Genomic DNA, 60,658 nt, shown 5'->3' on the forward strand with positions numbered 1-60,658 from the left:
TTCAAAGCCTTTCAGTCATCTTTGTGGCCCTTATTGGGAGCCTCTCCAGTCTGTCCACATCTTTCTTCTGTTGTGGGGACAGAGTTCTCCAGGTGCATTCTGACAAATGCTGAGCAGAGTGGGATGATCATGTCTCTGTCTCTTCTGGATTTCCCCACCACATTCAAACTTATTTCCTTATTTCAATCTCACTCCGGTTCTGCCCCTGCTCTATCTACTTAGAGCTGGAGCAGAGCACACGCTGATGCCTGGCTGGGTGTAGAGCACTTGCAAAAGTTAAAATCCTGTCCTGCATGGGAGGAGTGTGCATGGGGAATCTCTCCTTGTCTTCATAAATCTTGCAGGTTGCCCAAATAACTTGTCATTCAGTAAGTAATCCCATGAGCAATGATCCTACTGAAACCCTACAAACATGGTTTGGTTTTTGTTTTTGTTTTTGTTTTGTTTGGTTGGTTGGTTGGGTTTTTTTTGCTAGTCTTATGGTATAACCAGACTACAGGAAGGACGGAGGTTGCAATTTGTACTTACTAAGGCCAAAATCATACCAAAGCAGCACAAAAAGCATAGGAACCTTGGTTTGTGTGAACAAATGGCAATATGAAGCCCTCCATAAAGCTTCCATTCCACAGAGCCCAGCCTAAACCAACAACTCATGACCTGCATCTAGACAAAAACTTCCCTCCATCAATATTTGGGAGCCTGGGTCAGGGCCCAGTTACTCTGCAGCAGGTTGTCTGCCTCACACCGTGTTACGAACTAAGTGGTAATCCCACATTGCTTTTCCTGAAATCAGAACAAATCAGTGTTTCTGTGTAGCTCTGGTCTCCAAGGAGGTGTTCCTGCTTGCGGTAGGCACGTGGGAATTCAAAGAAGTTCAGGTTGAGTTCACCGGATTCAGTTTTAAATGTATTTTTATTTAAACTGTAATCCTGTGAGCTAGTAACTGTCACAACTTACTGTGATGAGGCAGGGAGACATAATTCACAGTTTATAGGTTGAAGGCTGAGGGACAGAGAGCTGAAGTACACTTGGATATACTCTTTCAGTTGAGCCTTAACAGCTTAAACAGTTATGACCCTCTGGCTGTTGGTTGCTGTTTTAATTCACACTGAAAGCCTGAATGTGCCTCGCACAATAACCCTCAGCATCGCAGCCAAAGGGGCAGGGGGCAGTTAACAGCTGAGAAACAATAACTGGAAATTAAGGGGCTAAAAGTCCTTTAAAATCAGTCACAAGAGTACATCTGGAAAGGAAGGGGAAAGGCCCAGATCAACTTACCTACCTTCCCTGCTTGCAGCTAATGCAGATAGTTTCATCCCATTCCTCAATCCTTCCTTGTGGGCTGACGGGAAGGTTTCAGACATCAGACATGGAGTGCAAAATTGTTACAAACAAATTTTGCCCTTTCAAACACAGAACAGTAATTTGGGGGGAGGGAGTAATAGGGCAAAATTTCAGGGATTGTTTCAGTGGGCTGTAAGAGAAAACTATGTGGTAACACTGCAGAATATAACCTGTAGTGTAGAGAGGGGTTCTCCCAATGGAACAGAGTAAAAAATAAGTTTATTATGTATTTATAAAATGAGGAGAGAGAGGAAATGCTTAATGGAAAGCAAAAGACATCTTAAGAAGCTGACCTACCCTGTCTAGCCTGGAGGCTAAATTCAAATACAGGATGGCCTTAAAATCTTGAAGGCACTACAGCCATATTGAAGACAGCCATCTACAAATTACATATGTAAGCACACACAATGTCTGGGCTGATCTTATCTTGCATAGGAAAAAGCCCCAGCTCCAGTGGATTCTTCTTAGAATACAAAACCTCACCTTTTCTTCAGGATGCTCTATACTAATATCAGAGAAGATGAGTAGAGGTGAGTAGAGACCTAAATTTCAGGTGGTTAAAATGACATGGAGTGACTCCTTAATGACCTTCTTCAAGGCTGCTTCAGTTATCCTCAGCTATCAACCTCTGTAAACCTTCTGCTCAGTTGCTCTGAAATAGGACTGACTACAAGGTCAGAAAGTATATCAGCTATTTTTCACTTTCACTCCTACTATATCAAGTTTGAACAGTGTATGAAGAACCTCCAGCAACGTCAACTGCACTGGGAAGGTACTGGTGGTTCCATTCACAGCCAGGACCAGCTTCACTCATTTGTAGGGCTACACAAAAGTTTGGGTTTTGGTGATCTTCATGTGGGTCCCCATTGTGAAACAGTTTGCTTGGTGGGCCTGAGTCAAGGGGAGGTGGGGCTGTACCAACTCAGCATCTTTTGAAATCAAATCAGGCCCTCAGGGTGAAAATACAAAGGGTGAACACAACAATTAACCCCAAATCTGAAGCCAGATTTTAAAGCACAGCTTTTCACTTTTCTCTTATCTTCCCTTTTTTAAAATTGATGAGCCACAGCAGTGGGCTGTTAAAATATTTTTTTAACCTGTTTTACCTGTGATAACATTGCTCGCTTGGCTACTATCTCAGGGTACCAAATGCATTTTAAAAGGGAGCTTTGAAAAATTCAGGCAATTTTCAATGTGACAGACCCCAAGAAATGTAACAGTTGTGCACACAGAGGGTACTACAGAGCGAAGCTTAAGACACTTGAGTTATGGCGGTTCTTTAAAGATGTAAAGCATTGTGCCATTTTCTCCAGTCTTTACCTTATTTGCAAATTGGAGCTAGGCAGTGTAAGTGCTATTTCATATTTAAATAGAAGCTGCTGTATTGATTTATGCTCAGCATTGGTAATTCTGTTTTTACAGGTAAGTGCTGGTGAGTGATGGGTTTATGAAATTGTACAAATCCTACTGATTTTCTTACTTGGTTCTCATTAACACCAATACACCAACTTGACTGCCAACTAAAAAAACAAACCACCACCTTTGATTTGCCCTCGCTCTCTGGATTTTACAAATGAAATGGCAATAACCCTCCTAACAGCCTTGGAGCCTCGTATCAGCACTTAGCACAGTATCATGGCGATACCAGGATAATGTTTTGGCAGAGGAAAAGCTTTTCCCTTGTGTTCGATTAACTGTCTGCTAGGAAAAAAACAAAAAACCAACAAACCAAACCAAACAAAAAAAACACCCAAAAAACAAACCATGCAAAATAATTGTCTATCCATTCTGTGTAAGTCTGTGATGGAGCACCTATATATGTATGCGAGAAGAAAGTGAAATAAAAAATGACATGAATATCACATGCCTCTCTTCACCTCCCCTTTCCTCATCCCACTATTGTTCAGAGATTCACTGCCATGTTCATGAAAATCAAAATATCCTGAATACTTAGGCCAAGAACTCTTATGTACACGGATATGGTTTTCAGTAGAGGATATAAAGCTATTGGAGAGTCCGGAGAAGAGCCACAAAGTTGGTAAAGGGTTTGGAGAGGAAGTCGTATGAGGAGCAGCTAAAGTCACTTGGTTTGTTCAGCCCAGAGAAGAGGAAACTGAGGGGTGACCTCATGGCAGCTACAGCTTCCTCACAAGGGGAGGAGGAGGGGCAGGCGCTGATCTCTTCTCTTTAGTGATCAGAGACAGAACCCAAGGGAATGGCGGGAAGATGTGCCAGGGGAGGTTCTGGTTGGACATTAGGAAAAGGTTCTTCCCCCAGAGGGTGGTGGAGCACTGGAACAGGCTCCCCAGGGAGGTTTCACAGCCCCAAACCTGACAGTGTTCAAGAAGAGACTGGATGACACCCTCAGACACATGGTGTGAACTGTGGGGTTGTCCTGTGCAGGGACAGGAGTTGGACTCGATGATCCTTGTGGGTCCCTTCCAACTCAGGACATTCTGTGATTCTATGATCTGTACAGTAAGGTTCTCAAGGATTAGCCTAATTGCTTCACTGAATCTGTCTTAATGAACTTTTAGACTCGTATCTATCTCAGGATTCATTATTTTCCTTCAACTCATTCTACGAATTACTGACTCTCTTGTGGAGGCTGCCAGTAGTAGTCTGATCGAACTGCATTGTTTTATTTCTCTCTGAAATTAATGGAGTCATAATCAACAAATCATTCCAAAAGTATTTATTTCTTTCTTGTACATGAATTAAAAATAAAAGCTTACAAAACAATGGAACCACAATTTATTGAAATACAAAATCTTATTCATATATCAAGCATTTTTTAAAATGTAAGCTAGAAAAATATAAATTTTATCTTGGACCCATATAATATTCATGCAGTACTGCCTAGAAAACTATGTTAAAATAAATACTTTTTCCTTGAAAAGGGACAGTGCCCATGGCTTAACCAGACAAGCAGAAAAGTAACAAAAATAATTCAGTGCAAATTTCTAAAATAACCATTCCGATTACATTTCCTTTCCTACATGATTTCCAAATGATTAACAGTTCAAGTTCTTCATATCCTGAAAAAGAGTTGATCAGAATCAGTTCAAAAGAAAGTTGAATAATCTATTGCCTCTTTGTCTTGGAATTTAGGAATCAATGTCCTAATAAACTCTTCTTGGAGCTCTTGCTTGACTTTAATTTAGGCAGAATTTGCCAGAGTGGAAGTAATTTTTATTTACTTGTTATCTAGAATGCTTTAAATATATTCAAGCTTTACAGAACATTTTGGTCATTTGCTGTAGGTGTCTGTGAACTTGGGTCACAGTTCAAATTTACAGATGTACACAGTAATTATACTCAAAATCCCGTCAATTATTACTTTAAAAAAGTTTTGTAGCCAAGAGTTAGATATCAACGGTAGTTTGATAAAAAGGTATTTAAGCTAAAAATATCAGACTGCATTTGACACAGATCACTTAAGGATCTCATTAGCATCCATTTTCTGCATGTTTTATGTAGACTCAAGTTGACATTTTGGTGGAAGTTCACCCCACAGAAAGTATTTCTTACATGATTAAAAAAATAATAAATAAATAGGTCTCTTTTTTATTTTTAACCTGAAGGATTATATAGATTTTGGTTTAGTTCTCCAGACAAAATGCACGTTATTTGATACATTTCTAAGTATTCAATCCCTTAGAGAAAAAGAAGTAAAATAAAAATACAGCTTCTCCATCTGCCCTTCTGAACACACATCCTACCTCAAGCTTTAGCACTTCAAGAGTCAGACTGTCTGCACAAGCAGAGCCGGGTGACATGTTCTGCGTAATCAGTCTGGGCTGGACAAAACTGTTAAAATCAAACTCAGGGAAAAAGAAAAATTAAATGTAAATGTCCTACAAAACAGAGTTAACTTTTTTTTTTTCATTTCAGATGATTCTAAGTCTCAACATCGGACTTGTAGTCCAGAAAGGCCATCTTGCCGAATTTGGCTATGTTTTGAATAAGAAAGGAGAAAATTGCATACGAGATGTTTTGCTATACAGCTTCTAAAACTTGTAATTATGGCCACTAAAATCATACACTCTGTTAAAAAGCAACGAGTACAAAAAAAGAAAACTTGTACAAACCCAGGTAATTATTTCAGACTTGCTGAAGGATGCCGTTGGCCTTACCTTGCTAAATACTTAGGCAGGTGCTTAATTTTAAGCATGTGAGTCACTGTGCCAAGAGAGATTTTATGGTGAACACTAATGCACAAATATTAGTTAGGCCGGCTCTTCCACTTCAAGATAAGCGTGGATCTAAGTGCTTTGCTGGATATGGATCAGGATGCTCAGCACCTAACAGGACTTTAGGCGCTGATCCAGCAAAGCACTTACCCACACGAACAACACTGCTGACTTGGAGATCACTGCTCATGTGCTTAACATTAGGCATGCTCGTAAGTGCTTTCCTGGAAGGGCCTGATAGACCAATAGTGTATAAGCTATAAAATTTGAAGCAGTGTATGTTTAACACACCGCTTATTTAACAATGTTAATCTGCTGAGATTTGCTTTTTCTTGGAACAGGGCATGTCTAACTTCAAGCATGTATTTTCAGAAAGTGCGTAAAAAAAGCCTTTAAAAGCTGCTCTGAGATTATGGCAAATTAAAGTAATATTAGTGAGTCTCCTTATGCTCCTTTCATTTCTTCTTTGCATGTCTTTGCACAGGCATCTAAAAAGGAAAAAGAAAACCCTAGTCATAAACATTAATCGATTCAAATAAGCATCCATGCATTTAGTTTCCCTCTAAAAGTAGTCAGATGCAAGTGAACACCTGAAAAAGCGTCACTGAACTCTTCGAAATCTCACATCTGAATGAAAATTCTGCCAACTGTGCCACCTTTTCCACGGAAAATATTCAAATCACTAATTATTGCTTCTATGAATAGAACTAACTTTATTACTTAAGACTGAAAATGACGTGCAAGTCTAACCCTGATGTATCCCTAAGTCAGTGCTGGTATTTCCATATTAAGTTCTCCATACCAACTGATATCAGTCCATTTGCAATGTCAAATTGAAATAAGTGGAAATCTCAGAGGTGCTTAATCCCAAAACAACAACTACAAAAGCATCACAACTCATCAGATATTGACACGAACATGTAGAGATGGCATATTAAATCAGAAAATGAAATTAAGTAAGACCACATCTCTGTAATGGTGCTGGCACATTGTTTCATACTAAGCTACCCAAGAAAGAAATGGCAAAGCAAAGCAGCATTTCATAATGACCTCCTGCTACTGCTGGCCAGGCAGACTAAATATATTTAAATCCTCGTTGTGGTAGGAAATATTGTTTTATGTATTTGGCACCACATGCTCTTCATAACTTCTTACAGCTACATGTTGAGGAAGTTTCAAAGTTACTAAATGTATTTCATTCGTTCCTAAAGGGAAAAGAGTTTTTGTTTTCACGTGAAAGCTCTAATGGCTTTTGGAAATGGCTTTTTTTTTTTTTTTTTGTCATGCACAAATTCCCGTTCAAGCAAAAGCAGCCACTAATAAAACTACTATTGTTGTAAGTTATGGCACAGCTGACAGCTCAAGTTGAGCTGTGACACACTGAAGCACAATGGCCCTGTGCACAGAGGAAGAACTCCAGACTTAGTCCTCGAGTGCAGCGGCAGATGTTAAAGTCATGCACAGTAAAGAAAAAAACTGGTACCCCAGATCAGAAGTCAGCACAAAGGCATCCTACCTCTATCAGAACTGTCCTTCCATTCCAAATTCTGAACAGAGAAACTGAGACTTCTTCTTAGAAGAAAGGTTCTTGAATTGTTCAAGTTGATGAAAAGACGTATTTCCCAAATCTATTTTGCAAGGCTTTTGAACTATTAAAAACTAAACTCATAAAACTTCCAGATTTAAATATCCAGAAGACCTTCTACCACGTATCTGTTCTATCTCACTGTTCCTGTTTCTAAGGTAACTCCCGTTCTTGGTTTTCCACTCAAACGTCCATCCCATGCTTGTCTGCTCTCTTAACATCTTCTGCTGCTCAGAACTGGCTTTCCATTTATAAACACACAATTCCTTTCCTCTCATTCACCAAGATACTGCCTGAGATATTGCTTACTTCACAAAACAACTCAATTAACATGACAGTATGTGCCTGTTCTTTCTCCTTTTTTTCCCCCCATAACATTATCCCGCACTTTTGAGTGGTGGTTTTCGGAAGTTGTCATAACTGGTGCATCCTTTCTCATACTGATATGAAGCCGGGGCGTTTATTTGACAGTCAGTTAAACTCCTGGGCTAGGGTGAATGTTTTTCAAAATCTAACCCTTCAAGTTCATGATCACAATTGCTCATTTTGGGCTCACCGAATGCCAGTTCTCTCCAGTCATAGCAAGGACCCACTGGATAAACCAACACATGCTGCTACAGGACTGGTCTTACAGCCTAGACAAGTGAAGTAGGAAAAAAGCAAGGTGGCAGTTCTAAAGGTGGTGCACACAGAGATTGTCACATGTATTGAAACCTACTATTAATTTTTAAACTTGTCTGATAGTTAATATCAGAAAATGACGTTTTTCTGATAGGGCTGGTGAAATTCTGATGCAGACAGCTGAACAACACGGCAGTGTGGTACAACAACAATTTCTCTATGGCTCCACGTAGCAATTCCTGAGTATTTTTGTGTCCCCTACTGCTCCCCATCCCCTTATATTGTTTCATAAAGTTAGCATTCATGACTGGAATTTTATTAAAGCACCAAATCACTTGGGACAACCATCCTAACTGAAAAATCAGTGGTTTCTGCACCTGAATCACACACTTCTCAAACTACATTCAAACACTAATACTATGGGCTGATTTTCCGAGACAAGGAAGACTTCTAGTAGTGTTTCCTTAGAACGCCTGAGAAGCATTTTTTTCCTAAGGAAATTAATTTTGAGTCTAGATAATCCACTTCAGACAAACATTTTTAAAACTGAGAACATTACACTACTGAGAGGGCATGCACATTTCTTAAATACATTTCTCTGAAATCAGAGACAATAATTCCATAGATTTCCAAATATTTTCCTCTATTGACTTCCCCATTTACAAACTATGTCTGAAACATTGAAAAACCCACTGGTTTGAAAGGCATACAACCCCCAACAACGATCGCAAACGTGCATGGAATGCACAGCAAGGTTTCTCACTCCTTTCTGGTTGGAAGAGAATGCCGCAGAGCTCTTCAACCCAACAGACACCACTGTAGTCCAAGTAAATGGCAGCAAGTTATGTCTGAAGTGGAAAAATGGCATAGTTAATAAAAATGAAGAAACTTTGAGTTGCCCTGAAACTCCCCATTGCCAAGGGATATGGGCAGATTCTCTACTGATCTGATGGAGCAAAGAACAACGTATTTTAAGAGTGTTTTTCTACAACACACATTGCAGCAGATCCACAGTAATGGCTCAATGCAAGGACTGGTGGATCCAACTCCGAGTGTTGTGCAGAACTGACTAGACCTGAACAAATAATCCCAGTGACTTCATCTCAATTCTGTGAATCAGGCGAGTTGCAACACAGCAGACAGCTATCCCTCCATTATATGCAGGAATACTTTGTAATGAGGAAAGAACACACTCAAGAGTGAGTAGTGCATTTTACATAATAGTCCTACCTTGTGCAAAACTTCATAAAACTAAACCTTATCTAAACCACTCAAACTTTTGAATTATGCATTCAGCTCCAAATAGGCCTCTTTAAAAACCCATTTTGCCTTTAAATAAATATTTCCCCGATTATTTTTTAGGACTTATTGAGCTTGGAACCAAACATAAAAATACCCCTACATAGCCATGTATTACAGATTTATCATGTAAGTCCAAAGTGATGTTGAAATTCTTTAAGGATTAACATTTATAGACGGGAAAATACCAGAACACCTTAAGAAATGTCCTGAAGCTCAACCTATCTCTTGAAACATACAACAAATACAAAAAGCACAAATTTATTACACAAAACACTTTATTGCATTATATGCACATTGACATTTATTGCAATTTCTTTCTAGCATATTCAAAACAACCAAAATCCCAATACAGACACTATCTTTGCCTTGATAAATTGCCACCAATGGCAATGTTTCCATCAGCAGTTAGATGGTTAGAGTCAACATAAAAAACTAATGATGCCATGGTACTCTGGTTTTACACTGGGTAAAAATTTCCAGAAATTATCAGAAAATACTGCCCCTAATGAATGAAAAAACTGTTATTGAAAACTCAAAGGAGGGCGTGTTTCCAGCCCAGACTGGAGTGCAGTGAAGAAAACTGTGGTGGCCTTGACCAAGCTTGCTATAGAACAAGCAGCAGCACAGTGTGGTACTACACTTAACCTTGCTTCTCAGCTTACAGGACGATGCTAATGCAGCTCAGCTGCCTTCCTGAGCCAGGCTGGAATATCTGCATGGTACCACCCTGCCCTGCTGAGGTGTAACAGCTCTGTCCCACGCTAGCTCACAGATCTCTTCATCACACTCCACCCTGCATGCCCTGCATATACTACACTAACAAAAAGGGAGGAATTTTTAGATTAACATAAAAATAACCACTGTATAAAACTCTTTCAAGAGTAAGTCTTTATTTTGAAGCTTTAGGTTTGGAGCTGAAGAAAGAAGAAATGGATTTCATTCCTCTCTTATCAACTTTGGCCAGAGCCTTCTGTGCTGCAGACATCTTGCTGTTTGCCTGTTAGTGAAATGATAAACAGAAAAAGTTAAGCAGCACCTCCATAGGAAGGGAGTATAAGCTAAAAACTCCCAAATACAGAAGTCAAGCAGGAAGCTGAATTGCTTTTTTAGTAGACAGAAGTAAATATAATATTATGCAGGTTTTAAATTGTAGGAGAAAGACCTTACTAAACTAATTTGAGGTTATTCAAACAGAAAAATACTTGTCATGAATTACTTAACCTCAGACAAAGACACAGAAGCAACTACAAGGACAAGGAGGTGAAACATCTTTCCTTTCTGCAGAATGAGGCATCCCAACTCAAACGTTTACTTTGGGATAATCCCTGGCTGTACATTAAAGAGGAATAATGCATGCAATATAACAGATGCACACTGTACCCTCCGACTCAATCTCATGATTATGCTGTCAGCAGGCTGAATTACAGCCTTGCATTACAGATGATGAATAATTCACACTGATTTGTTATCAAAGACTCTCTTGCACAGTGAAGTAAAGGGAAAAGAAATGGAAGAACTAAGAATGAAGAAGGTAATGAACAATTGCAAAGCACTTTAAGGCCACTGGGACAACTTCCCAGACTTTTACACCTAAAACACATTTTATGAGCCACGTTTTATAGAGCTGACCTCTTTTCTTTCTTATTTAAAAATGTTATGTTTTAAATCCCTAGCTGTTTTCCCTATTAAGAAAACTTTGCATTGACCTTTCTTTATGATATTCCTCAGTCTGCAGGACTGCAGGACAATTACAGTACATGGGATCAGCTAGAAGGTTATGGATAGGCTGCAGATAGGCAACAACAGTGCAATCATCTGTGTTACTATACAAACAAAACCACTGCCAAAGTATTTTAAAAAAAGGAGTAGTATACTGTACAGAGTCCAAGAGCTATCTTTTCTTTCCCAGATTCTCTCATCAATGTGCTTCATTATTTCAGAAGTAAATCACATTTAAAGTTAAAACGAATTATCTCTCCTCAGACTATTTCTATCTTTATGCTTGGTTCAAAAGCTATAGGCACATAATAGGGGAAAGGGGGAAACAAGTACATTTTAAGCTATTTATCACTTTCACTTAGGGGGCAATTCTCTTCTTACTTCAAAACTAGCATATGCCCTGAATACGAAAAATTCTGGGGATTTTGGAGGGAAGAAGGAATGCATCTGTCACCAGCTGCTTGTCTTTGCAAAGGGATAAAGAGTAGTCAGCATTAGTCTGAAGGTCAGCACAGGGGGCCTTTTTGGTTCCCAATGTACTGGAGAAGGATTCATTTTCTTTCAGTGTTCTGAGAAATAAGCCAGTGCAAGCCTAACAACTTTGGCACACACAGACAGAATCTATTTCTTTTCACATCTCTGTTGCAATCCCAGGAATAGTACAGTGGCAGGCACCGCTGGACTCAGATTTGAAATGGCCTCCAAACTTGTGTTGGAGCTGGTGATCGGCAAGCTCTGTGTTGATTCAGCTTCATTAAGCTGACATAAGTAAGTGCACAAGCAATATTTCTAGGTCAAAATAAAGCCTTTCTTAGCATCCCTTGGAATGTAAGTGAATGCTGCCATCTTTGTTTCTCTTTCAAATAACTGAAATTTAACAGTTGCTATCACTAAGCCACATGATTTCTCATCTAAAGGTCTCAAAAAGCTTTGCAACCATTAGCAGAGCATCTTAACACATGTCAGTCTGTGAGGTTTGCTGGAATGTCCACTGATAAAATACAGTCAAACAGTAACAGCATAGAAGAGCTCAGAATGGGACATTAAGACTTTCAAAGTAAACGAAATGTGAATCAGAAGTTCAAGGAGATATAACCACGGACATCTGCCATTTCGTATTTGTTTTTGTGATGTGTTTGGAGGAGAAAAACAGGCACTCCGTGCTAATGCTGGATATTAATATATGCTTCAGCAAAACATGCATGAATGCAAGGCTTGCTTACCTTTTTGGTTTTCGTATTGTTGCTGTTAAACTTAGTATAGTCTTCTTCTGCTTCCACAGGGTCATCTGATAATTTCATTTTCTGAAATGTTAGAGCGAGGAAGTTGCTCTGTGAACCACTTTGATGATGTACAGACATGGAAGTTTAAAGTTTTGGCTTTAAAAGGTAACCATAGCACCAAAATAGGGTTGCCAATCAACTGAAAAAATTGCAGTAACAGTGAAAGATTTCTCTTTGTCATTCTTTTCTTCACACGTGAACATATACCATCCCTACAGTATTCAGAAGAGATCATTCACTCACTCTGCCATTTTCTTCTCCCTAGCCTTCTGAAGAATGACTTCTAGAAATGATTTTAATCCTGTTTTTAACTTCCATGATTGTGATTTTGGTGTCAGAGTCTATTTAGAGAATCTTTACGGAGCAGCTGTTGAAAGTTAGTGTCTAACAGCCAGGGAACTGAGACTCTGGTCCCCATGGTCTCATGGAACTGTGCAGCAGCTCCAGGGTTATTGCTATCTGCCAGCATGAGTGGGTCATCATCTAGTCTATTATCTGTTTGTGCACCACCTTTAGAAGTAATTAGTTTCTACAGTTTGGCAACAGTGAAACACTGACATAGTTCAGTTGATTGCTTCATCACTTGAATCCAACAGTATACTAAGCAGCTTGACGCTGCATGTGCTGGGTGCCTTCTAACTTGAGAAATAATGGAAGTGAACGGTTCTCGGCAGTTCACATGATCAGGCTGTAAGAATGAATATTTCTTTCCATAAACTGTGAGCATGTGTTTAGTTTAAAGGTGAAAACTTCCTGGTACGTTTCCAAAAGCAAAAAAAAAAAAAAGGTACATAGTATTTTACAACACTGTATTTTTATTATTATTATATATCTGATATTATTACCCTGTCCTTAATATCCTGTGAAATCTAAACTGTGGCCTTCCCGTTTTTGTGCCAAAGAGAGTGATTTTGCAAGCAACTTGGATGGTACCATATATTTTAAGATCCTGTTTTATTCATTTTGTTTATGGTGCTTGTGATCTGTCTCCCCCCACTCCTTTGGCACAGAAGCCAGGTCTGCAGCTTAGATTTCTCAGCTCTTAGAACCAGATCCAACAGCAGCCTTTTCTTTTGATTTCAGTGGGATCTGGATCAGTTTCTCTAGGAGGCTGTTTACTGTGCTGTGATTACATTTTCAAATGACAATCTAATGAATAATGACTACTCTCCTCTTTTTGAAATCTGATATTAAGTTTTTAAAACTCACAACAAAATGTTTGCATTTCAGCAAAATATTTGCTGTTTAGTTGTAGCAGAAGCTACATATTTTTTGTAGATGTCTGTCATCATCTGCCAAGGGCCAGACTCCCTACGCTGACAAACTGGACAGTATGATGATTACAACACAAGATCAATGGCTAACAACGAATACAAAGAACATGTAATTCTGATTTAATCATTAAATCACAGAGTCCAGACTGTACCCAGTTTAGTCTTGTACTACAAGAGAGAGAATCTGTCACAGCTCTTCTGTTAACAGCTGAAGTTTCTAAATCTCTCTTCCCTTCAGAATTTATCTTAAGGTCATTTCTAAACATGTGATTACTTCACCATAACATTAGAGCCTTCTTTATTTGCAATAATCCTATACTATGTCTGTCAATATACCTTGTCCTCATGAACAGAAATACCAATGCAAGTGAATAAAAATGGTCTGAAGGAGACTAAAGGTTCCAGTGTACAAGCCTGGTTTGCTCCTCTGAGGTTGTGAAATAAAGGAGAGTTTTAATCTCTGAAGCTGCAAAGACTTAAACACAGAAGCATCATACACACCCTGGTGAGTGCTCTGGAAATTAATCAGATCCTCAGCAAGATTTCACTGTCCAACAACTGAGCAGTTCTAAGTCTCACTTGCTCTGTAACCAAACTGCTGAAATAAAACTATTTTTAAGAATAGATTCTCAGAACTATCCCAGTGGTATAAAAGCTATTTGTACAAAGTATGTAATGTACATCACTTGTAGTTTAATATAGTCAGCTTATATTCATTAGCCTATATGGCTAATGAATATCAGTTGGCTCCTGATGTGTGTTTAATATTTCTTACAATGCATAAAGATAATTCCTAACTGAATCAAAGGGCCAAGTAACTGTGCAGCCAGAACAACTGTCCAACCACATGGAAAAAACTTATATCCATGGATATACATTGGAGAACAAATGCTATTAATAACAGTAGGGCCCAATTATTCCTCCATGTGCTAGCTGACATACTGCTTAACAGAACAGTCACGGAAACAGCCAGAAATGAGCGTATTTTAGACTGTTTTGGTAAGTAGCAGGGACAACACAGGAAAAGTCGGTATAGTAAGTAACCTAGTTTCAATAGACATAGGGTGCCTCAGTTTAAATTAAATTGAAAGGATAATAAAAAGTAGGGTTCTTGATTCTAGAGGGGCAAACTATGCAAACCATATGCCTTCTCTAAACCAAAGCAAAAGGACTTATGTGTGAGGATGACACTTGGAATGTAAAAGAAAACAATGGAATAAGCGATTTTGGATCTTTTGCTTCAAACAAGGTGAAAAATCTTGAAGGAAACAGCTTCTCAGACTAAACTATATGAATGCTTCCACTTGCTCACACAGATGCACACATAGCCTGCCCCCCTGCCCCCTACCCCCCCCCAAAAAAAAGGGTACTAGGAGTAAGCAGAATTTTACAATGACAGGCAAACAAAGACTGCCAAAAAAAAAATGTTGTAGGGGTCAGGTAATACTGGGATAAAGTGAGAACTGCCAAAAAGTCAAGCTGAGTTAGACCCTGGAAAGGAAATTAAAACAAATAGTAGGTTGTTTAGCCACAGAGGCAAAAAGGGAATAAAAAAAGGAAAAAGTGAGGCTGCTATACAGTAATGACTGGATAGATATTAAAGCTAATCTATGTGTAGCCTCAAAATGGAATATATCTTTTTGCCTCAGTAAATTATTTTAAATAAAGATGAAGAAGTTAAACATACAGTCAGAAACGAGAAGAGAAATCACTCTATTCAAGATAGAAGTAAAACTCAGTATGCTGACGCTGTTGGGAGACTGTGTCAGAAATCACTAGTCCAGAGGCAAAACCTGGCAACTGTTCTATCAGGTAGGGGCCGTATTGCTGCAGAACAGCCAAACACCCATCTGTGTGTCAAGAAAAATAAGAAGCGATAGCAGGCGTCAGGAGAATGGAGTGGGGAGAAAAAGGGAAAGAAGGAAGCATAATTAAAGATAAAGAGTAAACAAAAACAAAACATAGGTAATGCCTACCAACATCTTTGTTTCTCAAAGATAACACATGGCTACAAAAAACGTGGACTGCCAGCAGACTTGACATGGTGCCACTTAAACAACTGAAATTATAGAAAACCAAGACTGCATGAGAATTTTAAGGTAGGTAAGAAACTAGGTAAAGGGGAAACAAAGGCCAATAATGCAGAAAAGGATGTCACTGGATCAGATGGAGACTCCTAGTGGAGTGGCATGAACAATATCTATTCAGAATGTTAATTAAAGGTTACTGTGCTACCATTTTCTGCATTATGAACGAACACCTAAAGAGCTTTTAACACAGTGAAAGAAAAGCCAGCGAACCTTCAAGACTGGAAACATTAAAAACGAATGAAATGTAGAGAAGTACAAGTCATGTACACAGCAGCTAAATGCATGAATTTCTCGTAAATCTGAACGCTGATCAACGAAAACCCAATTGTGTGTCTTAAGTGTTCACAGTAAGACTCTGAGCTATCTGGTACATCACACAGTAATAAAGGCAAGTGGGATTCTAAGATGTAATGAGATAAAATACTTCCAGTAAAGAGAAGAAGGGAAGAATGCCATCGTACTGTACCAGGAAAGGTTTTGTAATGAATAATTATATATGACTCTGGTCACCTGCTTTGAAACATTTGAGTTCATCTTGGAATAGGTGTAAAGAAATGTTCCTGCAATTATGAGGGAATGGAGAACCTATCTTGCACAACCAAGTTTGGCTTCACAAAATGAAAACAGAAAGGATATAAGTTTTCCCTTTACACATTGAGAGAACTAATGTTAGGCAGGGAAAAGAGCCATTTCAATCTAAAAAAAACAATGATACTGTTAGCACAAAAGCGCAGGGGAATAAATTGGCCCTGAGTAAATTCAAGGTGGAATTTACAGGAAGGTTTCTGAGCATCAGAGAATGAGGTTATACAACAGTCTTCCAAGAGAAGTAATGGAAATAAAAAATCGTAATGAGACTTACAGTGAACAATGGTCAGTGCATGAGAGATTATCCAACATGGTTGTCTGGGAATCATGACCCAGGAGGTCCCTTTCAGGGTCCTCATAAATTACATATGAAAGAAAACCTATGAGGTCATATTGTCCTATCAACCTCAATAAAACTAAATAAGCAAAGCACGTATGAAAAGACTGCTGACCAAAACCATAAAATATGTCTCTCTTTCCCCCTCCCCATTTTTTAAACAGGAAAATGAACCAAAATATGAAGTACCTGGTAAATTTCTTGTGTCATTTCAGACTGGCTTTTCACAAGGCCAACTCACTCATTGTATTGTACCCAGTGCTTGGCCTAGTCTAATTTTAATAATAATTCCGAGAAATTAGCTTAGAACACAATGTATCTATCCATATCTTAATGTTCTCCTACCTTCAATGGTGGCTCTGATGCTGGGCTTTTAAGTTCTGGGAGCCTGAAGAACAAAAGATTCTAAGTTACAAATTAAGACAGCTGGCTTGCCCAACCTAAAGCTTGTAATTCCTTCCCCGCAAAGGCTGCTTTGGTTATCAGCTGCTCACACATGGCATGCATTTGCAAAAAAAAGCAGCTCATGGACTCTATATTTCTGACTTAGACAACTAAAACAGGGCCAGGCACCACACAGAAACATGGGCCCTCTAAGAAGTTCTTAGATCTGGCAACCAAAACAAGGGAACTCCACAATACTCCTGATAACCTTGTCTATTAGTAAGATAATATTATAAAGCACATAACATCTCTTCAATGAAACTGTTAAGCTATGGGACCTCAAGCTGCAAAATGCACATCCTTCCGTAGGCCACCGCAACAGAACCCTTTGAGCAGAACTGAATTGAGGGGCAGGTGCAGGGTCCCAGCAATGCTCCAAGGAAAGTCTGCTGCTGGTAGGGAACACCAGGATCAGGATGCTGACTCACCTTCCACATGTAAATATAAACTAACACATGTTAGATATGTGAAGTCAAACCCCAGCAGTACTGAATGAGAAGAGAAAAGAGGAGTGGGGATGAGGATTCTGCTCCTGGGTCTGCTGCTCGTACTTGACAATTCTGGACAAAATGCTTTAACTCTTTGCATATCCTTCCTTGCCTTGCTTTAAAATGGGATACATTGCTCAGGGTTTCATGATGCAACTGTGATAACAGACATATCAGACACATATTACATCTCTCTTCCAGCCCATGGTCCTGAGCATCATAGGAAGAGAAGACAGACATAATCTGCATTTGAAAAAAATCACATTTAAAGAGTGGCAAATATAATCTCATCGTGTCATTCACTGGAACCTTGATGAACAAATCTCAGTATTCAACAGAAATGACCAAAAGGATAATAATGCATGCTATATAAAACTAGCAGCTAGCTGGAACAATACTTACCCTAAGTATTTTAACAACTCCTTACTCAGATCTTCAGGAATATATTCTGATATTAACCCATGGGCATACCGTAAATAGTCTTCAGGAACAGGGCAGCGAGTGTGAAGGAGAAGAAAAAGAACATTCATATTATATAGTCACGTTGCCTTGGCCATGTTGCATGCACTACCATAAATCATAAAGTTGAATTAATAGTAAGAGACTTCTAATGGATACACTGTGATGGTTCTCTGTGTTGAGTAGTTTATGTTATATGACACTTGTAGGTTTATTTAAAAAGTAAAGACTTACTACACTCACTTTGTCAGCACATGTTATTAATATCTGCTGTATGCACTTTACAAAAGCTGTTCACTTTCTGAGAATACTAGATATCATGTATTTTTCCGAAGAAATTAAATTTTAAAAACCTGCAAAAGTAAAAAGCTGACTCAACAGAACACGCAATCATTAATTTTAAAGCATCTGGATCTTACAATTATTTGGCAAGGGCTTCAGTACTAAAGTACATTTTCTGGCTTCAACTGAAAACAATTAGATGAGACAATGAGTCTATTTCAAAGTCTTGTACTTAATTTCAGTACTTTATGGAAAATGCCAAGGCCTATCTAAACATCACTGGCAAGACGGGATAATTATCTGTGGAAATATGAACTACTAGAAGCTGTTTTCAGTACAGGGCACTTCTGCTATAAATGTTTTTCTGTGAGAAAAAAAGTGACCCTTTTATAACATAAAGTCCTAAACCAGATCTTTTCCGGTCACGTTCTACACAAGCACTTACTGATCCTGGGCTGAATCCTTAAAACTTGATGTTGTTGGGGCTGCTAGGGAGGAACTGCACCCATGTACACGAAGTATTTGCCAGAAGTATTTGCTAGACAGACATCAAGCTAAAATCTCGCCTCTGAATTCCATCCACAACAGGCCAGCTCTATCTGCATATATCCCTACACACTTAGAGAGTTCAGATGCATGTGGTAAACTAGCATCAGGGTGGTAAAGAACTATTTCTTCTATGCCAGAGACGGTTTTCTCTTTTTTTTTTTTTAAATCTAAAAAGCCGAATGCGAACTGGCATTGAAGCAGAAAGCACTAACAAACTGACACCAGCATATGCATTTCAACTACAGTGACATCGAATTCTTACTGTCTCCTATCCACACTTCTGCCTTCATCACCTAGATTCATCAAGAATTTGTCACTCCCTAAACCCACTTTAGGGCCAGGAGAGAACAAGAACTAATTCTAATTCAAGACAATTTCATCTCAGCACTTAATATGTCCAATTTATCGCTTAAGAAAAATATTCTCATCATTTCACTCACTGCATTATGACACTGAATGGTGAGGCCAAGTCAACTACTATTATTTTATACCAAATACAAAACCTATTCTCTGTGGATTTCTGCCTTGAAGCAATCTTCATTGACTACCTTTACCAATTTTAAAATACCACTGTTTGCCTTCTAGGAAGTCTGTGTTCTCACCCTAGCCTTGCTTTGTCATTTACCTCCTGTCAAACATCAGGAATATTTGTGCACCTCCCTTCTTTGTCTTCCAAATGAAATATTCAGGTCTCACATGTTAAATCTCCTCTCCTTCCTTATTTGCACTCATTATATCCTCCCAGATTTTTGCCCTACACATACCCAGCCATTTGAAAAGGTACTGAAATTTCATAATACCCCTCTGAAAGCAATTCTCTACAGAAATAAATTGCACTGTCATGGCAGTGAAAGGATCAGACAAGAAAATTATGCTTATTAAAAATAAGTGTTGAGTAAGGGCCATTTGATTTCCTGTCATTCACCTTGCTACATACAGTGGGACTGTCTCCAAAACTTACCTACTTTTAACCCCCAGTATTCCCTATTTCAGTGCTGCTCTTTTAAATCTAAAAATGTTTTTTTAAAAGACTATTATATCCGTGTTACTATAAGTAAGGAGGAAGGCGAAAAAACTGCAGATGAGCTATTTAATTACAAATTTCAGAGATAAAGTATTTAAGTATAGTCAAGATAGTTGCTCTCGGGACAGTTTTCCCTTTCTTTAAAAAACAGGGTAAGGAAGGGATGAAAAGCTACTGTAAAGCTGAAGTCACAAGTTTTGCAGCTTTGCCTCTTTTTAAAAACCATATATTACAATCCCTTTTCTATAAAACTGTCTAGTTGCCTCTTAAATCTCATTTATGTTGTTTCCTTTGATATCATTACTCGGTAACTCACTTTCCACTTCGTCAGCAAGTTGCTTTGTTTCTCCTTATTTTTCAACAGCACGCAGACTTCAGACTGTCTTTGTAATAAGAAACAATTTGCTTTTGTTTGTCTTGTTATAAACTTTTCATTCTTTTTTTTTAATTAACATTCAAAGAATTTATTCTGATTCCATTTGCAGGTTTTTCTACACAAGTTCATATCCCAGCAACATTCATGACACTGCCGTCCCCAGGGAAAAGGTAACTGGAAGCAAACAGGATCACTCCAGACTTTTTGGTACCAGGACTGTCAGTTTCAGGGCATTTCATACACATATTAAAAGTTTTTTCCCTTAATAAGCACACACTTGTGTATTGTATACATTTGTCGCAAAAAGTAATGTTTGGACCAGGAGCTTCTAATCTGTGACTGTGTCCTCCTAAGATCTCTTCCCTTTTTGGAGAATTCCATTAAGAGAATTTGCGAGCTAATAAAGATTATAATAAAAAAGTCTGTTCTAATACAGAGACAGTTATTGGGTGGACATATAAGCATGTGTCCTATTGTTCAAGACTATCTCTGTCCAGCAAAGCACTCCAGCATATATTTCACTGAGAAAAACTTACTGAACTAAGGAGAAGCTAAAAGAACCTCACTTGAGACCTACTGTTAATTACAATGCCATCTGATGAAGATACCAAAGAACTCAGAAAAGTCAAGGCGCAGAATCACAACATGTATGGAATTTTCTGTACAAAGAATAAATTTACTGCAAAGGCCTATTTCACTACATTTTAGATTCTAATAATGCATTTTAGCTCCATGTATGTGATTTCACAAAAATGGAATTCATTACAATGGTTAGTTTTCTTACCTTCTTCAGTATCTGTGATCTGTTTAATGCTGACAAACGTAGGGTCAAGTACTCTTTCACCTACACACACATTGTTGCTTTTAAGCGCTTTCACTGTCTGATTTACCTATAGGAAACCGCAGAATGAAACGTCTGTATCAGTGTTGTTATGCACATGTTAATGCAGTGACAAAGCTCTTGTAATTTTGTTTCAAGCATATAAAACACTCAAGTTATGGACTGTGGTGAAATTTAATATACATTTGTAATGACTAGCATATGAGCTCAAAAAACGCAAAGAAACTAGCACGTCTTTGGACATGTTGCCTTGGCAACACAGCACCAGTTTTGCAGCACCCTAAGATAAGCTGAGCTACTTAAATGCAACAGCCATGATTCCACAGGTGAGAAAGGCACCTGCCTGGAGAACAGAGGATGCCTGAGCTCGGCCAGATTGCAAAGACAGTCCTGATGGAAATCAAAGATTAAGGACTTTATAGGGCACTCCTATACTGGATCTAACAGAGAAGTAACTGGCAGAAGAACATATTTTCAATAACACAAACAGGTACCTGTTCAGATGTAAATATTCAGGTATTCACTGCAAAATAGAGATCTCCATGCCTCATCACTGCAGAAACTAGACCAGATTCTGTGCTTATGTTGACTCATTTAAATGACAAGGCTTCCTTGTATCACATGATGCATACAATCTTTTTCCACAAAGTTGCATCATAGCAGAGGCATATGTGCCTGTGTAAAATGAGATTTGCCTTCTTTATACCAAAACACAGATCACATCAAGCTTAGCTATAACACTGGTTTATTTTCTGCACAGTCTATAGAACTCTTGAACAGCATGGCTGGATGAGGACAGCAGCAACCATACTAGGACCACTCTGAAAGACTCTGTCAGGGATTCACAAGGAAACCCATTTGTAGCACAAACCCAAGGCATTTCTGTCCAGCTTTAAAGCATGGCAGAATTTAAAAGCCGCAACAGTCAAAGCTCTCCTCTAGCTTACCTGTGAAGTGGACAAAGCAAAAGACAAGCCCCCTCACTTTATGCAAAGCCTACAGAACACAGTGAGAAGCTGAACTTCAGCTGCTTCTGCCTCCCCACACTTCATGAATCCCTTTCATGCCAGACTCCTCCAAAAGAGAAAAGTAACAAACTTCTCACATTTCCGAGTGCAGCAACTTTACTGTGATGTCTGTCCTTCTAGGATAGGACATGTACCTTGAGCTGAGGTATACCACATGGCTCAAACACAAATATGGACAAGCTGATAAGCATTTTCATTTTAAATATAAAGCAATTTTGAAAGTAAAAGAGAAACACAATACCTTTTTCTTTAACCACTTCAGTGTCTTCTCTTGGCTGTATTTGTGGAATTTCTGACTGCCAATCTCTAAGAAAAAAATAAGTAAGGGGAAGAAAGTAATGACTAGTTTGGATTGTATTTTCAATACATTTAAAATCTTTTAACTTGTAGATACAGCATGGAAGTTAATTTGCGGCTTGTGCATGTTTGATATCAGGGCAATAAGTTTCAAAAATACTGGAAAAGTGAAAAAATAAAGACTGAGTGGATATGCACAAGTCAGACCAATTTTCTAGTTCTTTAATTAAGCCCTAATCCAGCCAAGTACATATTTTATTTATTCATGTGTAATCTTGGGCTGTTTGAATTCACTAAGACTTTCTCAAGCCCTTGTAATTTGCCAAATCTGTCCTGTGTCACCAGACTGTTAATTTTAACTGTACAGCTGACAACACAAAATGCTATAGGTTGGTTTGTTTGTTTGTTTGTTTGTTTGTTTTAAATAAACAGCATCACGTCTTAAATCTTTACTTATTGAATTTCAGCACCTAGTAAGGGGCCAGGACAGAGAGTTGTTTAGTGAAGACAAACCATCCACTCTTTCAAAAAACCTTTTCCCATCAGTTCTCGCCTCTCACTTCACAGACTGGCTAAAGCAAAAGCTTTACTTCTATCCCTCTTTTATGATTTATTGAGCAACAAATTAACTCAATGATCTAAGAGAAAGTGTTTCCCCTCTGATAACTAACGTACCATGAACACTTGCTATTCACATGAGATCAGTTATCTGGAGATACACAAGTCCACAATGCTGAGGCAAAGGAAAGATAAAATTACTAAGGCTCATGGAAATTTCAGTATAAAAATTCAGTATTAATTCACAGAAAGCTGTGTTTTGGAAATGGAATATGACTACACAGGAGATTTTAGAGCCCACTGTGTCTCAGTCTTCAGCAGGTATTTCAATAACTTTCAATCTCCTGTACACCATTACCATAAATACCTATGTCTGTTTCATGTCATTTGCTGATCCAGTATCATATCCAACACTCAGTTCATGGAGTTTACTTCTCCTTTTGCAAACATCAACATATTATTTATGATTCTTTCAGTATTTCCCTCTTTGGAGTTTATCTTGGCTCTTTCAAATTGCATACAAACAGCTATTATGTGCTCTTTGTGTATGCAGGGTAGGGGGTATGGAGAAGCTGAGCAAAGCTGTTCACAAGATAAAGTTCAAATATATCTCAACAGTTGTAGGAGAGTAAAATCCAAAAACTCTTCAGAGCAAAAACAGAAAACCCCACTAATATACACTTTGCTTCCTGACATTGATGAGTTGCAGGTAAAGTAATTAACTGTGACACTGCTGGCTGCAGTCTTTAAGACTTAGAAGCCTCTAAATGTCTCTGAAAGAAAAGACGCAGAAAATGGGGGAGATGCTCTAGATACTTGAACCTGCTTCTCAAACAGCTAATGTGGTTTGGGTCCAAGTACAGTGAATACAATTTGTGGATTCCTCTCTTATCTAAGAAAGTTCGAGGAAGGGACATCCTCTGGCCACCATCCCCCAGCTCATGTTGAAAAGTAATTCTAGTCTGGATTCCCAGGCAGACTCCTCCACAACAGCATGAATCAGAGTGACTCAGTTAGGGAAAGGAAACATGGAACTGTGAAGCCATTTTCATTAAAACGTGAAAAAAAAATTACACTGAACCCTTCAGAGATCACTTTGTTTGAAAATATTTTGTGTGCTTGACAGTTTTGACTATTAAACTCTAGAAACTGACAATATTTGAGACCTCTGAAGAATTAAAGTGAGTTATGAAAGTCACAAACTGCTGACAAAAGGATTCAATATTGGAACGTGGATTTAGCATGTGATGCACATTTGATATTGGTGAGAGTTAGCGACTATGTTTGATAATACGAGTATATATTGGAAAGCCTTTTGTTCCCTAATGTGTCTGGTGCCTATAAAACTGGTCTGAGACATCTGGAAAGATTGGGTTTGAGAAATACAGATGGAATATAAGTGGTTCTACAATTAAATAATATGTTCAGCGATCGGGTAATCGCTATGTAGACTTGGAAGTTTCCCTGATGTATTGTTGAGCAAACTGCCTAAAGCACATTTTAACATCCATTTTCTCAGTGTTTTCCATAGCTCTGAAACTCATATGGCCTCTTTTTTCCTACCTTCTGGGAATACAAGCTTGGCAATATGACTTAGTTATTCTAATCAGGTAAGTTTTCTTGGCTCTTCATGTTAATCACATCAGACAAGATCACAGTGCAGTTTTTGCCTTGCAAAAAGAAACAAAGAATAATCCTCCAGAACTGGAATTCATAACCCTTTCTTAAAATCCCTCTATTGTACTTTCTATCCGATGTTTGAATTTATTAGCAAACAACCTGCCTCAGCTGGATTAAGCGAGCTGCAATACACCTTTTCCCCAACTACTAAAGCAGGTAACGGAATTTAATCCAGCAAAATGAATTTTCAGTGCCCTTCAACACAGGCAAAGGGAGGTGGACTTCCTGCTAATTCAGTAAGTGCAAACTGTGAATGCTCTAGGGTAAGAATTTGTTATACAGATGTTAACTGCCTTAAGATTAAACTAAGACTGAAATAATTATATTGTTAGGTTCTTCCAAACAGATCAGAGCTGCAGAAGACTCAATACAACAGCTACTTCTTGCCCTAAAGCCCCACTCGTTAAATGAGAAAGGCTACAAAGTGGACAACAGGTCTTAGAGATGGAAAAGAGGACCTTAGTCATAATATTGGTATTTATTACAGGCAGTAAAAGACATGAGAATATGAAACACATAGAAGTGGACTGAACAGAAAGGTGATCTGTGCATGACAGACAAGCACCAATGTGGTTGTTGCATAACAATATTTTGAAAAAAGAAAGAAATCCTAAGAACAAGCCTCACTGTTACCTTCCCCCTGACCCAAACCTGAAAAAAAAACAGAAGCAGCAGGTACATGCAGACATATATATGTCCAGGCACATCCAAGAATACCATGTACAGCTGGCATGTGCATGTGTGTACAGCTTTAATGACAAAAGCAATTTCTACCTTACGTTTCCAAACAAAAACCAGGAAAACATGACTTCTTTAACAGTTAGCATCATTTGTTGGCAAAATGACACAAGCTTTTAGGTGTACATAATACATTATTAAAAGTATCAATGCAAAACACCAAGCAGTAAAGCACTTTCACTACTGTCTAACAAAACACAGTTTATCAGAGGATGCTATGATGAACAACAGCTGCAAGTACGATTTCAGAATGGATGCAGAGGTTAGATCAAGATATAAGAACTTGTCTATAGCAAATAATTTTTTTAAAGTTTTCATTTTGCTGCTAAGAAGGGAACAGAAATACTGCCCAAAGGCAGCACTGTTGTTTGGTGGAAGTGCCTCTTCAGAAGAATAATCAAACCTTATCCTACATTCCTGCACAGAATTCTTAGTTTGATAGCCAGGAGGATCTGGCATGATTTTTCACCTTTTTAGATGGGTGCACAGAAATTTAGTACCCCTTCTCTCATCATTAGCTCCTTAGCCAGCGTTAGACAAGCTGCAGGGCACAGCAATTGTCTAAAAGCTTATTAAGAGTTTTTACTGGAAGTATTTTATCACTTAATGGGAAGGCAGAAGCAGTTTTGCAGTTCCGATACATATATGAAAGAAGTCTTCATGAAGTCAGAGCTCACCCAAAGAAAAATGTTGCATGTTCCCAATGAAACTGAATGTAACTAAATATTTTTCAAAGGTTCTTCTTGAAATCCAGGAGTATCGAAACAGCACATAATTCCAACTACACCAGCCCCAGCAAGAATGTAACAACAGTCTTGCTGCCCAGTTTTCCCATTATCTTGTTGAAGTGATAATTTTCAATGGAAATATGTCCTGCCTAAAGTTTGAACTGATTTTCTGGGGGAAGCAACTGCCTTCCATTATTGCATATGCACCATATCATACAGGAAATACTTAAATTAGTGCATCTAAATCTTCCACAAAAAAACTCACAGCCCTCCTACCCCCTTGATGTTCTGTGCAGCAATAAAGAAGTCTGGTATTTTACTTCTTAGCAAGGTTTTCATTCTTCCATCACCTTTTCTTAGCCACTTCCCAATTATCTGTAGATAACCTAAATATTTATTTTTATATATATATATATCAACAACAAGGGCAGAGTGCTTCATAAAAGCAAATTCCTAATATTTGCTGTTTTTAATCTGTGTACTTCAACTTCTTGGAGGAGCTGTACATGCATAAGGGTCAGCTGTTTTGCACCTGATGGTAGATTCCATGTTCTCAGACTCCTCTACCTCCTCCTGTAGCTCTCCATCTGTATGTAGCTAAAGCTCCATTCACCATCCGGGAGTCAGCAAGCATAAGGAGAATACGCTTTAAAGGACTGAATATAAAAAAACTGAGGTCTTACATCTTTTGCAGATCTGCCAAGCTGTGAAAATTATGTAATGCTCCTTCCCTAGAAAGCATATGTTGTTCTCAAACAAAAGACCCCATATCAAAGAGAATTCTGGGAAAAGGTTGACAACACTATGTACAGAATTGACACCTTGCTACTTTTTTCCACTTAGGTTTTCTCTCTCATACACGTACACACCCCAATCAAGGTTTCTACTTTAAAAAGAGTAAGTATTTGAACTTAAACCCACAACACTAAATTATGCAAAGCTAGATAAAGTGGGTTCTCCTTTCTCAGCAGCATATTCTCTCTTCTCCAGCTCTTTCCTGCTTCTTGCTTGAACACATTGTGACAAAGGGAGAAAAAAAGCCAAATGGACAACAGTCAACTTTTTTCACACCAGACCATCCCACACTAAATGAAAAAAATAGAGATGCAAAACTTTTATCAAAAGGCCATGAAAGTTCACAACACATACAATAATGTCAAGAAGCCAGCTCTGATCAGTTCATCATTTTTATGACACTTAGCAACAAGACTGCACAAGTATTTGAGTTAAAGTAGATGATCCAAGATCCACACATCACTACTAACAACATTGCAATGACAATTTCTAAGCCTAAACTTCTGGTTTTAAAGTACATCTTTATCCAGCACCTTGGGTATTTGGTAAAGCAAAACACAATATTTCAATCTATTTTGTAATGAAGATGCACTAATAAATTTGGTCTTTTTTTTTTTTTTTTTTTTTGCCTCACAACCCCTTTTTTTACCTTTTTCGTCTGTTACATGATGTATGTACTGTTTAACATCTGCACACTTCAGCAGCAATGGGCAGTTAGGGTATTCTGAGTCTATTACAACTTGATCAAGTGGCTGGAACTTTCCTTGCTGCTAAAAATACATCAAAGGGATTATAAAAGCATTATTATAATGTTAAAACACATATACACACACTACACTTATATAGAAATACATACGTATGCAATGGCCATAGCTTTAAAATAAAGGATTCAAAGAAGACTGTATTTTGAATGGTAACACATGACACATTCAGAAACTGGTTACAAAGCAAACTATAAATATTTATTTCAAACCAGTAAATATCTGCAAAATACTGAACTCTTCAATTACTGCACTTAAAAGACCAAATTTAAAACAACATGGGGAGAAACTAATGTGAAGTACAGAGGGATATTTTGGATGATGACATAAGACACAGTAGTCAGTATGTGCCAGTAGTGTTTTAGACCAAAACCTGTTGGATTAAACCCAGTGTCATAACTTCCATTCAAATTTTGCTTTTCCTCCCATAAAGATAAATCTCAAAGGAGCAGGGCAGCTTCTGGAACACAGAATTAACCTTTCACCTCTGCAAAGTCAATTCCAGTTTGGCCAGAATATGTACATAAAGTGATTTTGGCAAAACTTAAATAGCCCCACACATGACAGAACCATCAAACAAATTTTGCCGTTGCCAAACAATGCATAATCATTCAGCACTGTCTGGCACAACTGGCAGCCTTCCCTTTGGAAAGATCCTTTAGCGCATCAGTACAAATGCTGAGGGAGTTCTCCATCCCTAGACAGTGCATGGTCTCAGGAGCCAAAACTGAAGTCATTATAGCGGTCAGCATGAAAAAAAACACTTGGGTATACTGCTTCAGTTACTAATAAATCCTCTTGCTGGACAGTCAGAGGCTTAATAGAAGTAACCATTCATTGTTAAATCACAATAAAAACACACAAACAAAAAACCCCAAACAAACAAACAAACCCCACAATCAAAAAAGCCTTTAAAGTTTCTCCTGAAAAAGAAAAGGCACAATAACAATGGCAAAAATAAGGTTATAAGAGGCAGAAATAAAGCTGCAATAAACTGTTTCCTATAGATAACTTACCTGCACAAACCTGCTTGTGTCACATTTACATAGTGCAGGGGCAGCCTAAGCCAAGAAAGTCTGCTGGACAGGAGATGTCTCTCCTTAGAAAACACATTAAGCAACGTTGTACCTTACCATCAAAACCAAAGGATGGTGCAAAGGATGATCCTAAGATACCCAGTGGGTACCTTGATAGCCATTAGGTCAAGCTAGAAGTGATCGTGCTGCATCCAAACTGGCCTTGCGTGAGGTATTTGCAGCAAAATTCTCAAGACTTCCCTTTACTGAGGAATATGCTAACTTGGGCAGGGCATGGAAAGAACACAAGGGACCTAAAACAGCTCTGTGCAGTCATCTGGCACCATGCCTGGCCTAGAAAACCTAGAAAACAATGGACCAAGAAAGTAAAGGGCAGTACAGGACTCTTTCCATGCACAGAAACAGCAACAATAGTCCTTTATTCAGAATACCTCAATACTCCACCACAGAGGCAGAGGAGATTTACTGTTTCCCTAATTTAAGTTTGGTATAAAGCTTTGAAAGGGATGCTGAATTCAAACAAAGCACAGTGCCTAGAGAACAAGTTGAACTATTCCTTGCGAATTAAAGTCTTCTGATAGGCCACCCTGGAGCAGGAGCAGACCACAGAAATACAGAATACATATGAATATTTTATACCATAAACAATTTAAAAATAATTACATAAGATAATGTTATTATTGCAAATGTCTAGCAGGACTTTATTTCTTCACCATACAAAAATTGTACTTCTGCATTCTCCACTTGCAATCTAAAGCAGAAAATAGCAAGCAACCTTATACAAAATGCTCCTAGAGCAAAAACGCTCAGGATGCATAAAGTGAAATTATTGCCTCCATGAAACAAGAAACAAGGATCAACATTTACATCATATGGTCTTTTTTCCACAGGCAGATTATAAACAATAAATCAATAACTTTGCCTATGCCTTTTGATACATTTTGGAAATTTAAGTGAGGTTTTGCCACATCCGTGATAAATCAATTAAGCCGTTTATTAATTACCCAGCTTTTGGACATTTGATCATCCCTTTGCTGTTTTATGATACAGCATCCCTATGAATACTGCTTCTAAAAAGGCAATGTTTCAAATTCCATCTGTCACAAAAATGTTTCTTCTTCCTCCCCCATAACATCCAAATTCTTCTTTCTTCTTCCCTTGTTTCCCAAAATGAGTCATCTACCGATGCCGGGCACTAGTTTGTTTTACTCTGATGACATCTCATTTTAAATTCAATAATTCTGAGACAGGCTCTCACAAAAGGACAAAAAAGATTCTCTGCTTCTCTTAAAAAGGAGGTGATTAGGGTTTGTGGAGACTGCAAGCTGACTCCTGGAATATACTTCAGTGAACAAAAAACTTGATGCAAACAAAAATGCTACTAGGGTGGACATCTCTGCTCTAAATGCAACTTAAATTTCCGTTATGATGGAAGCTCCTCTTCATAAAATTAACATAACTTCTGCAGAAAATGAAGTCAGAAATAGTTCTTTCTTCTGAGAATTCCAGTGAAAAAATAAAGCAGGCTTACCTCCTTGTCTGCCTTTATGAGGTAGTAAAGTATCAGAAATAAAGGGTCCATCGGTGTAACAAACAGCAGGCGCCCATCTAAGTGACAGATTTGTAAAAGTAAACTTAGTACCAAGAGGCACATTATAATGAACTTTTTGGTTTTTAGGATGTTTTTCAGGAGTGTGAGCAAGAAGAGGAGAATTTTTTTTTCAGTAAGTATTCCACTATTTTAATAAAATGGGCAAACAATATTTTTGATTTTATATTAAAAATACAGAGAGAACTCAATTCTCAACCCTGTCAAACCAAAGCGCAAGCTTCACTGCAGGTCTGCTGGCTTCTAGCACCTACTTTTGCCTTTTTCTGGACTATATTAAGAACAGCAAAATGGAAGCTGCCCTCTGTTGGCAGATTTAGGTGTAACAGAAACTTGTTTTGGGATACCAGATATAGTTTACTCCACCTCAAACACTGGGCAAGGCAACACTGCTGGCATGAGACAGGCAGGGCAAGAAAGAATTTCAAGAGCTAGTTAAGTTAGAGCTGCCTCTCATAAGGTAAGAATCTGCATGCAGTCTCCTAATAGAACCAAAAAAACTTAAATAGATCACAAAATATGGCTCACTATGTTGTCTTCAAAGTTACATACAAAGAACTTGGTCTCCCATTGAAACAGACACCTCTGCCCATCCAGAGTTCATTGCAGGACAATGGCTTAGTTAGGCTTTTTGTTTAATTGTAGATAATTGGAAACAATGTGACATCAAGGAAATTCACTAATGAGACCAAATAATTGATGACAATTTGACATTAATTAGCAAACCAAAAGCAAATAAATATTTTTGTTTGTTTGTTTTAACTCACATGATTAACATAATTAAAGAAAATCCTATTGCAATGGCCCTAAAACTAACAAAAGATAAGGTGGGAAGAACGTGGTTTGGACAAAGCTGATACCCAGTCTAACATCTGTATTACATGTTCCATTGCATATGGCAAAGCAAGCACCAAGACTACTTACAAATGTGAAAGCTTTGATAATAAAACTGGAGGGAAAAAAAAAGACTAGCCACTTTCTCAAAGCTTCTGTTTAAATGCTTTCCACTGCATCTCCAATAAGAGGTATTTTTATTTTTTCTAAAGAGTTCACACTCAATATAGGTGTATAAAAGCCTTTGTCTTTCTCTGCAGATAACTAGATAATTTGCTTTAACTGCAAACACACAGCTTTTTTGTGTTGTTTTTCCCCTGACCATTTCAGAGATGCAGCAGTCCTAACATTCAGGAACAATTTTTCCCCCTGTATCTTTTAAAGAAAACTGACGTGATAATTCTTAAAGGTAACTGTTTCCCAAGGGCCAAAATAGACGTTAGAAAGGGAGGGGGAGAATACAATGTGGACGTAATTGGGAGCAGGGAGCAGACCAAGTCTTTTGGCTCAGCCCCAGATGGAGCACAGAAAATCTCAGAGACATACTGCTTACATTGCTATATGCACCTGCAGAGGATGTTTAAAGTTAACACAAGCTTTGGGATATTACCATTAAAGGCATATGTCTGGCAGGATTCCTTTTATTTATTACTATAAATGGTCTTTTTCTCTAGTTAAAAAGGACAAAACAAATATACCTTCATCTCCTGAATTAATAATTATTGCTTGGTCTATGGACATGCTGGCACAGAAACACTGCTCCAATGACACCCTTACTGATAAGGGATTGTTAAAGCTGTCAGAAACAGTTACCTAAGTTTCCTCCTCATTTTCAGGAACACAAGCTAGGATCAGAGAATGCTTGGGATCGTATAGCCGAGCTCACTTCAGACAAAACACTGAAATGGCACCTTCAGACAGCAGGACTAGCCTGAGATCCCAGCACTCATAGAGGGAAGTACAGAGGTAAGCAAGACCATACGTCCCAGCACTTGGAGCTCTAACACACCACTTTGCTTGGATAGCTAAGGCCTTCCAGCCCTTTTTCCCCTTCTGTAGGACAATACATATTTTACTTACACTGAGGACTTTCTGGTCTGATTGACAAGGCAAGCTAAGTACTTTACAGCACTTCAGTTTAAATACAATTGAATGACTTCCCCCCCCTCCGCCCCGTTTCCTCAAAGACAAATGAACATCTGTCTAATTGAGGCTGCCAAAGGCAGCCTTTTAAAGAAAGATCACAAAGCCTCCAGCCCTGGTTAAATCCAGATGGCGAACGAGTGTGTCAGAAGGTGGGGATGTGATGCAGCATGCCTCAAACAACTAGGAAAGACACCTGTAAATTTACTATAAAAAAGAGGGAAGGTCTGTGTATGAACATTACTTACAGTTGGGGGAAGGCTACATTATATTACTCACCTTGTTGAACAGTCTGACCTATAAACCAGGAACGATATTCCTCATGAAAAGCTTTTACTTCAAACAGCTGCTGTGCACCACTATTGAATAAGTAAAGGGTTGCTTCCCCTGTTGAAAAGAAATCTGGTTTGTGTTTGTAAGCTTTCACAAAAATCAAAAGAATACCCAATACTTCTGAAGAATGTGCCTTATATGCATACAGACACACAAACATACATTCTACATAAACTCACTACAAAGAAAACTCAGACAAAGAAAACTATTATATACAGATGTTCATTTACCAGCTCTATAAACCAAACTGAATTTGAATCAATAAATAAGATGTGTGAATAGTTCATCTTGCAACATAAAGCCTTTGATCCAAACCCAAATCAAAATCACTCAAGAAATCAGCTTTCATCTCTATTGAAGGAGGAAGGTGGAAAACAAGAAAATTCTCTCTTTCTGTCATGTTTGTCTCCAAGATATCAGACTCTGGGTTAGGGGAACCAAAGTTTTAAACCTTCAAGTGACAAATTTAAATAATTTTTTTGTGTGCATCAAAATGGATTGCCAGTGACTCAGTGGGGGTAGACAAATAAGGTGAGCAAGGAAGCTAAACGAAGTTGCTTTGAAGTGCCCATCAGAATCTTGATAATTTGGAAATAAAAAGGAAAGCCGTATTTTAGGCCACCCCATAGAACAGCTCTGCCGTTTCACGTTAGGTCTGGGTTATAATGAAGGGGTAACGAATATGTTGCAAACAGGGCTGGCGTTTTCCATATCTGAAACAGGAAGTTGCCAGAACTACAGGAGGGGCCAATGAAATTTGGAGAGCTGAGTCTGTTGGCTGGACTGGTCCTGTCTTTGTTATTCATCCATCTTCAAGAGACAAGTGCAACTACAACATGGCAGTTCTGCTCAAAACACATAAATTGCAAAGTTGCACTGACTTATAGATCATGGGCTGGCTCAAAAAAGTCTCAATGTAAGCTCCTGCAAGCTGACATCAACACTGCTGTTCTCAGCCCGCAGATCCCTAGGTGCCGAGGGAGGTCAGCTAAAATGGGCAGACACATCTCTTCCCAAAAATGACTGATAATGCATTTTTTCCCCCTTTACCCAGAAGACTGACCAGATGTTTAACCTCACCTAAGGATATGCTTTCAATTCTCTGATAATAATTTTGCTTTTGAGGAGTGGAAGAGTATATAGGGGGGAGCACAGGTTTCAACATCATCATGTACTTCTCAGCAAGGGCCTACACCACAGTTGTATCAGCACCAGACATCAAACTACTCAAAGAAGTGCTCACTGAACAACTTAGGACTCCTACCAGTGAGTGTATCTGCAAGTGTGGTGGTAATCCAGGAAATCTTGGTTAAGGGACCACTTCTATTGCCTAACTTGGGCTTCTTAATTTATTTGCTTATGTTAGAAGGACAGTCTCCACAGGTTCCCAAGAGTATCATTAGACAGAAACTCTAGGGGATGGAGAGAGAACCTAGGCAGCTTTGCTCACAGCTTGACCACTCCACTTAGCTGCTTAAATCTTGCGGCATAGTTGTTTCCCTTCTTTCAGTTCAGCACTTTGAAAAATGCTTCTTGTGGTACTTCTGAATTGCAGACTGAATACTAGTTTATAGTCTTTGTAAGGGATAGAAATGTTGTCCTTTTCACCTGTTTATAAAAAGGACCATGCATACTTTATTTAATAAAAAGGTTAGCTTGAATTCTGTAGTGTGCTGAGTTCTTCAGTGTGCATTTATACAATATCTGGCATCAACAATTCATCTGTTAGACCCGAATGTACAGAAAATATATTAATAGGGTATTCTCAGTCCTTCAGTTTTCAGACCCTATACTTATAATAGGCTACAAAACTGAAAGTTTATGCAGGACTATCAATAAGCTCCTGTAAATTCTGAAAGAACACACCCAGGCAATCACTGTATTTTAGGTTTTCCCAGAAACCTTTCCAAAGATCTCTGATTCTACAAGGTAAATAGATCTCTTCTACTGAAGAGAAAAGCAAAGAAACATCTACACTTTAAAAAAACATAACACATTAGAAAGCAAATATAATACAACAGGTGTAAAATATCCATGGCTATATAATACCACTATAAAACAGAACAATCAAAAAACAAGTATGAAAAGTGACTTCCCATTCTGTATATCTTGTTTTTAACTAGTTGCTTCTTTCAAGAACAAGTAGCAGTTACTATATTGTGACGTTGTAACTGAAGACTACAGTTACAAACATATAAATATGAGCAGTGAATTTTAACCCAAAACCATACAACTTAAACCTATAGAAAGAAAAATGAGCTTATGAAAAGAGAAATAAACAGCATGAAATGTGTTTTTCAAACAAAATAATGTTAATCTAACCAAGGCTACTGCACATTTCTGTTGCGGTATCTCATACTTCAATTATTACAATAACAACAATTCTTTGACAAAAAGAACAATCTGACTGGAAGAAAGTAACTGTGGGACGGTGATGTCATTCTATCACCTGCATCTGCGGGTCTTTCCAATGTATTTTCAATTCCTTCTTAGTGCCTCATTCTCTATGAACAAGAAAAGAGATGCCACCACTTGGACCAGGGAAAGAAGAAAATTAAATTTAAAAATGAAAAGACTCAAAAAGCTTGGTAAGTATAACTGGATCACTTCTTCTAATTCTGACTATTTATTTTATAGCATAAGATGATTGCTATGAAGCCCACATTTGGGAGGGAGCTGGGTCTCTTTAGTTCGGAGAAGAGGAGACTAAGGGGGGACCTTATTAATGTTTATAAAGGGTGAGTGCCATGAGGATGGAGCCAGGCTCTTCTCGGTGGCAAACAATGATAGGACAAGGGGTAATGGGATCAAGCTGGAACACAAGAGGTTCCACTTAAATTTGACAAAAAACTTCTTCTCAGTGAGGGTGACAGAGCACTGGAACAGGCTGCCCAGGGAGGTTGTGGAGTCTCCTTCTCTGGAGACATTGAAAACCCGCCTGGACATGTTCCTGTGCGACCTCACTTAGGCGTTCCTGCTCCAGCAGGGGGATTGGACTAGATGATCTTCTGAGGTCCCTTCCAATCCCAAACATACTGTGATACATTTGGATTTTAAAAAAGCACAGGCTCAACACCCAACACTGTAAGCTCCCCAAAACTAATGCACTTAAAAACAAAAGTTAAATTACATCTCTTTTTTGTGCTGCCAATTTTCCTGATGAATAAACAGTTCAACCAATTAAAAGTATAAAAGAAATCCTAAATGTTTGCACAGCATTAACAATCTGGCATCACCAACAGTATCTTTGGCACTTAAGACACTATCATCATTATTTCAACTTGCAAAATATGAATCTTTTGGTGGTGGAGGGAATCAATCAGAACCTTAACAAGCTCATGTCAGTTCCAAAACTTGCCTGTGCTTGGATTGCGTAGTTTTGTAAACAAAGGTTCGCTGTCAGATGTCTTAGGGGGGTCAGTAGCAGCCTCTGTAGGGGGAGAGGAAAAAGTTATGAACTTGTAAATTGAGAAGTATTTCACGTTCTGCCATGCTTCTCCAAGACACTGAGAATTAATTGGATTGACCCTGTTGGAAAACTCATATATTTTCTGACTAAAAGTTATATGCCTCAGCCCAAATTCACCCTAACTGATCAAGGCACCTTAGTTATGTATGATTCCAGACTTTCTGGCACTCTCTATCTGCTGCAGGAAAGATATACACCTGGGGATGATTTAAATTTTGAAATCCACTTCGCCCTTGAGAGCCTCAGGGAAGAGAGCTCCTAAGTTTGACATCTCGGTTAAGTGAGATGAACTGATTCATTGCCCTGATTAGTCACAAAGACAATGAGAATGTTTTGGTAAGTCGGGCCAAGCACAGAGCAGACTTTAAAAAGTTAAAAGTGCAAAAGGTAAAATATTTGTCGGAAGAAACAGTGCTCCTCTAAAGCTTTCAGGAAGTCAGGAATACCAGGCAGGAATTGTCTTGAGTGGTTGTTACTTCTATGGAAAATATGCACACTTGTTAATCTGTTGCGTATAATCTTGAAAAATAAAGAGTGCATTTAATTACCCCCACAGAAAAAAGCAGCTGAGAGAATATAGCACCTCTGGCTTAAGCCTTTGACATTTGTTCTCTTTTCTGTGTCTTTAAGCAAAACAAAGACAAAAAGCAGAGCCACAAAAGTACAATTTCTCTGTAAAATTAAAAAAAAAAATAATAAAAGAAACAGCTCCCACAAGGATGCTGATTCAAGTCTGAAAAAACATCTACAAGGATCCCCAGTTAATTACGAATATATTCCATACAAATTCTCTTTGTAGGGAAAGTCTAGCTTCCATTTATGAAAACAACTTCCCACATCTGACTGAAGAGCAACATGACAGCATCATCTTTCTTAGCTTGCACACTGTGAGTTCTGTCCCAATTCCTTTCATATAGGCATCCATCAGTGCAAGGAAAATTACTAAAGCATTTCACATACACCACCAGCATCCAGACCCCAGAGAATGGATTGACAGTGATCAGGCTGACGTTTGTGTTACAGTGCTCCTGATGAATGCAGAGAGGAGCAACAGAGACGGGCTGCACAGCTATTCACAAGAAAGTGCCACATCGTCCTTCCCCTTTTTAAGTTGTGCCACAAACAGAAATTGCCCAGATAAAGACATAAGCAGGGATTAAAAAGTGTGTTCTGTGGTAAAGTATAGGAGGATAATAGTTCTCAGAGCTGTTCAGAGAATTTACAGTCATTTTATTCACCTGAATTTTTAGCTGAGTCTTCAGGTGGCTTGAAAAGTGCTTTAAAAAAATTCAATATATATTGGGGGTTTTTAATGGAAAAAGTCTGTATTCGCTAACCAGACTTGCTTCATATGCTGATACATAAACACACACGGTTGTCAAGCTACATTTGTCCTGGCAAAGGCCAACTTCAAATTTCTAGAGCTGTATATATTTCAATTCTTTACCACAGTTTAACACTAGTGTATTTTTTGTTACTTTTTAAAACGCTACAGTGATTAATGACAGTGAAAGAAACACACTGCATGTGTTTACTTTGATGTGTTTCACATGAACATGTTAAAATACACACACTAAATGTGAGTTTTAAAATTTAAAACAAAAAGCAAAACAAAAAAAACCCCAAAGGAACTTTTAGCGCTCACTTGCTCTGCTTTCTTCATGCATAGATTTATGAGCACTGGGAATGAGTCCAGCTGAGCCCTAAGTTGCATCGTGTATAACGTGAACAATTAAGTAGATAATCCTTCCTAATGTGGCTGCTTTTAATAAAGTTCATATATTTATTTAGTTGATAAATTCTTTTCCTAACCTTCTAGTAACACAGTGAACTTATCCATCCCTGCTAAGCCTGAGAGACACCTGCACTTAGGCAGCATTCAGTATAACAAACCGAAGGCATACAGTGTCTCATCTCTTCCTCACCAATCCTCTGTCTACCTGACCCAGATAACACTGCCACTATGGCCAGTCCCGTGTATCCCAGGCCCAGCACCCTCTCTGCTGCTCCATTTAGTTCTTTGGTCCTACCCAAGCTCCGTGGGGTTCATCACTGCAGAGAGGACAGCAGTGATCATGCCCCAAAGAACAGTCTGAATTGCAGCCTTCAGTCCCAGTATCTCATGCTGATGGGATCAGAGTATAGGTCACATTCTCCACATAGCTGCCACAGGAGATGGTTTACCAGAAGGGACACAGGAAGAAGGACAAAGTGGGGAAAAGGCAAAAGTGGTTTCTTTAAGTTCTTGTTACCTTTGGTTTCCTCAAAATGTAGGCAATACCCCACCTAATTTCCAGAGGTATCTGCAGAATATATTTGTTACAGATTGGCTCTAATAGATGTCAAGTTGGAAGAGAAAAAGAGGCAATTGGGAGAATGCCTGCCTAGAAAACGATGCAATATTAGAGTGGCCTTAAGGGCGAAGAAGGCTCTCTTTATCTGAATGCAAACACTTTGTGACTAGGAAAATGCTGATCAAGGGATTTCTGAAGTTAGGTGTTTAAACCTAACTTGTGTGTGTTCTGGCCTTTAGCCAGGAAAGGTAACTGGATTTCTTTAATGTCATTACATTTATCAGCCCTTGTATTTGGGCAAGGTTCTCTTACAGCTAAATAGAGTCTTCTTAAAAAGCAGTACTGTAGCAATTTTCTAGCAAAACTGAGAGTTAAACTAGGTCTTTTTTGTTTATTTAAGATTCACATTCGGATAAGAAATAATCCTACAGAAAATAAGCAAACAAAGGGACATTACAGGAAGAGCTTTTTTTGTTAAATCCTAAAGAAAAATCTCAGATGATTGCCATTACACTTACTACAACGGTTTCCATAGCTAAGCCCTGAGAAACATGTTCATCTACAAAAGTGTAAATGCAGGAGTAATAAATGTAGTAAATGTAGGAGTAGCTACATTTGCACAGTCCTAAAATTACATTCAGCCCTTGGAAGGCAACCCCGAGGCTGATGTGGCCCCTGGTGAAGATGAATTTGATACCCCCAACCGGCAGGAATAACAATGAGATAGGTGACACCTTTCTGACTGAATATTGTACTCTCTACTAACTGTCTTGCTGCTATAAGCTGCAGGTAACACACAGTCAGTACAGGTCAGCTTACTAACAGATGTGCCAGTACAGCATGCTACTCTCCTACAGCAACATTCATTACAAGGATACAAAAACCAAATACAAGGGTAAGCAGGGGCACAATCCTGTCCCAAGGAGACACCTCAATTAGCAAGCCATTCTCTAAATTGACAGGGAAGACTGAGGACAGACACTCACAGGAGACAGTCAAACTCACCCTAAAGCACCAACCCTGGAGGTGTTTAAAAGACACATCAATTAGGTTCTTAGGGACATGGTTTAGAGGTGGACTTAACAGCGACAGGTTAACCGTTCGACTCAATTATCTCACAGGTCTTTTCCAACCAAAAGCATTCTATGACTCTCTATGCCTCTGTCTTCATTGAACTTACGGACACCTCCAGCAATGCAGAATGAATCCTCTGGTACAGCTGTACCAGAGGAGGGACTTCTGAAGTAAGCACAATGCAAGACAATTAAACACCAACACTAGGCTGATATGTCTATTAACACCTTGCTTAAGCCATAGTCCACTGTTACTCACTATTAATCAAATCACACAAAGCCCATCTAAAAATGTGGGTGATATATCCATCAGTTGTACTGGAGTCTAGGAACCTCAGAATCCCGAAGCTGAGCACAAGAGACTATAAAAGCTTAAACAAAGCTTTCCACTACAGAAAAGGAGAAAAGCCTATCATATTTCATGTGTCAGACACACAACCAGGCAAATTCTATAAAATATATAAACGGAACAAAGTGAAAATGAACCAGCTGTCAAAGGATTTCTGGCAATAATTTCTTCCACAATGGATAGATATGAAACACTAATGAATCTGGCCATTAAAAAAAAGTGTTAGCTGGTAGAACAACATTAATAAATTGGAAAAGTGCATAAAACTCCCACTAAGACCTATGAAACTGTTATGGATGATTCCAGGTCTACTCACCTTTATTGAAAAAAAAAAAAAAAAGAAAGAAATTGCTTATAGACTACTATATGTAACAGACTAATATCAAGTTACATGGAGCTCCCATGTAAAAAGCTGCCAGCCAAGCAAGCAAGAAGGCTGTAAATATCTGTCAATTGTGTAAGAGGAAAAAGCCCTCAGACAGCACAAATCTCCCTAGCACCATTGCCCTGAAAAAAAAAAAAAAAAAAGAAAAAAAAAAGAAAAAAAAGAAAACAGGATTATTTAAAAGTCTGGACATATAAAGTAAAGATTTCATTTAAAAACAGATATTAAACCATACATCAGCTACACAAGACTTTTCCATTCCCTTCTTAACTTTTAAACATGCCTGAAAGGTGTGTCAGATGGAGACGTTATGATGCAGCCCATTAAATGGCCATTTTATGGAAGACTTGAAACCATGTAGCCTAAGGGTACAGACATGTTAGGTCTAATAATAATTTTATCCATGTTCTTATTAGAATCAGTCAACCCTGAAGAGTAAATGGTTTTAATTCAGTGCCTGTATCCTCTGCCCAGCAGCATGCCCTGAAAAAAGCCCAGTGAAAATGAATTAATAAATCCAGCACGTAGTACCACCCAAACTTTTGACAATTTTTATAAATTACAAGGTAATTAACTATTAGTATAATGACTGAATTGAGGTGTGCATAGACTGAGGATACAGTTTCATGAATGGCTTCAAAGGACCAAAGATCACAGGCCATTAAAAAGCACAGACCTGGAGTCCCCACCTCAGCTCACTCCCTGATGATAACATGGTTATCAGTTTGGTAATCACAGCTTTTACTATTTGGTGCCCTACGGAAACAACATGTAATGTGACATAATTTACACCTCTTAAACTCTTTCTGGCTCCTGTGTCACCTAGAAATCCTATGATAAAACACAATGATATCTAAAAATGGCACTGTTTTCTATCTTGAGCCAAACTGCACATGGAAATGCTACTAGATGGTTTGAGTGGTCTTTTGTTCCAGTACGCAGCTATGCAAGACAGCTAAATATTAAGACTTCTGCCTGAGAGCATCTTTTGGCTTCCTCTCACGCTGGCACAGTTCACTTCTTAGGCCAAAAAAAACATGTTCATGGCTTCACTGGCAGCCATGGACAGTACCAATTCATCCATTACTGAAATCTAGATGCTAGGCAGATCATGCAGGGGTTTGAGCTCAGTGAAGGAGAGGTCAATCTTGAGAAGTTCAAGAAGAGGTTATCACTTGAAAGGATAAAAACTTCAGACTTCTCAGTATTTATAGGGTCAACACTGGTGCAGCTGTATTACTGGCTGAATCAGCCCTATTCCCATGTGCAGAGAGGCCTAAATTGGCATAACTTGGTCTCTTCCAAGCCAGATGGCAGAAAGAAGTAGGAGATGGTGTTACATATGAAAACATCTCTTTTCAGTTGTTTTATTTGCTGTGCTTCCTTCTAGCTCCTTAGCTTGCCAGTTAGATCTGCTTTATACACAGCTGAGCTCGGTATGCCTTTTAAGAGATGACATAAAAAATGGTGCAAATTACCTGCAGGCAAAGGCTTTGTTCAGGGGTTGCAAATGCCAATTTAGGGAGAGGTTAAGTAAAATATGCCCAGACTGCTAATTTCTAAAATGTTTCACTCCCTTAATCATCTTTGTTGCCCTGCACTGGACTCTCTGCAGCAGTTCCCTGTCCTTTTTGAACTGACTGGCCCAGAATTGGACACAATATTCCAGGTGTTGTCTCACCAGGGCAGAGTAGAGGGGAAGGAGAACCTCTCTCGCCCTACTGATCACCTCCCTTCTAATACACCCCAGGACGCCATTGGCCTTCTTGGCCATAAGGGCACAGTGCTGGCTCTCGGTCATCCTGCTGTCCACCAGGACCCACAGGTCCCTTTCCCCTGTGCTGCTCTCTTAACAGGTCATTCCCCAACCTATACTGGAACCTGGGGTCGTTCCTACCCAGATGCGAGACTCTATACTTTCCCTTGTTATATTTCATTAAATTTTTCCCCGCCCAACTCTCCAGCCTGTCCAGGTCTCGCTGGATGGCAGCACAGCCTTCTGGCGTGTCAGCCACTCCTCCCAGCTTGGTGTCACCAGTAAACTTGCTAATAGTGCACTCTATTCCCTCATCCAAATCATTGATGAATATACCGAATAATACCGGCCCCAGTAGTGACCCTTGAGGCACTTCACTAGATACAGGCCTACAACTCGATCCCTCCCCACTGACCACGACTCTCTGGCTTCTTTCCTTCAGCCAGTTTGCAGTCCACCTTACCACTCGATTGTCCAGACCGCACTCCCTCAGTTTAGCTGCAAGGATGCTGTGGGAGACTGTGTCAAATGCTTTACTGAAGTAAAAAAAATTGAATTGTTTTTCAGATGCTAAACAGAAGCATGTATCAAAGCATGTTTTAAGTGCAAGGTGCAATAATGAAAAACAAACAAACAAACAAACAAAAACCCCACCAAACAAACAAAAAAAAAAAGCCAACCTGCCCTACTTTAGCTTTTTAAGTAAACTACTTTTATGCATTAAGCATTCCACAACTTCTTTTGCTATGGCATCTTCTTTCAATATGACCCAAAATTTTCAAAACAAATGCTTCCTCTCTTGTTGCAGAGACAAACGTTCCTTAGTCTCATTTGAAAGAATGAAGGATTAATTTAATGTGTGCTGATGCCCCGCAGTTTGGCGTGACAGTCCATTTATTTCTGTCTCCATCTGACTTCTGGCATACATGAGATTTGTCCAAAAAACTTGCCAAGTCTAATGTGAAACTGCTCCTTTTATTTTTAAATAAGAAATTCCTAAAAATAATAGGATTGCTAGATTTCCCTTCCCCTTGCAATCCTTCCAGTGCTATTCATATGGCAGCTCCCATAAAATAAAAAAGCTAATCAATTTATTGTTTAAGAAAACAGCAGACTGAAAAAAATGTACTCATCTAAACTTGTGTAGTTCAGAAAAATAAAGGTTGAAAATAATTTTCAGCTTGCAGGTAACCCCTACTTCTTTTTCTACTACAGACAAACATAGAACAAATTAAATAGGCGTACAGTCGAACACCAGGCTTGGAAAACTGTCGTCAATTCCTGACCTCTTTGCTAAAACCAGTGAAGGATATAAATAATTCCAGTTCTGACATAACACCTATCCCTGAGAAGTGTACTGAAAAGAGTCTGCCCTTCACACCCATTCTGTTAAGCAGGTAGTGTGATTTTGGTTGTAAGACCAGTTTGAAGCCATTACATAAGATGGCTATTTTGTTATATAGAGCCCAGATGAGATCTATGTCACATACAGCGACTATATTGCACTAGTTGAGGATTTTCCAGAGCCCTGCCCTTAGAACCTTGAAATTAGGTGGAATCTCAGTATTATTTCTATATCTAGGAAATCACTTCTAGTTTTGATGGTTTTCAGAGAAAACATTAAAAATGGTACTTCCATGGACACAACTCACAAAGCAAGCAGAATTTTCCTATATGTACATGAGAAAAAAAAACCAAAACACCGAACCTCATTCGTTCAGGTAGTAAGATTTTTTTTTTTTAAATGTACATGAATACTCAGTAAACACAGACAGAATCTCCTCTACAAAAGCACATAATTAGCAACTTCCTAGCTGTGAGATAGCCCAATTTTAATAATTAGGAGCTACTTCTTTTTCCTTGTACCTGTTCAATAGCTAGACCAACACAACAGGAAGCCTGTACAGGAAGCTCTACATTCTCAAGGGTAAAGGGAGGCTCAGATACATAAATAATATAACATCCCTGATTTTCCAGCTGCTATGAGAAATGCAGAAAAGCAGAACCTGGAAACTCGGCCACCCACCAGTGAAGTCCATGTGGGTCCTTCAGGACTTATTAGCACTTTGGTGTCTCTGTACTATGATTCCTCCAGAACTTTGGACTCAGGAGGTCTTCTTAACCATCGACGTCAACTACCCGGCTCAAAGCAAGCTCAGGTTCGGATTTCCAGCCAAGCTAATAAAATCCCCTGGAACATGGAGCAGAGCACAGAAACACCCAAGCGGGTCTGCACAGAGCCAGCTTGGGTCCATCAGGACTTATTAGTTCAGACACTGCCTGAAAGCAGCTGCACTGCAAAGCTGGCCCTGGAAACAGCAGAGATGTTAACATGGCACAGCACTTGAACTAATAAACTGTTAGTGCTGAGCTGAATCTGCTCTAGGCCAAATCTGGTGCCTGTGTATCCACAGAACAGTTAATCTGCAACTGGAGAAACTGCTCAAAGAGTTGACTCTATTCTGAGCCCAGCATGCACAGCTCTAGCACTACATATATGCCCAAGTTTTCTGTCCTCACCAAGTTTTCCGTCCTCATCACCTTCCTCTATATGTCCAATCCCTCCATCTACCCTCTTCCTGTTTGTTCATAATTTTTCCTCTTGACTGTTCACATCCATTTCCCAGCCTTCCTCTAAAAGTCCATGATAAGGCTGCTCAATGCACACGAGTAGCTTTCAGTCTTTCGGGAGTGATTAACATGGTTGCTATCCTCTCCTCATAGTACCTTCTCCACCAGATCTATGTTTCCTAACTCCTTTTCCCTAAACTCCCAACCTAAAGCTTCCTCTTTGTCCTGCCCTTGGCGTTTCAATCCCTAACACAGGAACAATTACGCTTATAAAAACAAAACAAAAATATTATTGTATTTGCATATAAAATCATTCCGCCTCCATGGAAAAAAGTATCAGCAGAAACAGTACCACAAGAGCTCTCACCAGGACAAGGGCAGGCTACCATTTCTAGAAGTAAAATTTGCTACCTCACCTAGAAGTTGCTTACCAGCCTGCCCAAATACAACTCTCTGAGGCTCTCCTTTCCCCTCCATACTTAGACTTCCCTTGTGTGACCGTCCAATGTCAAGCTTGACTGTCTTGGTGAAGCAAAGGGCTGGTGAGAGCAAACACTGTCATCAGGCTGCTACTGATAAGAACAGCCTATGAGGCTTTTTCATTGCCATAGGAAAGAACAAGGGTAGGCAAAGACTGATTGAAATGAAGCACAGGGCCACTGGCCTGCTGATGGAAACATCAGCTCTGCCTCTCAACTCAAGCAACTCTGCTCCTCCTTTCCACTTTCACCCGCTTCTATAATCCATGCAAAGTACCTGCTGACCTGTGTAGTTTGTAGGTCTGTCCTATGATGAGCAGATGGGTAGGCATGAGATGGACACTAATGATCAAAGTTTTACAGTACTGGAAATACAATGATAAAGTCAAACCCTTGCAACAGAAAATTACAGTCTTGCTCTCTAGAACAGTTCAAGAGGGCTGGGATAACACACATCATTGGTAAAACAGCCACTCCAACTGCCTTACTCCTCTAGCCATGATCAGGATTTCAACAAAGAACAAGCTGTTGGTAGATTTATTAACAAATGGTATTAAACTCACATCCAAAACTAGATCCTGCAATTATTTGCACCAATTGTTTTTATGCATGTATGTAGCCTATGAGATGTGTGTGCTATGAAGATATGGATTGCCATATGAATAAAATTTAACATAGTCAAAGCAAAAGCACTTCTCTTATAAGTCCACCTGCATCCATCTTCATTCCTAAGAGTAATCAGGTCTTCCTACTACAAATTCTGCTAAATGGCCAGTGAAGAACTTCTGAGATCCATCCAACAAAGCCGTTAAGAAATGTAAAACTTTGAGAAGTGATAGATGTTAACTTTAAAAATCTCTTTGCTGAAAAAAAATCCTAAAACCAAACAGAAATCATTAAATATATTTCATTTCAGCAGTCCTATTCATGATTAGCTAGTCTCATCATTGGTGGAGTTCTGAAATTATTAGCCACAGGCTTTTAAAAAAATCAGTACGTGTACTGAGGTTCTACTAAGGTTTAATAAACTTTCTTACGGGTCTGGAGTACTATATAAATCTTGTCAGAGCTGTGCTGGCATAATTGGTAATACAAACTGTCTGGCTTCATGAAAGTTACAAGCTCTGGCTCCAATCCTGCAAACACTTACTGAAGAATTTAACTAACTGCACAGAACTGACTACTCATGCATAAGTTAAACATATTTGTAAATATTTGCACAGTATGGACATCTGTTGGCATAACCAGTCATATGATACAGTATTCAGCTTTAAATCCTAGTCTACAGAGAGTCAATATTAAAAAAAAATTAATTTGGCACTTAGAAATTCCTTTCTTAAGCATCAAGCATGTCTGATACCAAAGAGTGGAATTGAAGAGTTAAAACCAGAGGAAGAAGAATCAGCGAAATCATAACAATTGGTTCTGCTTTGCACATAACTAGAGAAACCTGTTTTTTTATGGATGCATACCTCAAGACTGAGCTTCCGCTTTGTTTTCAGCCTTTGCTGAACTAAGCTCTTGCTATACCCTTCCTTCAGTGGTGCCATATATAGTATTTCTCACATCATCACAGGCATTTTCACAAAGCTCATCAAAAGAGTTCCTCTTTTTTATCAGGTTTGGTTGAAATTAACACTCAAAAGTTTTGGGAGGCATAAAAAACAGGCATAGTACAAACCCGACTCACAGAGAGTGGAAGGTGCATTTCCTTCGGAAATAAAACTAAAAAAAAACCAACCAAACAAAGGCACTTATGAAATGCCTCCTTCCTCTTAGTGTCTTGGAGTCTGAGCACATACTATTTCATTCATCTTCTTTAACACTTTAAAACCTTTTGTGATCTGTGAATCCAAAATTTTAAAACATGACACTAGGCAGAAAGAAATGTAAACGACATATTCCCATTTATTCAGCGCTAAGTGGCAGAAACGAAACCCATGCAGTGTTCTAGGCCTCATGTGTACTGCATCTGCAGAGCTGCCATGTGGAGGGCTGCTTCTTCAGCCTATAGAGAGGCACAGTCGAGATCTCACTCTGGCTCAGGACTTAGGGTTTCCAAAGAGTTTGTTTGAAATCTGAGTCTCAGGGTACTAATCCATTTCCTTAAAAAAAAGCAGGAAGGCACTAAGGGGATGGAGGGAAAGTGGGTGGCCAGCAACAGGGTGACCAGGGTGAGGCTACTTCAGGGACCTCGCTGACAAGATATCTCTTTTCTACAGCTCTTCTCCTCAGGGCTCACAACGCTGTTAGCAAACCAGGGGCGAGCCGACCTCTGGAAAACCCTAACGACACACAAAAATAAAAGGCAGGGATGCAGTACAGGAAACAGTGAGGGTCCCTGGGGAGGAGAAGGGGGCTATTCTGCGGGGCCTTGTGTAAAGGCTGTGTCTCAACACGTCCTTAGCACACCAGGGCTGGGGCAGGTCTCTGGGCTGTTGTGTGCAGCCAGCCCTCGGAGAAACACACCCGTCATCCTGCCCGAGCGAAGGCCCAGCCCCGCCAGGGCCAGTCAGCGGGGCAGGACGGAGAACGAGAGATCGGCGCTGCGGCAGAGCCTGTCCCACCTCGGAGCCCCGCCGGGTTACCTGGTGCAATGAGCACCCACTGGCCAGGGTGCGCGTCCGCGGGACGCTGCTCCGCGCTGTGCATGCTCCGTGCGCTGCCGCCGCCGCTCCCGCTGCCGCCGCAACATGGCGGCCGGGGCGGGGCCGCACGGGGCGGGGAGGGAGAGAGAAAGGAAGGAGAAGCGGGAAGCGGCGCCGCGCGCTACTGCCCGCACGGCAGTCGCGCGCTCCGCAACCCCGCGCGTGGCGGCAGGACGGTGCCACCTTTCGGGCGGGAGAGGGGAGCAGGAGGCAAAAGGGCACTGAGATGGCTGAGGCTTAGCTGCCGCTTCGCCTGGTCTACCCCTCCGGCTTGGAAGGAATGGTACAAGCCGTTGCGGGCGGGACAGAGAGCGGCAGAGCCTCTCCTCTTTCCCCGTCCCGGCAGCGGCCTGCGGGCTCTTGGGCGGGTCGTCTCTCTGCGCTCTCGGCCCAGGAGCGGGCGGGCAGTAGGGCTGGTTTCTCGTACGCGTCTTCGCCCTCACACCCTGAGGGCCGGCACGCAAAGGCCTCCCTTTTATCCCCGTCCCATGGCAGGCTGGGAGGTGGACGCTGCGCAGGGGTCTGTGGCAGGCGCCCGGGCGACCATGGGTGAGCGGTGCGTGGCGCTGCCCTGTCGCCTCCAGGCCCTGGCGGGAGGCAGCACCTCTGCTGAAGGCTTTGTTTTGAGAGGGGTACAGCTGCTACTAGGCATGATGAGTTTGGAGCTAAAGGCAGAAATGCAGGCTCAGGAAGGTGATAATTGGGTTTGAACACCTGGCGTGAGGAAAGGCCAAAAGCAGGGGCCGCTCAACGCCGAGAAGGGAAGGCCCAGGGGCTGGGATCTTAATTCATGTACATAAATACTTAATGGGATGAGTAAGGAGGATAGAGCTAAGGCTCTTACTGGTGGAGCCAACTGGCAGGGCTCGAGGCAAAGGGCACAAGCTGAAACACAGGAAATTCCATTTAAACATAAAAAATGCCTTTATTGTGCAGGTGGGCGAACACTGGAGCAGGTTGTATTGAACAACCGTGGAGTATCCATCTGCAGAGCTGTTAAAAACCTGGCTGGACATTGCCTTGAGCAGTTGCTGTAGCTGGCCCAGCGCTGGGCAGGCAGCTGGACTAGACCCCCTGCAGATGAGCCTGCCAGCACTGCCCCCCGTTGTGTGGAGCTCTGGTCCTCCAAGGCACAAGGCACAGCCAGAGTCCCCTCATAACAGTCATCCTCTCTGGTATATAATATGGCCCTGTTAAATAGGTCCAGGGACCCATAGTCACAAAATAAGATCCGCACTTAAGCATGTTTTCATACACATGCACATATGTACATAAACTTAGCTTTACCAACACAAGAATGGGTTGATGGCCACAGTCCCAGAGATTCAGGAGGCAAATATTATATGTTACCTAAAGTATTAAAGTATGCATATCTATTATAAATCTCAGAGATATGAAATGAATATTAAAAACATACTGAAATTTATGCCCCCAAACAAAGCAGAACTAACCAAGGGTAACATATGCAAAACAGCTGAGTTGATGTAAGGCTGAAAAAAATAATCCTGAAATTTGAGCATATATATTCATAACTGAGATTACATTAAGCTAAATTTGTTTTGTTTTAATTACTTGATTTGTTTTCCCTGCCTGAAGTAGGGCAGGATTTAAGTGCCAAAGACCACATCACACCATGTGTTTTGAAGAAGTCCCCAATGAAATCACTTGCTTTCAAAGTGATTGCAAGTTGCCATAGCATGTGCTTGGATTGCGACATTCACTGATCGGTCTTGTAAAACCCTCCTCAGTACTGGTGCTAGCAAACAGAGAAGAAGGCTCCTGACTGCTCCACTGTGATCCATACAAGAGCACTGGAAGAGCAGAACAGAGCTGGTTGCTGTGTTTGAAACCTTCCTGGCAGGAAAGCCTTCCATCTGGAGAAAAGGTTCTCCATAAATAACAACATCAATTTGGCCTCCAGTCCTGAAAATGACAGTGAGTCGCAGGCTGTTGTACACCGCTGAGCTTAACAAAGCTCTGGAAAAGCCAGGAATCCAAGCCTGCAAGCCTCCAAATGCAGAGTGTGTCAGGGTCAAGTCTAGAGGCATAACCTGCAGTTGTTCCAGACATCCTATTTCCTCCCTGACTGGTGTGTGATGGAAATGTTATAGCAAACGTTACTGGATGTTTACAAAACTGATTTATTAAGCTCACATTTTTCAAAGCACTGATCCATCCTTATTTAGGCGCCTGGTAAGTAAGCTAATTTTCAGAGGTGCTGAGTAGTCTGAACATCAATTGAACTGAATGGACATTCCAGTTATTCATTTCTTCTGATTTATGAGCATCTCGCACAATCTCTAAAAACATATTGACCCTGGGTTCTATAATGTCCTTTTCCAGGAACTTTCAGATAGAAATATTTTTCTCAGATACTTCGAAATGCCACAAATGGAAATTCTCAAATAGACCTGAATGAGGCTCTGGAATGACATCCATTTTGAACTAAAAAGAATGCAGTAAGTTATACACAATAAATATTTAAAACTTTCTGGTTTTACTCTTGCACATTTGAGATATACTATCTGTCTGTATAAACAGAGGATATACTATATCATTATAAACAAAGATATACTAATTAGGGATTTCTGTCAGAGCTGATGATACTAAAATCTTATTTGCTTAAGAATTAAATACTTTTTCTCCAGGCTTGCCAACACCTTTAAACCTTAGTGATATCTCCCAGAAATAAAATGCTGAAGTTTCAAACACTAGACTGATCTGAACCGCTGTGGTGATATCATTGTAAATACTCAGATCTTAATTTTACACACATGGGTATTCTCATTTGGGTCCATATGACTCATCATGTCCAGAGATGTAAATGCATGCAATATGGGACTGTATCCTATCTGAGGACAATAGTTGTCCACATTTCAGAACCGTTTGATATATACTCAGATTCCACCTGCACACTGCCCATTCATTCATCTCTGTGAGGGCTGCTTCTCATGAATCCAAATGTCTGTGCAAATACAAGCATCCCCTTTTGCCAAACACTTTATGCTGCCAAAGAAATGCTACCTTTGTCCACCTTCAGCTGCGGAATGTACCCCTTCCTCCTCCCCTACACCAGCTTTCAGTGAAGCAACTTTTAAATCTTGCTTGGAGCAAGAAATGAAACAATGTTTAGAAAGAAGGGTGATTCATTGTTAAGTTGAGGTTGTCATTTAAAAGACAAAAATGTTTCCACTTATGATTGTTTCACTTTACAGTGTTTCAACAAACAAATTACATTTATGGGCCAGATTTATCTACTTTATGCTTCAGTGGTTCAAACATTTACATGTGTAACTTTCAGTTAATCTGCACATTAAAGGGTCAGCTGTGTGTGCGCAAGAGTGTTACATTTCATCTTGGTAAAAGGCCTATTGGTACATGTAACTTTAGCTTATGTACCAGGATAATTATGATTCATTTTGAGTTACCTAGTTTGTGATACTGTTCTCTGTTCATTACAGGTCAAATTATAGTTTTGTTTTGTTTATATATATATTGTTATATATATATATATATATATATATATATATATAGTGTTGACAGAAACTGAACATATTTTATTCAGTCTTTTTTCCTCTTATTTTTCTTCGTGTTGGGCAAGAATCATGCCCCTTTATCCTCATGACTATTGGTGGACATACACACACACAAAAGAAAACAACAGATAAATATGAAAACTGAAAAGCTTAATAAAGCTGTATAAGGAAACATGAATCATAGAACCGTTAAGGTTTGAAAAGAGCTTTAAAATCATCAAGTCCAACCGTAAAAGTAACACTGCCAAGACTACCACTTAACCATGTCCCTAAGCACCACATCTACACGTCTTTTAAACACCTCCAGGGATGGTGACTCAACCACTTCCCTGAGCAGCCTGTTCCAATGCCTGACAACCCTTTCTGTGAAAAAGTTTTTCCCAGTATCCAATCTAACCCCTTCCCTGGTGCAACTTGAGGCCATTTCCTCTTGTCCGATAGGCCTTGCTACTTGGGAGAAGAGACCAACACCCTCCATGCTACAGCCTCCTTTCAGGTACCTGTAGACAGCAATCACGTCTCCCCTCAGCCTCCTTTTCTCCAGGCTAAACAGCCCCAGTTCCTTCAGCAGCTCCTCATCAGACTTGTGATCCAGACCCTTCACCAGCTTCATTGCCCTTCTCTGAACTCGCCCCATCACCTCAATGTCTTTCTTGTACCGAGGGACTCAAAACTGAACACAGATTCAAGGTGCAGCCTCTCCAGCACAGAGTACAAGGGGATGATCACTTCTCTAGGCCTGCTGGCCACACTATTCCTGATACAAGCCAGAATGCTGTTGGCCTTTTTGGCCACCTGGGCACACTGCTGGCTCATATTCAGACGGCTGTCAACCAACACCCCCAGGTCCCGTTCAGCTGGGCAGCTTTCCAGCCACATCATGCTTCATTATACATTAAAATAAACTCATTTAAATGACAAATGGTATATTCTTAGTGTACTTTAACAGAGCATAAACCAATGATTAAGTATCTGCCCTCTGACCCACTGAAGGAAATCATAGTGCTTCCTCTTTGTGTGACCAAAAACTTCCCTGATGTGACTGAAATGCAACATCTGTCTCCCTCAGTTCAGGTAAATGGGATCATCTCGGCACACGTGCCCTGGCACAGTCTCATTCTGTGGCAGGAAGAATTGCCATTTTGTTCACATGAAATACACATGTGCTGGCACATAGGAGGGAACAGGTCCAGGTGTGCAGTCATTTTGTTAATCAGAATAGGTTTGCCTGCCTCACAAAATGGTTTCTCAGTCTCAGGCTTTTATTTCAAAAGTACTTAAGAGCTGGTTAATCCCTATATTTAAATCCTAGTGACCTTAGAAGGTTCTACTGTGACTCAACATATGGAGGTCTAACATAGAGAAAGAACATTCAGAAAGAACCCATACAGGCATTGCAAATCTGTAAGACAACTCTCAAAGTCATGTTTGAATTTCTAATTGAAATTCCAAGTCAATTTTTCAAGCTGAAAAAAAATATTTTTAATAGTTCTTCATGACAGTATTCATCTAAGCAAGTACTTCTCTTATTGAAAGTAGTCAATTTTAAGGAAAATAACAGTATTCATTTAAAAGCATTTGAGCAATGGTGAAAAATATTCTAACCAGCTCTGAGCAAAAATCACTTTGTCCTTCGCACTGAACAAGGTTATGTCACACCTGTAGGAAAAAATTATCAGTTTTTGCCTTAACAGATGTAACCTGCTGGGTTCCAAAGTCTGCCTGTATATCAGGTCAAATAGAAGTAAGAGAGAGAAAAAGAGAGAAATAAAAATTAGATGTGGAAATATAGGCACACCCACAGAAACCATGGGATTCATATTACCTAATTTCATACTGTAAATATCTAGCTTCAAGCTGATTATTTACTGTCTTTTGATATTTGATGGAGAGAAACAGAGTAGCATTCATCTGACCTACTTCGTGTGTTTATCTCCAAGTTAACCCACCTATCTAGAGGTAGATATCCAAATTGCAAATACTTCAGATGAGCAGGTAAGCACCTTTCTCTAATACACATTTTTTCTAGCAGGACTGGCCCCAGTTTACATACAGTTGTTGTCATTTTCTCTTATATTTTTTCTCCTGTCTTTTGTGCATCCATCACACCCTAAGAATGGATGAGGAACTTATTGTGGGGCAAGCACAAGCAGATATTTATTTATCCAGCTATGCTGATTTCCCAATTTTGTTTCAAAGCACCTAAGAAACATTATTTTTCCTCTGTTTAATCAACCAGAAAATTCACTTATCAGAGGTGTGTTGCTATAGCAAGCAGAACTTGGTCTGTTTATAAAACTGCTCAGAATGATGTATACTGTTTAGAGAAAAAAAGTTGAATGAGTATACAGATTGTGAGCTGGCTTAAAGTGAACAGTAGCAACACTTGTTTAATGTGCATGACACATTCATCCTCAGCAGTAAGTTACTGCAAATATCCTCCAGATTATGACTCAGACACTGGCAAAAAAAACCCCAACACTAACATTTTTTTTTTTTTTAATCACCAGGCCTATTCAGACTTTTCTGAACATTCTGAAAGTAGTTGCATCAGAAGTGTTAACAGTGTCCATATTAACCCTGCCTTCCTGTACTGTGAATTTCAATGCATTTCTCAGCCCCATCAGTATGGTCCCAGAAAACAGGAGTTAACTTGAAAAGCAGAGCAAGAAAAAAAAATCATTAAAAAAATGCTCATGTTGGTAACAAAAAAGAAAATACTTGAATTTGAATGTTACAGTGAGCCTCATGAATGCCATGTGATTAATTATTATTATAAACCAACAGCACTTTAGCAATCTTGATGCTGCAATTTCCTTCCACAGTATCAATGGTTAGAAATGCAGTATCCATAAGGTATAAACCAACCAACCAACCGAACAAAACCAACCAAATAAACAGAAAAATACCTTTCTACCACAGTTCATAAACATGGATGCATGTACATATATATCTATGTACATGGACACAAGCATTTAAAACATATAGAGATATTTTCTGTCTAAAATATGTATATGCCTATCTGTGTGTTGTGCCATGCACCAGAATATTTCAGGAGTTTATGTGCAAGTCTATTAGACCTAAGGCTTCGGCCCTTTGATATTGAGGAATAGAAGACTAGATTTCTTAGACAAATCAGTACTATTTATCCTAGAATGCTATCTATATAGTCCAGAAAATGCCTCCTCCCCTTCTCCTCATCCATCTTTAAACAGCTATAATTCCCTTTGATCTTCTGTGTTCCCATTTTTCCTCTTTGAGGAATTCTCTCTGAACAATCACTGTGTGTTTAGTGGTTTAATTTTTGCCATTTTGTTTTTCTATCTGTTTTTTACTAACAGCAGTCCTGTTACTAAAGCAACACACTCGTAATTTAAATACCCAGCAAAAACTAAAACAGCATTCTATGCTCAGAAATTTTTACAGAGGTCCATCACAGTTAATTAGGAAACTTAAACAGTAAACTTCTGCTTCATTCATGCAAGTATAAACCAACAGACTTATCCTCTTGCAGAAAACCCTCCAGGTGGGATCTCAAAGAACAGAACTGTTTATAGTGCCATCTTCAGAGAGATCCTACCATACAGGCTCAGTTTCTTTTCTAGTAAATACTGTGTGCCAGTCTGCCAAGCACAATTGTCACCAAAGACAATTCATGTGCTTCAAAACTAGACTTAGGCCCCCAGCAGACCCACTGAATTTCTGTCACTGGGGCTGGCATAACAGTGCTCCTCTGGATCAGGCATTATAGAAAGTCTCTGTCCTCTGCCATGGACAGAATGGGCTATAGGGAACTAACAGGAACAGAAAAATAATTATGGATGCTCTGAGAAGTGCTTATAGCCCAGTCTCCTGTAAGGAAGGAAGGCCTTAGGGGAGCATGTTGTGCGGATGTTCACATGTCTGAATCCACTCTCAGTAAGTAGTCAATGACTTCAGCCACCTTTGATGCAGGTTCGTATTTTATGAGAACACACAGCTAGGCTGAAGAGAGAAACACCCTACAGGTGACATTTAGCTCCTGCTAAAACAACTGCCCATCTCTGGGCAGCCCCACAGCTGTCTAAAATCCATGGCATTTATTGGCTCCAGGCTTGATTTGGTTGCAGAGTGGGAACATCTAGCCACTCACTTCTGGTCCAGTGGAGCACCAGTCTCCCATAGGTCTTTTGTCATATCGTTCAGCTCCATATGCATGTGTGAGGTATCTTAAGGTATCTTAGATGGCATTAATTAGCTTTCTGGGGGAGCTGAAGATTGTGAGATGAAGAAACACATCCTTGAGTATTTTGATGTTCAGGCTCCACAAGGCAGTGGAGTATCAACATCATAGCCAAGATTTTTCTCTTCTAAGAATTCTTCAATGGCAAACCAGGTGTGAATATTCTTGAAAGCTTCCCAGCTACAAATGATAGAATTCATAAAATGGCTGGCATCTGCATGGATCATCTGACGTCTAATAGGAACCTGAGCTCATGCTGCAATTCAAAGGAAAGTTCTATCAACTATGGGACACAAATTCCTCAGAAACTAGGCTTCACTGGTGAATTTGGAGCTATCATTTTGTTGTTATTTTAAAAGTCAAATATACTAGGAAGCGTGATCCACCTACTCTCTACTTGTATTTGATCTGTGGTTATGCATGAAAATACCTCCACAAGGCCAGAATGTGGGCTGCACAGTGGTTGTGGGAGAGCTGAACATTGCTTACAAGTGGAAGCAGGGTGATCTGTAAGCAGAGGCCACTTGTACAAGTGGATTTAGAAAGAACAACCAGGTCTATAGCAGTTTGGGACACTCACATTTTAAATTCAAGGAGATTACTGTAAAGCAGAACACAAACATTGCCCTCACAGACAAAGAAATATATTTAAAGAAAGTTGTTTGATCCTCGTTCGGTTCCCTGCAATTCTGAGGCCAGGACACAGACAGCTTTGCCTGCCTCTTCTGTAATTCCTGGTTATAGCTTTTTTTACTGTAAGTGTGAGTTACATCAGGAAAAGTAAAATAAACAGGGTTAGAGCATGTGCAGAAACTATTTGTATTGCCTAACTGGCAGCAACTCTTGGCATAGTACTGTGCCAACTAGTAAGCTCCCAGACACTGCCCCAGCACAATATAAGGGACAGCATGACTGTACCCAAGAAGCAGTATGCACAGGGCCACCCTGTTTTGGGGAAAGTACAGTGTCAGCATCATGCATCTTCCCTTGGGGCTGTGGAAGGTGCCCTGACCTGCTTTGTTTACTAGTAGAGACACAGCCATGCTTCAGTATGCCTCACAATGTGGCCAGTGAGTGAGAATTTTTGCCAAATAGGTGTGCTGCAATCAGGCACAAGTTGTCAATATTCAAATTAATCTTGTAAGGCTCATCTCTTTCTAGGAGCTGTGGATGAAGATTTTGTAGAGATGGCCAGTTCATGCACTGTGAGCCTGACATTTCTGGAAGTATAGGGCTTATTGCACATGCAGAAAACAAACTGCACATCTGCATCTGTAATATGTGCAAATAGACTGTATAACAACTGCAGGAGAGTGCAGGCACTGGTGCATGCACGGTGGCCATGTGCCTAGAACTGACAGCCTGGGCAAAGCTATTGCCATGGTTCCAAATGGACAGCCAGACATGCAGGAATCCTTGACAAACGACCACGTTTTCCTTTTTCTGACAACACAAAATTTTGAGGTGGAAAAAGGGGTCTTTCCTGAGGAAATATGCAGATATACCTAAGATGTATTTTTATACTTAAGAATTTAAGATTTTCAGTTGCTTGTGAGTTAACGGTTTCAGCTCCCATACTATTTATCTTTTGAAAGTCTTCTGAGTTCATGTACAAAATTAATCTTACTGGTAAATAGATATTGGGTGAATTCTTAGCTTGCTGCATGTGTTAATTATGTTGAAACTAGCTATATTCTAAGGTTACTTTTAAATCAGACTGAAAATAAGACTTCTCGGTTGAATTATGTATTGGCTTATGAAGTGTTGTGTCTTCACTGATGCAAGTAAGTCTATTACTTTGTGAGCACTGCAAAGAGATTATGTTGTTAATATACAGGAAAATTTATTTCAGCCAAGTACATCCTCAAGGGGCATTCTAGAAGGCAAAGGGTCCTTGTTATTTGGAACATCATTATGAGTATTTCATAACCTTCAAAGCAGATCATTAGAAAAAATGACTTGTTAAGGTACACATACCATCCATAGCTTTATTGAAACAAAGGGCCTGTGTGAGATGCTATATCAAAGATTCTGTACAGACCAAGAAGTGTTGTCTTTGACATAACACTTATCAAGAACATCATACCAGAAATGAAGAATTGGCAATAAAACATCCCCTGTACTGGATTTGGGAAGTAACCAAACTGACTACAAAGAAAGATTGTAAATTGATTTAAAATGTGAAAGGGTAGTAATAAACTCAAAGACTGCTGTACTTGTTCCATATCTTTAGATGTGACTAGCTGAAGACTGACTTGCCTATAGTCTGAAACAGACTTTTATCATCCGTCTGCTGGATGGAACAATACAAGCATGTTTCATTTATTTAGAAAATGGCCAAGGGCCAAAGAAAGATTAAAAATGTAAGCAAGAGTCAGTGCAATGGTTGTTCCTGTAAGAGTTAGGCATTTAGACTGCAATATCAGCAAATCCTCCCCCAAAAGATATATTCCTACAAGACAGAATTTGTGTTTGATGTCCTGGAAGAGCAACTGGTATGGTAAGGGCAGGCTTAACTGTTACTCCAGCAGTTGAATTTGGAATGCATTTGACATTTACAAGAGTAAACAAGAGCAATTGACATACTTGAATAAGTTGTTTTGTGAGCAGCGGGACTAACGAATGCAAACAAATTCTAACAGGAACAAATTGTTTCTTATGGATTTCTATCTTTGTTCTTCAGCCTCCCCCATCATAACCCCAGCTCCTCTGTCCAGGTCCTCTTCACCAGTTCAGCCAGCTGAGACTCATCATATCCTGCAGCTTATCTAGAGCTGTGGGTGTGCTGGTTGGGTCCTGGTCTCAGCCACAGAGACCATGCAAGAGGTGAACTCAGCCTGTGTCTTTTTCAGTCAGAGCAAACTGTCTGAGGACCTCTGTCCTCCAGAAGATCTTCGGTGATCTATAGATGCCTAAGATGGGATGAAGCCTGCCTAACTGAGGGACCTAACTTGAGCTTAAATTTGAGAAAGTGGGGGTGCCAGCCTTCCTCACTGTTTCTGTCCCCACCATAACAGATCATTGCTGCCTTTCTGAGACTAGGCATCTAAATTTCTCAGGCAAGGTCTGCCTTCAAAGACACCCAAAGGCACTTACCTTTCTCCACTGACTGCAGAGGGAAACTGTGCTCTAGGAGGGCTTCTTCTCCAGTTCCCTGAGATGTTTGTTCAAGCTAAGAACCTAAGATGAGATTCCAGTTTGAGATTTACTCTTTCTAACTTGACTCAAACTGGCCATGAAGGTCAGGAGATGAGGACAGACAGACTGTCCTCTTGCAGGAATTATGGGAAACCAGGCTAAAAGTAATAGCAATTAAGGAACATGTGTATTTAATATAGTGATTTATCTGCTTTAGTATTGGTGTAGATAATGCAGAAAAATATTGCAAAGAATGCAATAAATTTTCATTTAGCTCCATTAAAACATTTTATGAATAGGGAAATACCAGTCCAAAATTTGTGTCTACCTGGAACAGTTTAATTCAAGAAACACAGAAGAGTTCAGTTCAAGATTTCATTTGGGGTAAGGGAACTGATTCTGCTATGGACATCACAAGTGAGTTGGGCAGAAGACTGAAACTTTTTGAACACAAACTTCTGTAGGAAAGCCACACATTACCAGTTGAACTCAGGTTTTTTAGTATTCCTGAGTCTTCCGAACGTGGCAGATATGATTCCTTAACCTTTCTCCAAAATATGTTTTTAATTTTTGCTTGACACTCAAGTTCAGCAGAGAACCATTGTTTTGTGATTTAACTGCACTCAACTGTTTTGGAACACATACAGCTCATTACACAGAGAGCAGGAGAACAGCTAGTTCAAAAGGACATTAACAGAACTTGAAATAAGTCAATTTGAATAAAATAAGAAACAGGCTGAGCCTGTATCCAAAAATCTGACTGATTTTAAGCTAAAATCTTTTTCACATTTGAATAAACAAAGAATACCCTATGAAATCAAGTTTTGTGCCTTCTCACTTTGTTGGGGTGAAGCTGGAATGAGGAGATACTCTGATAGCACTTCCAGTGCTGTGCGAGCTCGACCACAAACACAACTGGGAAGTGGATGAATTCCGACAGGAACCCCTTTTCAAGCTCAGTTGCACAGACAGAAGAAGTGGGCTGTTTGAGAGTGAGCGTGCCTACTTTTCTTCAGTGAATGTCTGAAGACTTAACTATAAGACCCTGAAATTCACAGTATGGAATGTTTGTCTGTTTATCCACCCACACTCACTCTTTTTGTTTTTTGTTGTGGGTTTTTTGTTGCTGTTGTTTTTCAGTTGAGTGCCAGTTTGGCCAGGATATGCATTAATGAGAAGTGCTGATGAAACTCTAAGCAGCTGGGATGGCTTTGTCTGAGACAGCACCTGCAGCATTGCTGAATCCTCTTCTCTGAGCAGTGACATTGGCACAATGAAGAACAGTTCTCCCTGTTGCCAATAAGCAACCTCCCCTTCAGAGGGTAAGCAGGTGAGTTCCTTCAGCTTTTTCTATTCACACACAATGAGGCCTTGCTTCTTCTCCAGTGTGCAAATACGCTCAGAGTCTGCCATGGTCTGGCTCTAGACTCATCTGTGGTCACATTTTTCTTCACAGAGATGAAATAAAACTTTCCAAGTCAGTTTTGCTTAAGCAGCAGAATGCTTGAGAACCATCCTGGGCTCAGAGGGAGGTATTTCCACTGAGGTACTAAGGATACTAAAGTACTAAAACCATTATCTGAATGTTTCTGAAAAAGAAGATAACCTAAGTAATATGGAAAAAAATCCCTGGTTTTATTTGTGCGATATACAATTAGTGAACTATATAGAACATATCTAGAACAGCATCAGCCCTTAGGAGGATGTTTTAGTTCTGGCTCACAGGATTTCCACATTCCATGCACCTTTTTTTTGTTAAACTAAGACTTTTATGCTCTGCTTTTAATTCAGTTAATGTGGAAATCTTAAGGGACAAAATGCGTAAGAAGCAAAATGCAATTGGGAATAAAACCACAAGAAACAAGGGGGACTTTGGCAAACAAGCATAAAAAGGTATAGAAAAAGAGAAATGAAATATGTCTAGTGAAAGAGAAGGAAAAAGCAATTGCAGAGAACACTAGAAATTTCCTATCCGTGGAGCCATATCAGTAGCTCAGAGGAAAGCAGCTGTCCCAAGCAGAGACCCAAATTTCTCAGAGACCCTGGGCTTCTCTTGCCAGAAACCGGACTCAACTGACAAATGGCAAGGGAAACAGGAATAAAGACAAAGAAAGCTTTTTGCCTTGAATAAAAAGCTTTGCCTTAAATCAAAGCTTTCAAAGGACTGCCAGCCAACCCTCTCCTCCCCACCCCCCGCCCCCACCCGCTTCTCCTCTACTGTATGAAAAATAGCAAACTTTAGCTGTGGCTGTTGCACTGTGTTGTCATGGACTTGTTTATCATGCAGCTTGGACAGACACAGTGGATGAGGCCAAAGGGTGATAAAAATGGAATTACTTTTTTTGTTGTGTTTTGTTTTTTGTTAGAAAAAGAGCTCTTTAGCTTAGGTCTCTACCTA

At 39.6% G+C, this 60,658-nt stretch overlaps 1 protein-coding gene across 7 annotated transcripts; it reads right to left on the reverse strand.

Moving 5' to 3' along the window:
- Positions 1-4,024: 4,024 nt before the first annotated feature.
- Positions 4,025-47,464, reverse strand: RNASEH2B (ribonuclease H2 subunit B). Of its 7 annotated transcripts, none has more exons than XR_010470429.1 (11): positions 47,305-47,464; positions 35,699-35,770; positions 32,287-32,394; positions 29,953-30,029; positions 27,273-27,393; positions 22,069-22,133; positions 20,743-20,848; positions 17,671-17,749; positions 16,682-16,724; positions 5,067-6,025; positions 4,025-4,382 (listed from the first exon to the last, which is right to left on the reverse strand). XR_010470429.1 is itself a non-coding variant. In XM_021286831.2 (11 exons), exons 1-11 carry the CDS (start codon positions 47,366-47,368, stop codon positions 9,935-9,937), a joined length of 921 nt encoding a protein of 306 aa, XP_021142506.2. In that variant the 5' UTR covers positions 47,369-47,464; the 3' UTR covers positions 9,303-9,934. The 7 variants fall into 7 exon arrangements, 6 of the variants coding, with proteins under 6 accessions (XP_064909178.1, XP_013222251.2, XP_021142506.2 ...); XM_021286831.2 differs by lacking the exons at positions 4,025-4,382; positions 5,067-6,025 and adding exons at positions 9,303-10,042; positions 11,988-12,068 and having other exon boundaries at positions 27,273-27,390; XM_005501843.3 differs by lacking the exons at positions 4,025-4,382; positions 5,067-6,025 and adding exons at positions 9,303-10,042; positions 11,988-12,068 and having other exon boundaries at positions 47,305-47,463.
- Between the last annotated feature and the right edge of the window lie 13,194 nt (positions 47,465-60,658).

This window comes from Columba livia, chromosome 1 (genome assembly GCF_036013475.1).
Source record: "Columba livia isolate bColLiv1 breed racing homer chromosome 1, bColLiv1.pat.W.v2, whole genome shotgun sequence".
NCBI classification, from domain to species: Eukaryota; Metazoa; Chordata; class Aves; order Columbiformes; family Columbidae; genus Columba; species Columba livia.

Coding starts and splice junctions, on each gene's coding strand:
- RNASEH2B (XM_005501843.3), bottom strand. CDS start 47,368: ATGCACAGCGCGGAGCAGCGTCCCGCGGACGCGCACCCTGGCCAGTGG. Junction 32,395..35,698: donor ACTACGCAATCCAAGCACAG/GCAAGTTTTGGA, acceptor TCTTTTCAACAG/GGGAAGCAACCCTTTACTTA. Junction 17,750..20,742: donor GATCACAGATACTGAAGAAG/GTAAGAAAACTA, acceptor CTGTTCCTGAAG/ACTATTTACGGTATGCCCAT.